Source organism: Molothrus aeneus, chromosome 4, assembly GCF_037042795.1.
Source record: "Molothrus aeneus isolate 106 chromosome 4, BPBGC_Maene_1.0, whole genome shotgun sequence".
In the NCBI taxonomy this organism is placed as follows: Eukaryota; Metazoa; Chordata; class Aves; order Passeriformes; family Icteridae; genus Molothrus; species Molothrus aeneus.
This window is the reverse complement of record NC_089649.1, coordinates 63,018,842-63,090,930: the sequence shown is the minus strand read 5'-3', so window position 1 is coordinate 63,090,930 and position 72,089 is coordinate 63,018,842. Positions and strand designations below refer to the sequence as shown.

At 38.1% G+C, this 72,089-nt stretch overlaps 2 protein-coding genes across 4 annotated transcripts; one reads left to right on the top strand and one right to left on the bottom strand.

The window, feature by feature from the left end:
• Positions 1–19,732: 19,732 nt before the first annotated feature.
• On the bottom strand, positions 19,733–37,015 carry TRMT44 (tRNA methyltransferase 44 homolog). Its single transcript, XM_066548676.1, has 11 exons — positions 36,610–37,015; positions 34,308–34,425; positions 33,224–33,443; positions 31,997–32,065; positions 29,719–29,826; positions 28,254–28,325; positions 25,465–25,571; positions 24,649–24,832; positions 23,593–23,983; positions 22,644–22,760; positions 19,733–20,190 (listed from the first exon to the last, which is right to left on the bottom strand). Exons 1-11 carry the CDS (start codon positions 37,013–37,015, stop codon positions 19,958–19,960), a joined length of 2,025 nt encoding a protein of 674 aa, XP_066404773.1. The 3' UTR covers positions 19,733–19,957.
• Positions 37,016–37,023: 8 nt separating this feature from the next.
• On the top strand, positions 37,024–68,952 carry ACOX3 (acyl-CoA oxidase 3, pristanoyl). 3 transcript variants are annotated; one of them, XM_066548673.1, is made up of 18 exons: positions 37,024–37,109; positions 39,322–39,488; positions 40,927–41,160; positions 42,152–42,223; positions 42,977–43,066; positions 43,524–43,667; positions 44,535–44,623; positions 54,266–54,362; positions 54,778–54,960; positions 56,245–56,367; positions 57,993–58,113; positions 58,573–58,692; positions 59,678–59,791; positions 61,205–61,320; positions 63,896–64,070; positions 64,554–64,621; positions 65,307–65,393; positions 68,535–68,952. In XM_066548673.1, the coding sequence occupies exons 2-18, from the start codon at positions 39,333–39,335 to the stop codon at positions 68,652–68,654; spliced, it is 2,109 nt and encodes a 702-aa protein (XP_066404770.1). In that variant the 5' UTR covers positions 37,024–37,109; positions 39,322–39,332; the 3' UTR covers positions 68,655–68,952. The 3 variants fall into 3 exon arrangements, with proteins under 3 accessions (XP_066404770.1, XP_066404771.1, XP_066404772.1); XM_066548674.1 differs by lacking the exon at positions 37,024–37,109 and adding an exon at positions 37,293–37,388; XM_066548675.1 differs by lacking the exon at positions 37,024–37,109 and having other exon boundaries at positions 39,400–39,488; positions 40,932–41,160.
• Positions 68,953–72,089: the final 3,137 nt, after the last annotated feature.

Below are 72,089 nucleotides of genomic sequence, written 5' to 3'. Positions count from 1 at the left end.
TGGGCGCTGCGATGCATACCCATCATGTGGCAATAGCCAAGTCGTGTAGAAAAACAGGTGAAAAATTAATCTCAGGAATATGGGAATACATTATCTTGAGGTCTTGGAAACCCAAGAGACATGACCTAAACTTACCTTACTTTCTTTGCCTTAGATGCAAAGGAAAATCCTTGAGCATCCATTTCACACAAGAAAAACTGGTGAAATAACATGATGCTTTTATGTTGGCCCGTTGTTGGACCACATGTAAAGGTATTTTTGAGACAGGAAAAAAAAAAACAAGTGCTATTGATCACAAGACAAAAAGAAAGGAGCACTTTACATCCAAGGACACTTGCCAGCAGTGTTACCTCAGATTAGAAAAAAAGAATATTCACATATGGGGAAAACAGGTTCACTGGGAACAAGCCAACAAAGTGAAATTAAAACAGCAAGAGTAGGAAGCTTCAACAAATCACAAAGTGAGAAAAGGCAGCACCTTCTCATCTGTGAGGCTGCCATCTGGTGAAGATTTTTATCCTATTCCTTTGCCTGTCTTTAAAGCAACAAAAGCTTTTGAGACGCTGACTGAGAAAGCAAACAGACAATAATGACTGTCCCTGCACAACACAAGCAAGGCTGGCAGGAGCACTGCCCAGGACCCTCCTTGCTGAGACAGGCTCCTGGAGGAGACAGACCAGCTTCTGGGGAAGAGAGATGTGCTGTGGGGCTGCTCTGGGTATGGGATGCTCTGGGATAGTGCAATTTGTGTTCCTGAGCAGTGCCTGGGGCACAACACAGCCTGTTTCACACATTTCTCTGCATATCACTATGAGGCACAGCAATAGTCTAGTCCTAAACCATGGTCAGAAGTTCAGCTCTTGCAAAGGGGAGGGAGCAAGGGAGAGCATGGCATATCAGGTAAGTATTAGATCCTGTCCTCTGCAGTGACAAAATGGTCCCAGCAAGCAGAAGAATGTGGGAATGAATATTAAAATATTAATCAGCAGTCAGGTCTTTTATTTTATTTTTTTTTAAGCTTTAAACATTCTTTTGTGAGATTTTTTTACAAGTAGCTCTAAAATAGAGCAAATTAAATTTAGATCTTGTGGAGGACAAAAGAACAGTAGGTGATTTCCTTTCTAATTCCACAGAGGTAAAACAATATTGAAAATTAACTGTACATTTTCAATATAAAGTAGAAAGATGCCAAGAAGAAGGACTGAAAGATTACCTGTGGACAGATGACTCAGACACCCCACTTACTGAACAAAGGAAATTTTGATTCCAGTTTCTGCTGCAGAATGAGCATACCAGGTTGGGTCACATCCATGAACCCTAAAAGTGCTCTAGACAAAAAGCCATTGTCTCCTCCAGGGGTAAATGCCTTTCCTGCAACCTTTGCAGCAGAAATCTTGGCTACCTTGAAGGCTAAGGCAATCCTTCTACTGAAACTGAATAGCACTAGCAATAAGGTACAATGTGACACATACAAACCAGCGCTGCATAGGAGAGGCTGGGTGTTAACAATTTGAAACATATCTTTACATTAAGTGCTAATTATCACCAAATATTCTTAGCATAAATATGAAAAACAGTCTGCTTATTTTTGATATTGCCGTGACCAGAACTGAAACCCAAAGTTTTCTGGTCCCAAAAAGTCACTTAAAAAGCAGGCATATCTTCTCAATCCCAGGGTAAGTAGCCTTATATTTTACTAGTGGAGACATATAAAAAGGTCTTTCCGCCCATAATGTAAACTCACCATAAACTCCATTTATTTCTTTCTTTTTAGCAAAACTGAACAATTCTAGTGTTAAAATTCATATCAGCACTAAAGTAGCACAACTTCTTTTCCTCATGTGGAAAGAAGACCTCTCTGACTTCAGTCTGGAAGAACTTCCATGTCCTCACTTGGTGAATGCCTCTTGAGCTTGTCTGGTTTACGCCAGAAAGTTGCTTCTCTTGAGAATGCTCTGCTCTGTGAAGGCTACATCTACATGTGTACCTGCTTCTCAGCTGTAAAATCTATAAAATAATGTCATGGTGTTATAACAATGTATTGTGAGGAGAATTTCTCTAGTATTTTGAATTTGGACGAGTACTGCTACAAAAACAATTAGAGAAATTTAATCATAAAATAACTGGACTTGTAAGTCTGCCATCCAGTGTTTAATATAAACTTTCTCCCTACCACTGACTTTTTCATTGTTTGGTCTATTTATTTTTTCTCTAGAGTCTGACCATATAGAATTACCTTTCTGTCTTCTGCAGGCATTCTGAATTGCTGTCATTTTCCTGTTTGACTTATTTCTCTGTCTCTTTCAAATTTCATGTTATCTACAAATATTATTAACACTGCAGATTTCCTTTTTATTTGTAAAACATGCAGGACAAAAGTACATATGCTTGCAGAACACATAAAATAATAACTTCCTGTGAAAAAAAATTATTCACAATATAACAATGACTCAAAATATATTTCTGGTACTGCAAAAGAATCCTGGTCATACATAAACTGTTGAGAGGAATGCCAGAACTGGGTAGAGTACACAGACCCATTTCTTACCTGTCAATGATTGATAATTTATCCTCAAGGATAAACCTAGTCAAGAACATCATGCTGACATCCACTGGAATTCTGGGGTTATACACTAACCATCTGTTGAAATTATTTCATTGCATAAGAATATCCAAAGCTTCTAGGGAGTAATACATTAAATTTATCAGCACAACTGTTCAAAGAATTTAAGGACGGAAGTTCTGTAAATAAGGAAAGCACATCATTTATTTAGTGAAACAAATGTCATTTGTTGAAGCTGGGTCTTCTATCAAAGCCTATGGCTCTTAGATACCAAACTAAGCACGGCAAATCTTATTTTGAAATGGACTTCAAAGGGCCTCTGTCTTGTGTCCCAAACTGGTAAGGCAGAAATAAGAGCACAAAACAAAATTAGTTTCAAATGTTTGTTTGAAACTTCTTATATGACTTCAAAATATTATTTGAATTTCTGATTAACAAAGCTTATTGTCCCTGCATGATTTGTGTTGTCATTTGAATCCAAAATGCAAGCTGGAAACATAAGGAGACAAAATAAATTTTGGCTTAAAGTAAATTAGAGACAAAGGTTATTTTGCTTCCTTTTCCACTACCTTAGTTCCACAAGTATATTGCATAGTGATGATTTTTTTTCTCCTGTTGTTAACTAGGTAAACATAATGTAGTATATGGGGTCATTTTGCAATGAAATAATGGCACAAAAATGTAAACTAGAATCTGCTCACAGAGCTGTACTGATCTTTGTTAAATTGTGGGTGAATTTGACCTTGCTAGATATTTGTGACATCCTCTCATCTCACTCTGCACAATTATCTCTGAAGCAGTTCTAGACACAATGTCATCTGATGGCAATTAAATAAGATCAAACATTCAGAAAGTAACAGTTCACATGGATACCATGATAACCCTCATAACATACTCATTGCTAGCTAATAAGCAGTGTAGAGGAAATATAACAAAATTCTGAGAAAAAAATACCTCGTTCTGACTCTGATACTGCTGCTCATGTCCTCTGCTTGATCCCCTTTCTAAGTACTGCCCTATCAATGCTTCAGGTTGAAAAAAAATATGCTCCTTTTAATTATTTCAGAGTTATTTCAATTGTGATCAAACAAGACAGAAGTGAGCTTAATTGCTTTAATACTTCAAGTTTTAGAAGATTAGCTCTGGAAGCATCTAAATGCACATCCTTTCCTGTTTTCCCCTTGTTCCCAGTGAAGAAGGAGTTATCTGCCAGCCTCACCTAGCAATAAATTAAGGTACTCCCCTACTGTCACAACAGTTCTGAAGGTTGCTTCTTCACCCCATTGTTCCAAAACAGAGTAAACAGGGGCATATGAGTGAAACAGGATATTTTAATAAATCATGAAAAGCTGTATGTATTTCTCAAGCTGAACAAGGTTGCTCTTGAGGAATTTATCATTAAAAACATCATAATTATTGGCATACAGAAGTATGCCTGCTCACTCCTGGAACATAGAGCAACACATAAAGTAAAATGTAGAGTGATGTAACATAGCACAGACTTTGATCATTCCTTCTTCTCTGCTGTGGGCTCTCTGCCTTGGGGAACCCCACTTCCTGATGCCAACATGACACCTACATACACATGTCCACATCCTGACATTCAAAGTACACAGCCTACCACCATCAGAGCTTTCCCCTTGTTCTGGTGCACACAGGTGACCTGGGTATGGTTGTTTCTCTTCCTGCTGGGAAGGAAGGAAGAAGAATCAAGAATTTTTAATCTGGCTAAAATCAAGAATTTTAGCCAGATTAATTTTCTGTTACCACAAAATGAAGCCTGTGATTTATACTCTTACCTTTCCAGATCTGGAGGAGCTCTGGGTTCATCCTCCCCACACAGGCTTCTGCCATGCTCTTCCTTTGCCTCTGGTCTTGTTTGTTTAAGGATTTCCCATTGGTGCTCCATTTTATCTTGATAAGGCTCCAAATCTCTTGGTTTAGATAATTCCTTCACCCATGTGACAGCTGCAGCTCGACTACAGCTGTCTCTGGGGACTGGGCATTCCACTCAGCTCCAGGCTGCCTCTCAGCCCCCTCTGATGATGTCTCTGCTCTGTCTCTTTCTTCTCACCCATAAGGTGTTGAATTTCCCTGCCACTATCTGATTAAAGCTTTAAGGTTCAGCTTTATTTTCTGCCAATACAAAGAATGAGCTTGCCACTCTTGCCAGATGCTCAATCTGCCCTTGAACCAAGGACACATGCTCTGAATTTCAATCGTTCACAGGTTGATCTGACTTCTAAGGAGCATGAAAATTTGGACAAAACCAATAATTATATCATCCTCCTGCCTCCTGGTTTGTCATGGTGCTTTAACTAGTGATTTGATATAAATTATATTTAATTTGCTTCATTTACATGAGACAAAGGATTTCATTGAGAGGAGGAGATGCTTTGATTAAGCTCATATTAAGCAAACACATTAACTATTAACTAATAGTACTTAATTTAATTTTTTCTTCCATTGAAAACAGTATTAAAGTAAAAAAGGTCTCATGTGACAAAAATAACTTCTCCAGATTAGCCTTTTTAAATGATAAAAATATTTTGACAATATGCTTAAAATTTTTCTTACACTTCAGTGACAGGCTACAGCTTCCTAATGAGGTAACTGCCTCTGCAGTATATTTTTAACAAATTCAGAAGGTTGCTAATTGGTGCCCATACATATAGGAAAAGCAGGTAAGACACTCAGCATGATTAGAACCATGTTAATTTAACATGGAATTTAACATGGAAAAATTCCCATTTATGTCCAATGTTGGGATATAATTACAGCCAGGGGATGATGATTTTATAGAAAGCAGATCTTATGGACCAAATCTTATTTACTTATGTGATGAGGTCAAGATTTTCTTTAAAAAAAGATATCTGTGAGGATATATTTAAACTTTTATAGGGTATTTGACTTATGCATAACCAACTGATCATCTGATCTAAAAATCAACACTATGCTTTATTAATAAAGCACATAATAAGTGAACTAAAAAGGGGCCCACGAACCCCTAGAAACAGTCATGAAAGGAAAAACACTATGGAACTCAAGTAATTTTAATGTGATCCCTCAGGGTTGGCACTGAATTTTGGAATATATAACATTTTCATAAACGATTTTGAAATAAGGCTAATGCAATCTTAGAACAATTACAGCTGACAAAAACAGGCGGGATGATAAAGAGCAAAGATGGAAGAGTTATATAGAATGATCTGAAGTAATTCAGCACATGAAACAATTAAGCCCACAAAATATTTTAATAAAATCACATTCACATTATACCCATAGAAAGAAAAGTGCAAATCATGCCTGTAGAGTGAAGGGTGTATTGTCAAAGCAGTGACTTTAAATGAATCTGGAGTTAAAATGGACAAATAAATGATAAACATAATTATCATTATTCTCAATGCTATAAAGACACAAGGAAGGTTATTATATTCCTTCATTATATGAACCTGCGAATACTTCAGAGCATTTATTGATAGCCCTGAAATGGAAATGATGCTTCCAGTTCTGGTGCCCATATTTGGAAAGTCATGGCACAAAACTGAAGATACAACCAGGAGTAAATTTAAGTCATATTGCCTACCTTTACAAGAAGAGACCTACAAGGATGCTGAGTCATTCCAGGAAAACCAGGAAGCAAGGGAATACAGGTCAAGTTGAACATATTCAAATGGGAAACTCAACTAATTTTCAACTGCAAGAGTGATGAAGCACCAAGACCTTCAAATCAAGACAGAGTACATCTTTGGAAGAAAGTCACAGACCTTTTACAGCCCTCAGTTTTATCAATTTATTGTAGCTTAATGAACAACCTGTCAAAAGTAATAGGAAACCAGCTTGAAGCTCATTGTCATCTGATGACATCTCCCGTTCAGCTAAGGGCCACAAAAAGAAAACCGTGACATTTACAAAGTTTTCAAATCTTTAAAGTAACACTTGAAATTGAAATGGATGGTTCCCTTCAGCTTAACCCATTCTTTTCCCTGCCTTGGGACACTTATTTGCAAAGAGCTTTAAGGAAAAACCACAATATAAATGACACACAGACTCTACTCTATGTATAACTAAAATAGATTAGGCCAGATTCTCTATTATCATAAATCATTGAAATCACATCTTTTAGGCTCAGTCTCACAGGAAAGGAGGAAATTCCAAAAAGCAGGGTTTTGACAGACATGATTTTCTCATAACCTAGAAGAAGAATGAACATAATTAATTGCAAGATGATTCAAAAATATTTTGTGACGCTGTTGAAATGGCTTAGAAGGCTTTTCAGGTTAGAAAGTGTGAAAGAAGCTACAAAAAAGTTTTAAAATGTGCATAGGATCTATAAATTCAACCAAAAAAATCCAACTCAGTTTACTGCTTCTCACTCCTGTAAAGCTGAGATTACATCAGAATCATCCCACATCTGATGTTTAACTTGCAACTTAAAAAATACAGAAGTAAAAATCCTCTCAGCATTCCATTTTGGTCTATTTAATTCTTACATCATTTGTTTATTCCAAGGAAGGATCTAAGGATGATCACTGTAGAGCCAATAAGGGTGAAAAACTAGTTTCTCCTTTCAGAAGATAACATTTCCTAGGAGAAATCAGCTGAAGCTTACATATCTTGTCACTGGAATGTTGCTCCAACAGCATTAAGCTGGCAATTCCAGAGAGCAACATGTAGGCTTGGGGGCAAAAGAGAACTACAAAAATTTAATCATGGTATTAAATCAGCTCCATTGAGATACTCACAAGCAGACCAGTGCACAACCTTGCTGAGAAAGCCATCCATTAAGAATGCAGGGCAGTAGTTCCAAATCTTGTTTCCCTGGCTGTCTTGTTTTCCCTGACTGAGTTTCGATAAATGACAGACAGCAGCCTCATGGTCACCACACCAGCACCCTCAGATGAGTCCTAAAAACCTTCACAGATTTCTAGAAAATCAGCTTTTCTGACCAGTCTCCCACCTCCTGGTTGCCATCTCCTTATGGCAAACTATGGCAGTACATGGGGAAGCCTGGGAGCAAGTTTGCCTGTGAATAGTGAGGAAAAAAGGTCCTGAGAATTTCAGTTTTCTCCCCACTATGTCTATCATTAGGCTCTTTCTAACCAGCACTTCCTGTTCTAAATTTCCATCAGTAGCTGGCATAATTTTTGAATCTTACAAAAGATATTTCTTATATCCTTAATGTTCCCTGCTGGTTTTAGCTGTAGCTAGGCATTGTCATTTATAATTTTGTACCTAAGTACCCAAGCAATGCTTTTGGATTCTTCTTTTGTCATTTTTCTTTATTGATGCCCATCTTTATCTGCCTAGATAAAACCTTGGAGAAACCTTTCCTCAATTCAGCCTCTAAGAGAAATTAAACACATAGCTACATAAAGAGTGTTGAAACAACAGATCATGTTCAGCAGGCAGGCATGAATACACAGACAAAAATAGAAGCTTTCCTTTGCTGTTCTCTTTTTAAATAGTCCTTTCCAGTCACCTTTCCAGGGGTTAGCTGCAGGAGCACAGAATTCAGATTAGGAAAAAGCACCATTGCCAGACTCATCCTCCATCTGACAAGGGTTAACAGGAGATCTTTCAAAAGTCAGACAAGCCCACTAAGGGCAACCACAGGAGCACATGAGCTTTGAGAAACCGGCTTCCTCCCTCCAGATATATGAAGGGTGCCTTCTTTTTTGAAGCCATAGTTTTTTGTGCTTTTTTCCTTCCTACAGTCTTTTTATTTTAATCTCCTCTGATACATCAGGAGATTTTCTCATTATCTATTACCCTTCTTTTGATCCTATTAAGCTTCTGGCAGCAGTGATATCAAGAGACAGTAAGGTTCAGAGGTTAATTGTGTCTTGTATTTAAAAATTATTTCCCTTTTCCATTTTAACTGTGTTCATTTTTAAATAATGCTAAAATAGAAAGTGAAAAAAATCTATAGCTCAGTTTAAGATAAAAATGAAATAAGAGAGAGTTAAATTATGACACTCAAATAATTCTTTCCTGTAAGCCCTGAGGGAAACTTGATGTCACTGAGAACTTAATGTAAATTGCTACTGTTAAGGTTAGATTAGAAAGAAAATTTAAAAAATAAGTAATTTAATCAGCTCCTCAGCTGGTGGGAATCAGTTCAGTTCTTTGGGAGGTTTTGAGCATGAAGTGATTTATAACCCCTGAAGATCATGCCCTTTGATCTTTAAATATCTAATAATTTTTATGAATCTCCTGCAGCCTTCTTTTTTAGATCATGATGTACAGAACCAGACCTATTTCACCTGTGGCTTCACCTCCTGGTTCCTATGCCTCATCTTCTTGTTCATAAATCCCAGAATTAGATTTATTCCTCTTTTGCAGATCCTTATTTAGTTTGTGATCTATTATAAGATCATCACCCAGTCAGTAACTCAACATGTTGTATTTTTAATGCTCCCTGCCAGCCTACAAACACACATCTACCCCCATGTATTGAGCACCTGAATTTAACTAAATTTCATCTGATTTCAAATCACTCATGCAACTAATCAAGACAATTTTGAATTGTAATTGTGTCTCTCCCTTTCATTGTTTTCCTCCAGGAACTGCCTCCTGCCAGCCAGAGACTGTATTTTTTAGCTCCAAACTTCTTCTGCATCAAAATAATTTCCTTCAAGCAATGTAACAAGTAGCACTACACTGGCATACTGCTGGCTATAGAGCCACCTTAGGACTTGTTACACCAAAGCTCAAACACAAAGATTGATTTTCCTCTTTTATAATACACATATCACTGCACTGTGTATAATAAAGCATATATATACATAATATAAGGACCATCACCTGTGTATATAAAACATAATGTTTTATTATTTAGCATGGTTGAATTGGATGATCTCAAATGTCTTTTACAATTAAATTAAAAGTTAGCCCAGCTGAAACCAGCACAGCACATTTACACAACTTTACTATTCTTCATATATTTTCCTTTCTTATTATAAATATCACACAATAAGCTGAGTTCAGAGGGACCCACAGGGACCATCACGTTTTACTCCTGGCCCTGCACAGCTCCATCCCCAAGAATCACTCCATGTGCCCAGGAGTATTCCCCAAACTCTCCTTGAACTCTGTCAGGCTCAGTGCTGTGACCACTTCTCTGGGGAGCCTGTTCCACTCCCCAGTCACCCTCTGAGCAAAAAACCTTTTCCTACCATTCTACCTGAACCCTGACTCAGCTTCAGGCCATTCCCTGGGGTCCTGTCAGTGTCACCACAGAGCAGAGATCAGTGTCTGCCCCTCCTCTTCCCCTCATGAGGAAGCTGTAACTGCACTGAGGCCTCCCCTCAGTCTCCTCTCCTCCAGGCTGACCAGATCAAGTGCCCTCAGCCACTCCTCACACAGCTTCAAGGCCCTTCACCATCTTTGTTGCCCTCCTTTGGACACTCTGTAATAGTTTAATATCTTTCTTGTATTGTGGTGCCCAAAACTGCCCCCAGGACTCAAGGTAGATACATCATGCTATGTGTCAGTTCTTGCTTATGCATAAGCCTGGGTTGATGTGAAGGATGCTTCCTTATGGAGGAGGGTTGTATTGCAGCTACACTCCTCTTCTCTGAAAGAAACAGTTTTATGCCTTCCATTTGCTTTTGACAGCTAATGAGTCAAAGGAGAATTGCTCAAAGCTGCCTGACTTATGCTAAAAAAAACGCAAAAAGAACTGAGCATACACAGATCTCATCTCTGCCTAAACACCTTCTACTTGTTCAGGGAAAATGCAGAAATGGTTGACACAGTAACAAAAGGTACAGTTTATTTTCAGTGTCAGACAGCCAACAACCAGGACTGATCTTGTGGACATATACTATGCAATGCAGGCAGCAATTATTTCTTTCAGAAGCATCCAAGGAACACAAGTGCTATCCTGCTTTTCTTCCTCTCTAAAAACCATTGTTTGTGCTCACCTACTGGGATTTATCTTACCTCCCTTTCTCTTCAACACCCACTTGCAGAAGGAAACACAACCTATAGGTTTCTCTGTGAAGAACATACAGCTGATTCACCATTTGACTCTCCACAGATGCAAACATGGCTTTCTGTAACATGTCACAGTGTTTGGCAGAAACTAGTTACTGTGCAAAGAGCAGCAAAACTTCTCCTGGCACTACAGAAGGTCTGACAATAATCCAGAGAGTAAAGTACTTCAAAGAAGCAGCTGGAACATAACCTGTTTCTTTCATCAGAAACTTCAGTGCCCCATTCATAAGAATTGACCACTGATTAAGCTTTGACAAGTCAAAGGAGAAAACACACATAAAAAGCCATTTCCCATCAGGGCACACATTTAGGAACAGTATTTGCAGCCAAAGCTGACTGCCTGTTGACAAAATTACAAAACACATCTGGATTTTCCAAAATTAAGCCCATAATCTACTAAGTACAGAGATGCAGTGCTGTGATGGATAAGTAATGGCAGCAAAGGTGTTCAAAGGAACCTCAAACTGATCAAGGCTTGGTCCTGTACCTCAAAAAAGTTAACAGAAAATAACTCACGGTCTTTGCAGGGCCTTAATAAAGGTTCCTTTTTTTGGAGGAGAAGAGAGGTGATTTTCCCTTTTTTCCTAACACCAGAATCTGGTTGTAAATAAAGGAGGCATAGGAGTGGTGGGGCTTCCTGTGCAGCTGCAGAGGTACCTCTGCTCTGTGATCAAAGTGTCCAAGTCCAGCTGTGATGCACTGGTATGGCTCCATGGACCTGCCTCCAGGTTGACAGTGCTTGATCTATCTCCAGATAGATCAGCATTGGAACTTTCTTTCATGAACATCAAGTGCCATTTATATGGCTCAGTGTGTTTATTATTATTATTAAAGTTAGAATCTCTCTACCTAAAAGTCACTCTCATTAAATTGCTGTCCAGGGAATTTCCTTCTCCATTTGCCCAGGAGAGGGGTTGCTACTGCTTGGTTGGCTGTTCTTAGAGTAGCCAACACCAACACTGCTCATTTCCTTGCACTTTCCTCATCAAACTAATACTTCTGAGTCTTTTTATGGACATTTCCAAAGCTTTAGCAGCATTGCAATAGGACACAGTATCATCAAAGAGATAAAAAACACATGGTAGTACAAACGGAAAGACCCCCCTTAATCAAAAGAATAAATATTTTCTGAGGGAAGCATCAATGTTTAAACAGGAAAAGTGCTTCAGTGACTGAGACACCACACAAATCAGCTTTGCAATCTGACACCCTGTGTCAGATGCAAATTGATGCTAAATATCTGGTGGCAAAGAGCAAGAAAGATGACAATCTCTTTATTTGGGAACTTGAGCTACAGTAATTACCTGTCTGAGACACATTTTAAAAGTTTCACTGGCTGTGTTCAGCTGGCATCTTGCTGATTGTCCTTTCTTGTTGAATGCCCACAAGGTACATTTATTATTATTATTTTTACTGAGACACTTCAAGTTGGTTATTCATTTAGTTTTATAGTATTCTTTTGACAGCACAAGGTTCAAAAACATCTTTAAAACACCTTTTGCTATCATGATGACAATTTTACCATCAAAAGCTGGCACAGCAAGGAAAGAAAAAATAAAGTTCACAAAGGCACTTAATTGCACCATAAAGCCACTTCTCCACATAAGGACCCCTATAGACACTAATTTGTACCAGTGCAAAGCATTTTGGTGATTTGTTTTGGCCACTACAGTCACAGGAATTCCAAGAAGTCTTTAAAAAGAAAGATTTTGACAGCTCTCTCTTTATCAGGAGGCACTCAGGAATTACAATCGCACCAGAAGAGGAAAGCTGGCAAAAAGCACCATCATTTCCCATCTACTGCAACACCTAGAACACCACAGGCATCTTTAAAAAGAAAGGCAATGTTTCAGAGGGAGGAAAAAAAATATGCAACATTAAATACCCACCTTCTTAATAAAAATTTGCATTTCAGCTTGCTGAAAAATGACTTGACTGGTCTCTTTCATGTGATTAGGGTAATTATCAAAATAATGCCACTTATTTGGTGGTGGTGGAGTTACTTCACTTGGTAATATACTCCAGATACTCATGTTTATTCAGAAGATCCTAGAGAGAAGTAAATTCAAATTATCTTTTAAAGAGAGAAATACAGGAATTTGAAAGAAAGATTCAGCAGCCAATTGTCTACATCATCTAAAGAAACACAGCTCAGCCATCCAGGCCAGTTTGGCAGCTGGAGAAGCGTCAGAACCCAGGACATCCCTCTGGCTGCCCTGGATGGCTCCAGCCCCTGGCCAGGGGCTCAGAGACCTTGGCACAAAGCCAAAGACACCTGTGGCTTTGATTTTAACCCATGGAGAAAATTACCAACTTTATATGAAGATTTACAAGCCCCGAAATTTTAAGTAGAATGATAATTAGTTTGTCACAAGGTGGAAAAGTAGAATTTCGGGGTTTTTAAAATGGGGGTTCAGAAGCCAAGATGGAGGGATTTGGGTGTGCCTTGTCCTTCTTCTTTCTTCTTCTTAGCCTCCATCTTCTGGGTGATGGTGGCACTTTTGGATTGGTTTAGACTAGAAGCAGACTAGTCACATAGGTGATAGGTATTGGAAAATTATTGTAAATAATGTACACGTAGTTTTTAGTATAAAAAGGTAGCACCACCCCAAGGCAGTCAGTGTGCCACGGACTGACCCGCCGGACAGACCTCAGCAGGTCAGAAAAAGAATGTTACAGACAACAGAAAATAAACAATCTTGAAAACCACAGCCGAAGAATCCTGACTCCTTCTTCGATCTCGGGGCTGGGAAAAAGAGACTCTCTAACACCTCGGGGTCATCTCGACCACAGAGACTCCGAGAGAGAAGCAGCCCCGCAGCCCCTGGACCCGGGATTGGCAGCTCCGCTTGCTCTGTCTCTGCTACCTTGTCCCTTTCCCCACCTGCTGGTCACGCTGGAAAGCAGCACAGCGCCAGCGTGCTCTGAAACAGGAAAATATCCAACTAAAGTGATCCTGTCCTCACACCCAGACACTTCCACAGACCTCTAATAAAATTGTTCTGCTATTTTTTTACTGTTAAAATTGAGATTAGAATCCCTGAGGAGACATCTGAGTAAAAAAAAAACAAAACAAAAAACACGAAAAAAGTGCAAAATTCTGTTCATTGAAGCTTTCCAGAGAAGAGAAGACTCCTTTCACTTGGAAGCATTCCCCATCTGCTTCGACTCCAGATACAAGAAGGAATATGGCTGCTGGGCTAAACTCTGTAATTATATTCACAGCACTGTCAGATCACAGCTAACAGGTGATGTGTTCACTATGGGATTTAAAGTCGCTGAAATAATCTGCCAAAACAAACATTAAATAAAAAGAAAAGAAAACAAAAAAGCCAAACAAAAAAACGAACAAAAACCCAAAAAACACACCTAAAATTACTATGTCTATACTGTTCCACAGCAAAACAGAGATAAGGATAACAATGACTGTACCAGATGGATTTTCTCACAATGCACCAAAGGCCAGCGAAGATACACCATGCTGGTGGAAAGTAAAAGCATTGCTCCTAGGAAGGCTACACAGTCAAAGGAAAAAAAACCCATGATGTACAGAAGACAGACATCTTGAAAAATCTCTGCTCTCTCAATATTTTGTGCCTGAGAAAAGGGCAAGCAATTTTCCCTTCTTCTCCCAGCTTCATTTTATTTCCACTGGATTAAAAACTTCTAACGTGAAACAAAAAAGCAAAGCAAAGCAAAAAGGCTCTAATTTCACAAGAGTTGTATCTCTGTGTACACCCCACTCATAATATAAATTAACAGCGAGGGCACTTCCCTTTTCACTTATTCAAGGCAGGCTTTCCAGGAGGACTCTTTGGATTTTGGTGCAGTGTCTGGCCAGCTGTCAGACAAGGAGCCTGACTGGCAGCCTGAAGGAGGGTGTTTGCACAGTGTGACAGGTGCATCCAGCTTCAGCAGCCAAGTGCTGCTCCCTGGGCATCCCCCCACACCTGAGCAAGGCTGGCTGCACAGCTCTGAGCCAAGCACAGGAGGGCTCACAGAGAAATTAATGCAGGTGGATCCACTGATCTCTGAACAAAAATTTGCTATGATGCCCCTGCCACAGAGGCAACCAGAGCTACACTCACCTATTTAGAGCTGCCAAAACCTGTTAAGTTAAAATTGCAGAGGGAAGAGAGGAGCTGTGCTGCAATTGCTAAGCAGTTTTCATCTAGTAGTATTGTAAAAGCACCCAGTTAGAACTGGCCTAGAGCAGCGTTTCTGGGATGGTAAATGAGCACTAACACACAGGCTCAGGCTGGAACAGTGTTCACTGAAACCTGTGCCAGCACACAGAGCCCACCAGGAAAGCACTGCCATGGGAGCACAGAGCTGCTGCACCAGCCTTCCTCCCACAAGAGAAATGTGCCAATGCCTCAGAGAAATCTGTAAGATGCTACTCACAGTTCCAGCACAACACAGCAGCAGAAAATCTTGATTGTGGAAACTATTCCTTGTGCTAATATGTCAGCATTACATTCTGTGTGAATTCCCAATTAACCACAATTTCTGTATGAAAATACACTTTCAGTGATATAAACAGAAGTAATGAGCAATAACAAAACAAAATAATATTGTCTGACATCAGTTGATGCCAAATGTTTAGACATTTTAGTGGATACCTGCCTCATTATTTGTTATAGCTGTGACTTGCTAGGATTGTTACAGATTTTATATTTCATCTCTGTTGATTCTCAAATATCTACCATTACTATGTCCTAAGCAAGGCTATTGGTTGCTCACTCTTGCCTATTTTATAAAAATGAAGCAAGATTCCAGGTCATAAAAATATGGTAAGATCTCCAAAGATAAAGAGTTAAGGGAGATGTATCTTACCAGGCTTGAGCTGAGCGTGTGCAAACCTCATGAAGTTCAACAACTACAGTCTATTCAAACTAGCATTTAAAACTTAAAATCTGAACAAAAAAGCCCCAAAACCCATAAGAAGCAGCCTAATTTTATTACAAAGCAGAGGTAGAAACCTGTATTTACTGTCAGCAAGCTGTAAGACTTCCTCTAGAAATTGCTCTAAATCTGGGCTAATAATTGAAGTACTGACAGTAATATTGTAAACAGACAACCCAAATAATACACACAGAGAAAATTTTCTGGTTTGAGGTGTATTAAAAAATCAGCTGTTCTGAGGCTATACATATATATCCCATAAATAACAATATAGTCTTGGAATTTGCTGTCAGTTTAGGGATGAGCAAATAAATACAATCCTTTACTGATGTTTAAGGGCAAAGGCAAACACACATTTCTTTGTTATTGAATTTAGAATATTTCTTCAGCCTTAATGAAACCGTAGCTTATCTACAGATGGAAAGACAAAATCTCTAAATCCCAGAATTCTTGATTGCAATCTGACATCTATCTTCTCTTTATACTCTCACTCACATGAGATATCTACACAGCAAGTATTTAGCCTCTATTAAATAGGCTTCAAATAAAGCTGAATTAACTAATGGATAGTGATGGTAAAAAAACTAAAGAGTATAATGACAGCATCACATGAACAATTGAAACTTTATGCTTGAAGTCCTTGTGGAGCAAGAGTTTTTTATAGAGTTCAGCTGATTCTTACTCCACATAGTATTTCATCCATTGCCAAAGCTGGATTAATGGCATTTTAAGGATGTGGATTAGACAGGAAGCAACAAGATAGAGAATTTACATAAAACAGAGCCACTTTTTGCTTTCAGCATTTACTTTCACATACAAATGTGGAATTATATAAGGTTGGCATTTGGACGCAAAAACATTCTCTTCCCATTTCTGCAAACAACAGGGAAGTTTCTGTAATTCCAGGAGATTTGCTGGCTGGCTCTCCACTGCAGGGATGCCACACATGGAGGGGAACAGCCCTCACACATCTGTGACAGAGCTGAATGCTGGTGAGTTCAGAAACAAAGCCTATACAGAGGAGGCAGTGTGCAACAGCAGCTATTTTAGTTATCATGGCATTGCACAAATAAAAAAAAGTAGTTTTAAAACTAATCACTAGTCTTATCATGCATATATTTGAGACTTCAATTAGTCAAGCACATATTTCATTCTCCTTTTAGTGTAAAGAAGGAAAAAAACCCTCAAAACCAACCTTTTTTTCCAGCTTCTTAACCCTCACTTCCTCCAAACCTACCTAAAAGGCCCCACATGCAAGCTCAGGAAATCTCCCTTTTCAAGTAAACACATCCTATCCCAAGGTGCATCATCAGGGTAGACACCTATGACTGGAAAATAATTCAATGTCTGTTTTTCCTTTTTGCACCACTTGGAAACAATCTCTACCTGGAAACAGCATAAACTTATTTTACAGGGGCCTCCTCCTCAACAAACACACCAGTATGTTTACCACAATAAATAAGCATCTTATTTATTGTGGTAAACAATAAATAAGAGATTCTTCTTATTTTGCACATAGCCAAAAAAAGCTAACTCAGGTAGGTAACCTCATCCTTTGATTACGCTCAAGTTCACACAATTTCCTCTCTTTTCTCAGCTCTTTCCCTCTCAATAGGCAAAAACCTTTTCTGATTCTTACAACAGTAACTACTCTATCAGCTGTGTTCCCTTTCTGTGCTGCCCTGTTTCATGGCAGTTGCAGTTTCCTTGAGTTATTCTGTTCTTCCCCTTAGTCCAATAACCTTCACTGAACAGCATTCAATGTGCCCCTTCAGGTAATTCACCTCAGGGTACTTCTTTTTTTCTGAAATGCACAAATTCTGTACTGTCTGTAACACAGCACTGATAAGAGCTGAACTGAGGATGTGATACCCAACACAACACTGCAAACCAGAGCTATGGGAAAGGCTCAGAGCCCACCACAGCTCCTGGCAGTGGTAGGACAGGTACATGTAGTATTTAGCATATTGGATAATGTGGCACATGATCCATGAGCAAGATGCTGCTGCAATTATCAGGGTCATTGTGATCTAGCAAGTGCTGCTTCTTTCAAGATCAGAAGAAAAATGCAAAGGAAAAATGGAGAATATGCAACACTTCTGTCAATTTTTTGGTCCTATCCTGCCAATAGATTTGGAGCCTGCTTCATCTTCATGCCATGGAGTGCACCTTGCTGCTTGAAGTTAGGGTGCATGGAACTGTTTTGAAAAGTGTTTATGGTGTAATTTTTCATTTTTCCTCTGCTTTGTATTCAATCATTTCCTTTCTTTCTTGTCCAGATTCCCTGAGCTCTTACTGAGTCCTCGCATGGCTTATTCACTCTTACCCCTAGATCTCACCTGCACTCACTTTCTGTGTCATTGCACCCACCTCCACATTTCTTCTTTAGCAACTTTCTTCTGTAATCTTCATCTTGCCTTTCTTCAGTAGGTTTTTGCAATCAAAGTCTTGTCTCAGTAGATCAGAAATGAGTTTCCACACTATCAATGTACCAACTGGGCCAGAACACAAGTCCTTGTCACAACTTGTACAGCACATATTGAACTTTACAAGTACTTAACAGGTATGAGCTATGACACCAGTTCAATGACTGCCACTGAGTAGTAATTAGGTTCACTGGTAAGTTGATAGAATCATAGAATTGGGAAAGATCTCTAAGGTCATTGACTCCAACCATTTACCCAGCACTGCCAGTTCACCACCCTGTCCCAAAATGCCACACCTACGTGTCTTTTAAACACCTCCAGGTGTGGTAGAGTGATTCCACCCTTTCCCTGGGCAGCCTGTTGCAATGCTTGATAAGTCCTTTGGTTTTTCCTAATACCCTTACCCTGGTGCAAATTGAAGTAATTTTCTTTCAAGCCGTCACTTGTTACTTGGGAGTATGATCCCTACCTGGCTACAACCTCCTTTCAGGCTGTAGAGACTAATAAGAGTCCTCTGAGCTTCTTTTTCACCAGGCTAACAAGCCTCAGTTTCTGAGTTGCTCCTCACAGGACATATTCTCTACAGCCTTCATCAGCTTCAGTATTCTTCTTAGGATGTGCATTTGAAAGTTAAACCTATTAAAGAACATATTCTACCAAAGGGGCTAAAAGTTGCTCAAGGTGCTAAACATTCCTTTGTTATCTGATACACAGAAATCTCATCATCCTAATATTATTAAACAGATTTTCTACTTTTACTCCTTACTTTGACAATAAGAAAAGGCCAGGTTGGATGAGGCTTTGAGGAATTAGATCTAGTGAAAGATGTCCCTGCCCATGGCAGGGGAGTTGGAACTAGATGATCTTTAAGGTTGCTTCCAACACAACTCCTATGAATCTATGACAGTGTGGCCTAAAAACCCTTAAAAACCTACACCTACATCTGAAGGCTTCCCCAGTAATTTCCCAGAAAATTCTTCTTGCAAACCAATTACTTTGAATCAAAATAAAATGCAAGGAAAGGACTATGAAGGGTATTCTATATTATTACTGCATAGTAACTTGGAAAGGAAGCTATCAAGCCATGAAAGAGTGAAATCTCTCTCATTTCTGATGCCAAGACTCCCAAGAGCCACTATGAGTTATAAGAAACCATAAATCCTCCTGTTGAGGAACACATTCAGTGCAGGTAGCAAGGTGAGCAGCTGCAGTGTGAACTGCAGATTGAGCTCTGAGTGGTGGAAGCCCCAGGCAAGAGGCTGAGAAATGCCACCCTTCACACAGGAAAGGGCCTGGGGACCTGTGGCAGCACTGGACACTCAGAGATGAGGCAGGAGCCGAGGATACCCAGACTTTGTGTGCTGGGCCTGTGAGGGTATAAAAACCCAGGAGTTCCTTTGTACAAGGTCCCTCATCAGAGGCAGCAGCTTGAGCTGCTATTTTGTTGTTGCACCAAGTTTAAATTATTTTAAGGACTGAGACCTGTGCTATGGGAATCCTGGGGCCAGGGAGTAAAAGAACCTTGTCTGACTGTGTGAGTGTGGGGGGGTGTAGGGAGACAAGCAGGGCAACCCTGGGCTCACTGGAGCTGCCTGCTGTGAAGGGGCTTCAGTCCCAGCTCAGGTGCTGCAGGTGTGGCTGCCAGAGTGGCACCTGGATGGCTGGACAGAGAAGTTTCCCTAAGACACTTGGAAACTGTGGAACAAAACAGGCTAATTTTCAGGGCTTGAAAAAGCTGCATCATGTACTTTTGATCTGATTAAGGATCATGAGGAGTTTCCCAGGAAATTAAGTTTTTAAACTTTTCTACTTATACAAAAGCATGCTAGACAAGCTGTGACAAATCCAAAAATATAAATGTACTTTACTATGCCTATTACCTGTTAATAAAAAAATAAAGAATTAGAAATACAGGAGAACTTGTAAACCAACTGCAAAATAAGATGCACAGAAATGAGGAAAATCCCCCCATACTGTACAGATGTTCACACACTAGGCAGTCCCAAAGTCAATCATAGATTCTCTTAGGTACATAAATCTAAACACAAGTTGCAACATTTCATTATTGTATATGTTTTTTCTTCTTAATCATCTGAGACTGCCTTAGCTCCTCAGTCCCATGGGCATATGGGCAAGCTTCAGAAGGTAAAGAACAACCATCAGGATGATGAATGAAAAACCAACAGAGGCGTGTTTTAAATGCTTCAGCTGAAAGGCGCCGTTTCACTTCAGGTTTAGTTTTACTTGGTGGTTTCTCTTTTCTCCAGTCACGAATATGAACTCTCCCATTTAGAACTAAGATTTAAAAACAAACAAAAATGTAGCTGTTAATAAGAGATCCATGACAATTATACTGGAAAAAATTGTAGTGACATTCTGTGAATGAAAAACATTCTACAAATGGATCACTCAGGCAAAACCATCTGAGCCATTTGTACAGAAACAGACAGAAGTACACAACAAACCACTACAAAGATAATGCAGACACAGTAAAAAGAAGACTTGATTAATTTCCCTGAGAGATGTTTCACTGCCATGCTGAATAGTTTGAGGCACCTTTGCATCATCTTTGTAGACATTTGTTAGTTCATTTTAAATATAGCAGTTGGGATCATTGAGACTAAAATCATCTGAACTTAGATTGCAAGTTCTAACAAAAGAAGTTTCAACTTCAAGAACTGTAATTCTTCCCATGTTTTTAACTTTATGATTCCACATCTAAAATGTGATTACCAGCAAGTGTCTTCTGCTACTTTCACAGTTCACTGACCCAAAAACACACAGCACCAAGGAGATGACAAGTCTAATCCTTCATGAGAACCAACACTGAATTATCATTGGTTAATAAGGATTCAGCACTTTGGGCTTTTCAAATTAGTTTGCTGTGTTAGGGCCATAAACTGCACATGTACACACTTGTGAATCTCTGTCAACTCCTTAAATGAGTAAACAGATAAAAGGAAATTAGCCAGAGAGGAAGAAAAAAAACCAAACAGATGATAAACAACAGTGAAAATGAAGAGGGAAGAATCTGCCACTTTTAAGTTGCCATGCTCTACTTTCATATTCTGCTTCAATCACACCTTCTGTCTCAGACACTCGTAGCTTGGGATAGTTAACTAATTCCATTCTGCATTCTGATCATTGCTATTCAAAAAGTAACAAGTCCAGTGAAAGCTGAATATCACACAGTCTGCCCTGGATGAATTAATGTCTCCAGGTTTCCTTGTGATACACAGACAGATCTGAACTCATAGTAAGCCAATCAAGAAGCAATTCCAGCTGAGCTTTAAAATCCTTCACAAAAGAGGAAGAAAAATTAACAGGTATTTATTATCAAACATAATTTTTCCCTAGAAAATCAGTCTTGTATTGGACAAGATACGTGATCTAAAGAAACTGCCACCGATCAATTATTCTAAGACCCAGTTTCTGTTTGGTGTGTGTGTACATCCATCCATTTCCATGTTGTAAAATAAAAAAAAAAATCAGTAAAAATGACAAAAGAGCTGTAGCTACGTTCTTCTCTGTCCTCCTGGGCAGGAGCAATGTCCTTGGAGACCACCAGAAGTTTCTTGTTATGGTGACACGCTACTAAGGGAGGAATCAAGTGGTCTCTCCCCAGGCCCTGTGACATAAATTACTGAGATGGTCTGACTTAATCCCAGTCTTTTCTTCATAGGTAATGTGCACACAGCCTCCAAGCCAATTTAAAATGCTCATTCCATTTACAATATAACATATTGCAAAACCTATTTCAGCTATTCCTAATGATAGGAAACCAAATTCAGACATACAAACAACTCCACATGACCAACTCTTTTTAATGGATGGTAATTCAGGAGGATTCTATCAGCCAAGTGTACACAAATATTTAGTGGATGCTAAACTTGCTTAAGTTGACCACTGGCAACAAACAGGTTGCATACTCAGGATTACTTTCCATGGATTAATTCATCAGTATTTTACAGCAGACATAGACATAACAGATTTTGAAATTTGAAGCAGCTTTAATACTGATAAAACCTTGAACATCTCGTATTACTGCAAAGCTACATTTTAGTTTTGCAAAACTTCACACTCACAAAAAAGCCCCAAAGCACAAATTACACAAAGCACGCTGTCACCACACATTACAACAGGGGAAAAAAAAACAAACCCAAAAAACTGCTATCAACAAACCCAGCCAGCCACAGAGACTTGCTACTGAGTTCTTTCTGCCATGCTACCACAAGCTACACAAACACAAGCTTTATAAACACATCAAGCCTCATAATTATAGGTTCTTAAGGAGACTAATTTTGTTTCATGTCAGCATTTACACTTTGGGCATGCATTTACATTTCATGTCAGCATTTACACATTTCATGTCAGCATTTAGCCCCAGCTAAATACTTTAGTAATATTGCTCTGTATTTCACAGCCTCAAAACCATCAGTATTTCATAGGAAGAAACAAGAATAAAAAGTCAAAGAATAGCATCAAATCAGCCACCTAAACTAAAGGCTTGTCTTTTCAGATACAGTCAGTGCAGAACATTTTGCTGATAGATGCCTTACCAATCTCAATTCATAAGAGCTTTACTAACAATATCTTGGAGCAATGGGCACATAAAGAATATTCAGTTTTCTACAAAGATACAAAAAATAGTTAAAAAACCACCAGAGTAATTTTTCAGTTAAGTTTAACTGCATATAGAGGAGATAAATAATTAAGGAGAAAAAAAAAACAACTCAAAACTCCTTTACCTTCAAATACTTGATGATTGTTCTTGAGTAGTGTCTGCAGGCCTCCATATTCACTTTTCAGCTTTTTTAAAATCTCTTTATCCAAGTGTTCTGCCACTTCTCTCAAGGAAAGGCTTTCTGCAATAAAAAAATGGTAGAATGATTAAAAACTTTCCTCTATAAAACCTTAATACAATTCAACTTCTATTCAAGGTAATGACTGTGAGCAGAATGTCAGAATTATCTACCAGGACTGCAGCAACTTTTTTCCCAATATGATGTATGGTATATATTTTATATGTATATTGTCTGTAAAACAGCAGCTTTCATTTTGCAGGACTCAGGTCAGAATTTCTACAGTAAGACACCTTTTATTTGCTCTGCTTTTTTTACAGTAGCATGTAACCCTCAGTGCAATAAGCACTGTTCATAAGCATGTAGTTAGAAGACTCAGTCAGTAAAATATGACTTATTACAGTGAGTAAATTATAAAAAGAAATGGAAGAAATTGGAAAGATGGTAGTAGTGATAACTGACTGCTTATACAATTAACAGCAGCTTAACATTCTTTTTGTTCCTAAAACTAAACTAAAAAATCCTAATCATGTTGTAACCTAATGGCACTTCAAAGGACTTCTTACAAATTCCTACAAAAGTATAGCTAATTATTATGCTAATATTCTAAACCATAATGTTCTCCACTAATAGGGTAGAGTTGTGGGTTTAGTTTGGTTTGGTTTAATAAAAATCGATTCTATAATAGTGTTTAAGTGTAAACGAGGAAAAAAACTCACACCAATTTCAAAATATTCTTCTACATGCAATAAAACATAGTGGGAAAAAAAAAGCACCTTTGATTGCTACTGTATTGTTCCCAGTGTTTCCTAAAAATCTATTCACAAACTTGTAAATTTGCTGGAAAAGACATGTTCTGCCAGCTAAAGATAGTGTAAAGGAAAGATAACCTCACCTCCTTGATTCCAGGTATTCATATTTCCACCCTGTTTATCAGAACATGATTTCTGGGGGGCTGCATTTAACAGCAGGTTTGCCACATTGAGAACCACTTCATCTACAAAGTCCCGAGGGAGGGAAGCACAATTTCTGACTTGTTCTACTTTTTCTCTGGGTCGAAATCCAGGCATCCAAATTGTACCAGCTGTTTCAGTCTCATCTTCAGGAGGCTCTGAGCCTGCTTCTTTGCACAGACCACCACAGTGATGCTCATGGTTAAATCCAACCCTTCTGTCACACGTGGCCCCAGCACAGGTCCGACGACTGTTAATAAACTGTGTTATCTGTTCATCAATCAGAGCATGTTCTACAGCTGGATAGGTCCTGCTTTTCCCAACAAAACTGACCTATTTTGGCAGAAACAAGTAAATCACTATCAGAGTCCTGTATTTACACCCAGCCCCACAAACTCCACATGTTTATGCAGGGTACTCTCACTACCTACAATAAAATCCAATATCAACTCAATGCTCAGTAACACCTGAGGGGTTTTTAATTCCAGTCTTTGAATATTGGTGCCCCAGAAGAAATCCAGTAAACAAATCATAATCCATCATGCTATAAAATCACACAGCAAAAAATATTGTTCCTAACCCTCAGATTATTTAAAGCTGGACACCTCTTCCTACTCTGAAAAGACTTCACTTTGAATTTCACTGGACAAGAAAAACAACAAAATTAAGTACAAAGTAAGACAGGCAACTAGAAAAATTAAGGTAGAAAAAAAGGTTTTTTAAGTTTTTCATCATATAGAGTGACATAAGAGAAAATCATGAAACATTTCATTTTTTCCTGTTTTTTTTTTTGGGGGGGGACTGTACCTATAACATTAAGAGAATAATTCCCAAGAAAACAATGAGTATTTTTAATCTCTTTTTAGAGCATACTGTATCAAGTAATGAAGCTGACTATAATCTTATCTTACAAAAATAACAATGAACAAACATCCGTACGCTTCAAACAGAGCAGATTAAAAAAAACAAGACAAAAGCTCTACAGAGGCCAAAATTACCCTTTTTGTTGATGGAATTCTAAGGCAATCTTCTTCCACATGAAAGCCACATACAAATCCCACTTGGGCAACAAAATCTAGATATTCTCTGTACTGAGTTTTCTTGCTTTGTCTTCGGCTGTATTTTCCATGGAAATCAAAGAAGCAGCATGGCAGCACAAAGTAACAACATGAATAGGAAGACCTACAAGAAGGATAACAAACTGCTGAACAGTAAGTTATTTCAGAAAACATAAACATTTAACAAACAACCTATCAGATAAAAGCAACAATGGAAATTTTATTAAGCTACAGAGCTTCATGCAATAATATTTGTAACTTCCTCTTTCAATCAAACGATTAATTTAGTCAAAATTACCATTTCCAAAGTATTTGATGCAGCAACCTACTTTGCCAACTTAGTTTGCAGAAGTAAAACTAAATTACTTTTGCTGGTGGTAAAGAGCACAACAGCACAAGGGAAGGCAGAACCATAAGCTTGTATTTACAAGAAAAAAAAAACACAACAAAAAGCCACTCAATAGCTTCACACATAAGGAATAAAAAACAGTTTTGGTTTTTGAATGTCAAAAGCAAAATACTGCACTGCATTCTATGAGAAAGTAAATACTGCATCTGCACTTCTCTACAAAAACACTTTGTAAAAATAATCAACTTGCATCAAAAGCAGCCAGTCTTAAAAGAACAACTGGTGTGGAAACAAAGCTGACAGTTTTTATCAAGCCTACATAGGTAATTGGGGGGGCTGTTTGTTTTCTTCTGTCTGTTTGTTTTTTTAATTCCTTCCATCCCACTCCCCTCCCTCTGCAAAAATACCTAGCTGCAATTACAGGTATCCATGGTGTTAATTCATCTGAATGGTTTCCTATGAGCCAGTCAGTGTCTGGAAAGAGATGACTGTCACCTGGAATGATTGTAGCTTCCTACAAAACAGAACAACACAGCAAGTGAATGCTATAGCATGTTTCTTTAAAGCATTTTATTTAATATCAAGTAATACCGGCTCACAAATACAAGGTGAGTGAGCAGCACAGACATCAACAATGTTCTCCTCAGCAATTTTTTATAGCTACAGAGAAGTAATTAAACAAAAAACACCCACAAAACATGGGTCAGCAAAACAGTAGAATAGCAACTAGATTAAGATATCTGGCATTTAAATATATTAGATATATAAACAAATATATATATATATATATATATATTTATATATATAAATAAATATCATACACTAAATTATGATTTCTTGCCAATCTCCTTCTGTCACTTGTATGCCTGAACTTGGTTTTTCAGAAAAGCACTTAATTTGCCATCTTGCAGTCTGTAGGACTCACACAGCAATTAATCAGAACACACCTTCATTGTTATTTTCTCCTCCTTGACAGCTGCTGCCCAAATCAAATCCTAGTATACAGAACACCACTCTCTTCACATGATATCATTCATGTATAATAAAACAGTATCAAACAAAAGAAACCTCAAATAAAACTAAGAGGATGAATTCCTCATACAGGCTAAATTCAAATGTTCTGCAGTGGCTATTATGTTTGTGCATCACAAGTACATTTTCTCACTTTGAACTAAGTTCAGCAGAGAAAGTACTGAAAGATGCTGACACCATGCAAGTAGACACTCTTCCCTGAACATCGCTATGAACATTAAAAGAATTATTGGGCAAATTTGAAAAAAGTTTTAGATTTGAATTTCCACAGTCTTTTAGGAAAAGTTTTGGAAATTACACCCATAATCTCTTTTTATATAGAAAAGATATGTTTTAAGAACTTAAAATTCACATGTACATGCATCACATGTATCTGTATAGGAATTAAATAATAAAATAAAACAAAACCACTAATGAGGGAATTTCAGACTATCTTGGTTACTTTCCAAATCCCTCTTAAGGATTAACACGGTGATTGTTCACTTAAAATTGTTCCCTTTAATACTACAGCTCATTTTTAGATATGCATAAACATTTCTAGATAATGAATGTAACAAGTTTTTTTGGCAGATTACTGGATGTTAAATTACCAAGGCTTTGGTAAGTGTTTTCTTAAGGTTGATTAAACACATTGCTCATACTTTACATTTCAGTTTTGATCATTCAATTTAGGCATAGCATGAATTATCAGTGCCCCACTGCCCATTCTGACAGTCACCCCAATCAAATTTGTATTTACTGTGTCTGAGAGCAGTTTGGAAGCACAGAGTGCCACCTGTTACATCCATTTAGGTTAGAACTGTACTGAACCCCACAGGTGGCAACACCTACCCTGCAACTCGTGCTGGAAGTAAAGATCAAAACAAAATTAGCTACAGGGGTAACAAAGTGTGAGCAGGTTCTTCTTCCTTCTGTGGCTCCTGTGGCTACATGAGCCTTGCAAAATCATTTCACCCTTCCTGTTCCTGGTCTAATTCCTTCCGGCATCAATCATTACTTTCTTCAGCATATATTTTATTGTTTCTAATCTTTCTAGGCAGAAATAGGAACATGTAATACAAAGACAGAGAGACAATGCTGTTCATCATGATCAGATGTGACTTAATACAGTACAAGAAGAATGATGGAGCACCACAGCTTGATGGTTTGGGTTGTTTGTTGAAGCTTTTCGGTAAGATTTGCTTGCAGACTGCAGTAAAGGAATATGGCAGTTTTGGCAACTTGTACCCAAAATAGCAGGGTGGCAAAGAGAAGGCTACACAACACTGAAATCTGTGATGTCCCATCTGTGAAAATTGATTTTCTTTCCTAATTTAATGAGTTAGCACCCTCATTGTTGAATGAACAATTCATAATATGTTGAATGAACTTTAAAACAGCACTAGAGAACAACCACAGGTGGAAAATTATTTTACTATATTAGGAGCTGAAAATTTTGACAGAACAGAGTAAGAAATTCTAGACCTGAAGAACAAAAAACCAGGAACACCTCACCTCCCAAGGACAACTGCTCATTGGCACCATGCTTTAATGATTATCAGATTATTAGATTTAATCAGTATCAGAATCAAAGTGAATGCTCCTGTGCTCAAATTGTTCATGAAAATGATAACATGAAACTTGAAATATAATCCCTTTTGCAGACTCATTTTCCTGTTCATTTTTGAAGGCTTCTATTGCTATTATTTATGTTGGCTCCTTTGAGGTTCAACAACAACTTTGCCCCCCAAAAGAGAACATAGCACTAGAAGGTCAGAATCATTTTCATGTAATTATCACAAATTATGAGTGCCTTCATTATCTTGTATGAACTAGTGGTGCAAATAAAGCTGCTTAATACTGATCATCTGGTAAAAAGAAAGCTTGTTTCATGGTGTGCATGTCTGTACATGCAGTAAGAAATCATGCCAGTGGTTTTTGGCTGAGAAACAAACAAGTTGCAAATATGCAAGGGTACAATACAATATTTTTCTCATATTTTTCTCCCTTTACAACTTACTACACCACCAAGGGATATGGGTAGCAGCATAACAAACCCATGGGTCCCTTTAGACAACTGTGTGTAACCAGTGTGCTTCCTTACACTTGCATCAATACATCCTGAAACAGTGAACAAATAAATAAATGTACAGATCAGTAAGACTGACATACATTTGCATAATACCTCTAACTGTGTCTCTGGTCCATACATGTCCCATATTTTTCTTCTCCTCACATCAATTCCTCTTCCTGGATGCTGAAATATTTGAACAAAAATATTCAATTTAAGTACTACTTTTTTCAGAAATTTCAAGTAAGTTCAGTAAATGTACACACTAACTTCAATTATTTCATTCCTGTTAAGATTTAGACACAGAACAAAAACCAGCTTTGCCATTTCAGCTGAATACTTTTACTCCCTTTCTTCCCTTTGAAATATGAAGGGAATAATTAGGAAACCTTAAGAATATATCTGGTTCAAAATTTTACCTGGGCACACCTACTGAGACTGCTCTTGAAAATCTGTATCTCTAGAAATGTAAAAACAGAGGTGTTGATTTTTGGTTTGTTTGTTTTTAAAATATCAAGGCCTTTCACAAGTTGAGTACTACTGCAGCACCCACAGGGCTCAAAGAAAAATACTACTCTAAGCAGGCCTTAGTGGAGAACCACCTATCAGCTACTGATACCCAAACACTTTTTTCCCATATCTGAATTAAAGGGAAGAGGAAATAGACTGGAAACTAAAGCAAGAAATGAAGAATGTGTAGTATTTGAAATCCAAGAACCTTGTGCAGAACTAAGAAAAATCAATTACTAAAAAAAGTCTCATAAAACTCTCATACATGATTTTCTTGACAGTCAATGCTTGTCAGCACTGAATGAATGACTGATTGAAAAATCCACACAGAAAACAGCAGCTTATGGTACACAAAAGTTTTCTGGCCACACAAGAATAGAAATCTTGTGCTAGGAGAACTTGGAACATTTCCCTACTCCCCCAGTGACATCTCTTTATCTAATAAGAGACATTCATTTCCTCTAAAAATTTCCCCATGTTCTCCCAAAAGTGGAAAATGCAATTTTCTGAATCAGACAGACCCAACTTCAATGGGTTTTGTTTAGTCTCACTGTTCTTTCATTGCTATTTCAGCAACTATGCCTCAACAAACTGAATTATGCTGCTGCTACATTTTTACTCCAAAAAGTACAGTATGCTGTTAGGCATTTTTAATTAAGAAATCTCAGGACTGCTTTCAAAGATATAGAAAAACATTTTATGACATCACAAGTAGAATTCATTTTGGATAAAAATAAGTTCATGAACACATCTTGTGAGAGGTAGAACCTATGTCGAAATTTCACATTCCTTTTTGCATAACTGAAGTAATCCATTACCTTCTTTAGTTTTCTTTTCTTTTTCTGAGAAAAAAATAGCCCTGAATTTAAATTAAATACACTAATTAAGATAAATAAATGAATGTTCTAATCCTCTGGTAGGATTTTCTGTTAGTAACTAGAGGGACAAAATCCTGTTTTAGCAACATGAATTAGTTTATTTTGGCTATTTGCATGCCAGATAAAAGGAAAGCATAACAAGAATATTGACACTAGTTTTTAATAATTATTTTAAAAATCATTCTATTTACCCCTTCATTGTTTAGAATATGAACCAGCAAACCATTTCCACATCCAAGATCTACAAATGACTGTTTCTTGGTCAATCCTTTTTCTTTTCTCTCTTCTTCCCAAAGAATCTAAGAAAAGAAAACAAAACATATTAGGCTTCTGCTCTCACATTTCCCTGTAAGAAACCATCAAATGTTATTGGAGATGACAGAGGAAAGCTGGAAATGCAGACGTGACAGAAAACATTCACTGCACTCACAGGTAAAATAAATTTAGAGAAAAAAAGAGAAAATCTGAAAAAAAAAAGAAAAAAACCAAAACAAAACAGAAAAACACTGTTTATGGAGTGAAACAAGAATTATTTTGCAAAATATCAATAGTTTTCTAAGTGCTAAGCACATCCTCCACTCCATTTTGAGTCATTGGGAGTTGAAATTAGTCAGGACTTTACAGCTCTGGGCTAGAATGAACATAAATGTAAAATAAGTTGCTAAAACAATGGATACAAGAGAAGAACAGTGGAAAGCAAGGGAAGTATCAAGTAATCTTCATCAGTGTCTCTGCAAGTAACACCACAGATGCATTTCTATCCACTGCATTAAAGAAAGCATTGCTGGCAGAGCTGAAAATAAACCCCAAAATATTCTTTGTGATCACTTGATGATACACTGGTACTTGCAACGTCCCTTTTACTGAACAAAGCAACAGTGTTACCTAGCAAGGTAACTGCCCCAAATTCTACACCAGCTAAGGGACCCCAAGGCTTTCAGCCAAATTCTTGTCCCTGATCTGTACATAAGTAGGTACTTTTACCCAGATATATAATCTATAATTAATAAGTGGCTGTTTCTCTGCAGAGTATGGATTAACCTTCACCATTTTCCAACTCTTTTTCCTTCAATGAGAAGTTAGAGATGACACATTTGTAACTCTGCACTCTGATTTTTCACTAGGACTACCAAAAATCTTGAAGAGTACTTAACTATGAAAATAAGTATTTGTAACATGGTGCATTTTGCTAGAAGGAAAAAAGCTGAAGATAAACACAGTCTGCTAATCTCATGGATTATGGTTTTAGATTTACCAATCATTGCACTTTGGCACTCCAGGCAGTATCCCAGAAATCCCTAATTACATCCTTCACAGATCCTATCCCCCAATTCCTGCAGGGTTTTTCACAACACAACAGCCATGCCCTTGGCCATGCCCCTGGATAGTGAGTGATGTCAACATGATTGGAAAATAAAATGGTCACATGCAGATGCCATAAATCCATAAAACTTAACACTGGACCTACTTTTTCTTAATCACCTGTATAATGTACTTCTAAACAATGAGTTTCATACACCATCAAATAGATACCTGAACATTTTGCAGCAGGTTAGGTTATTAATACCATACTTTTTCATTTACATAAACTGCATATTGAATGACTTTAATGACTTTCTGATAACTACTGCTATATTAGTCAAAATAAAATCACTGTAAACCAACAATCACATGTATAAACATGCTATCACTCCAGAATTTTCTTGTGGCTACAACTAAATTCCTAATTTTCAACACTGAATATTAAGATAGTAGTAAAAATGGTAGATGAGTCTATTACATAGCTATTTCCACAAGCCAGTATCTAAGGTTCCAAGGGGTTAAACACTTAACTAACAAAATTAGTCCTCAATGAGTATTGGAAATGAGCTAACTTACTCAGAAAAACTGATTTAGGTAAGATGCTACAAGAATAGTTCAACGTAGACATGCTCTTACCACACCCTGGATGGAAAACAAAAATATCTATGTGCCTGCCTTTTAAAAACCTGAAGTTTCTAAGAACTGCAGGTGGCAGAATTTTCATAGAATCTTAAGTAGATAGATGCTTGAGAAAATTGCACCAAGCATTTATCTGCACTTCTAGCATCTGCAGTTGACCTTATTACAGTTGAAGATGGGATTTGAGCTGAAATTTTATCAAGAAAAGGCATAGCAGTGAAAAACCTTAAGTTTTTATTTGTTCATCATATAAAATGAACAAGTAATAGAAAAATTTATAAAAAATCAATGCTAATCTCTTATTGATCCATCTTATAACTTCTACATCAGTGCTTTTGGCTTTTTCACTTAGAAATAAATAAATCTTGTGTATGTAGATGACAAATTTCCTGTGAGAGAAGACTACAAATTTTCATCATATCTTCAAGAAGAAGTTTTTGTTTACCTCTAAAATTATCTTCTCTAGAGAGGTTCTCTTATCAGGAAATATAACCTTACAGCATATTATTAGGTAAAGCAGTTCCCTACCAGCAAGTAAGTGGCAATGGCAACATCTTCATAAACAAATTTCTCAGGATCTGTCACTTCAGGCCACACCTTCAGGAAAAAAAAAAACAGAATGAAAAATAGATAAATATTTATTTTTGGCATCATCTGAAACAACCTCAAAAATGTTCAGACACAGTAACTTGGATATTTATTCACTTCAGTAAGTTTCTGGACTTCACAGAGTTTGGACTTTAACCTCATTAAAATATACCCAGAGAATATAAAGACTGTTTGATTCAACCAAACAATAAAGTTTCTAAGAACATTTTGGCTCCACATGTGCAGGTCACAAGTAAACAGCTGCACCTATTCTGTAACAGACCATGTATCTTTTGCTTAACTTTCTCATGAGAAAAAAATCTGATCTATACCTCTGCAACACTGAGGACATGAACATTTGTAAATTTCTTTTTACAAGGAACAGACCTGGAATTATCCTGGCACAACAGAACACAAAGAATCAAAATATGAAGTAGGAAGACAGAAAGTTGAAATATTATTCCTAAGTGTTACTTTGTAAATGAAGAATTGAAACAAAGACTAAAATGTGTAACAGCAGCAATTCCACTGCAGAACTAAAGACTGAATTGTTGCCTTACCCAAAACTCTAATTCTCCTCTGCTTTGTTTCTTCCTGTTAGTACAGAAACATTATCAGTAAAACATTTCAGCATTTTCACTGTATGTTTTACAAAAGCATTGATCAATTTTTTTGTTTGCAGCTAGAGCCAAGTTTGCAAGAATAGAGACATTACTTCATACAGCACTCTGCTGCTCTTCAGGATCTCCAAGATAAGAAAACAAGTTACAGCACTGCTCCTCTAATTCAAACACATATTAAGATAGTATCCAAAGGTTTTGGAGAAGGAGGTGTTTTATTTATGCCTTCTAAAATGTGGATAACTATTATTCCACTGACTTACTTCTTCCTTTTTATCATAAGTGATACATCCAAATATCCAAATATTTATTGTGAATTTGGCTCTAAATCCTGCTTTTCCAATTAAGTTTGTCCAAATACTGAACTGTTGTATTCTCTATATAATTATCAAAAAAGCCCCCCAAAACACGAAACCAAAAAACATACAATTGCTTCTTTAATTAAAAAAAATAATTTATTGAAAGAAGCAGCTTCATTACACTGTAATGAAGTTAAAAAAAAAAAAGAAGGAAGGGTAATATCACTGCATTTACTGTTTAAGCTTACCTTTACCATCTCTTTGTACTTTTCTTTGAGGTCCTGATAAACCTTGCTGTATTTTGCTACTGAAATGAGTGAGAGTGTACTTTTAAACTCACTGGGCTTTTGCTCCACAGACCATTTAGCCAGTTTGGACAAAAGTTCATTTCCAAGCCATGCTAGTTTGGGGTACACAATTCCATCTGAAAACCAATCTTCTGCAAACGGAGCTACAACAGACACAGACCTTAAAAACAAACAAACAAACAAACAAACAAATAACTTAGTATAAATACAACATTTCACTATTTCAGCTATCTCAAGGACAGAGAAAACAAGGATAAAATGGAGAAAACCAGCAGATCAGAGATATAAAACCAGACTGGAGAATAAGTAAATATGTAGAGAAACAATGGGAAAATAAACCAGTGAAATTACTTAATAATGGAACAGTTTCCTCTGAATTTTGTTAGCTCATTATCTCTCAATTCAAACACAGTACATAAGAGTCCATGATGCATTTAACACAATAAATGAGGACTCACAGATGATGAGCAACCTGACCTCACAAGATAGCCAAACACTAAACAGTGAAAGTCAACTTTTCAAATTCCTGAAAAATAACAAGCAAAATTAAGAGAAAAATATATCCATTGTCACAACTCATTAGTTCATCATCTCTAACTTTATTCAGATTTTATTAGAGCATCCCCATATGCTCAGGACCAAACTGAATGGTCCATATTTCAATGACTAAAGCTCAGTCATTTACAGCAACTCTGGTTTGACCCTCACCCTTAGTAACACCCACAAACCCTTTCTCACAGGCACTGCTACATCCTCATGATCAGAAGAGGCACATTTTTTCTAGACCACGCAAAGGTATAGTCAATCTTTACATTCAAAGGTGAAACAAGTTTGTTTTACATTATTCTGGGTATTGTAGATGTTTCTTTTTAGAGAACACTGTGCACTCCTATCACACCACTACTGTAATTTATTAATCAAGCAGAAAATTCTAAAATCTAAAATGCCTGCATACCAATATTAAACCATTGTGTGACTCTTGCAATAACTTACTGTTTGCTTCCTCTCCTCACTCCACACTTACCATTCCTCATCTTTTATATGTTTAAGTTGAATTTGATAAATATTGCACTTTTTAACCAGGTATTTTCCTTCACTGTTTTCCTCCAAAGGCAGAAAGGTCACAGTTCCATTGTACACATCTGAAAAGATATGCAAATAAGGGTTTACTATTCCATGGTGCAACCCACCCTGGTTAGCACCAAAATGAACTTCTGCCTGCAAACCAGTGAGGTAAGATCTAAGACAATAGAGAAAGGAGCACAATGCCAGGAAGAGATCTGCTTCTTGGTGTTCCTGACATCTGAAGCTACTGGATGATTTGAATTCTCCAAATTTAGCATTCTATGGCATGATGCTTCCAAAATATCTAGGGCTGACCAGAAGTACTCATTTTCATCACACCTAACTATTTTAATAAAGTAAAAACTAAACAATAAGATTTTTCTAGTATACAAATATCCCACAGCAAATCCAGAGTCCTGGGAAGCAGGTGTATATGCAGTTTTACTTCCTCCAAAAATGAAAAAAAATCCTTTTAGCTATTGTTTACCCAGGGTGACTTCTGCAGAATAACTTCTTAGAGTTCTCCATTTTGAAAATGTTTTTTTAATTACCATCAAAACCAATGTTCTTGCAAATAAAAAAGGCTACACTGGCTTTTTTTAATCAACTTCCAATGGACTCCAAAGTTTTCTGAGTTAGACAAGAAAGAATGAATTAGCAATAGAGTAAATGTTAAGTCTTGCTATCTCATCCCATCCTTAGCAATTCCACTTCCAATATTTTTAATTGTAAAAAATCTCCTAGGCTTTTTCTTAGAGATACACTTTATAGATGCAGCTCAGGAGCATCTTCTCTTAGCATCAATAGAAAAAATAAACCAAACTGCAACATATAATATTTTTTTTAAAGGCACCGATTTTTTGAAGGCATCAGGTAAGAATCAAAGGCCTCAAGAACATCCCAAGTGTGGCCCATAAATGACTATCAATCTTTCTGAATTGAAAGTCAAGCTGTTTCTGGAATTCTAATTCTTTCCAAAACACTACTACTAGAATTTAATCCATATCAACATTTTTCCAAACTTTATCTTAAAAGCAGTGTCAAGTTCTACCTCAAGTAAGTTTCTTTATATTAGCAGGATTTATTGGAGCATATTACCATCATACAATGTAAAAAAACACCACAAAGCAAAACAAAAACAAAACAAAACAAAAAACCTCACACACACAAAAACAACAATTAAAAAAACCCCAAAAAACCCAAAAAAGCAACAAGTTGAGATTTTTTCTTAATGTGAAAAATGCTAATCACTTGTTTTTAAAATTTTAAAAGTAATAAAATGGCTATAAAAATAGCAATATAATTAGAGTAATAATAATTTGGATAATTTGGATTAGGACAATATGAGACAACAGAAACAAAGAGTTACAGATGTCTGGGTACCTTTTTCGGGGCAGCATAAGCCCGAAAAAGGACACCCGTTAACAGAGGATTAACCCTTAAAAACAATAATTTGTTGCATATTAATACACATCATACATGATGCATAAATTCTATTCAAACAAAGGATTCTGTCTGGCCAGCATCAACTTTTTCCTCTTAATCTTAACGGTGTCTCACAGCTGAGCGAGGCAGGAAGAAGTTAGTTTCTTCTGATAATGGAGCAATAAATCCTTGTTCTCTGAAAGATTTAGGTGTTTTGTGGCTGCTATTTTGCTGTGAGTCCTTTCTTTAAAAAAAGGATTTAAAGTAGTCTCTATTTTAACATTATGTTATAACTTAAAACTATACTTAACACACTACTAAAAAAGTAATACAGCATAACTTTCTAACATAACACATATATCATTCATTTTAATATTTGCAAAAAGCCAATCATAAAATACACATTTTTCACATTAAGCAATACTAAACATGAAGCAAGTCGAAACAGACACTGCTGCTTGGCCAGGCAGGTGCCACAGCTGCCTGCTCTGTTCAGTAATTGCGCATTTCCCAACACTCCAGTCACTCCTGGTAAGCTGTCATTAGGTCTGCACTACGAGCGTGGGCAGCAGCTCCTGAGTGTCACAGCTCCCTGGTCTCTGTAATCTGTCTTTCAATGCTAAAACTTCAATGCTTACTGGCACAACAACGAAAGGTAAAAATAAACCCTAAGCACACGATAGGGACAAAAGTCCATCTTCCTTCCCACAAACGGGAGAAAACAAGGGCATTTCTCTCATGTGCGAGACAATTTCGAGGGGACGGGTCTGCGACAGCCCCAGCCCCTCACAGCCGCGCTCCGGCCTCCCGCCACCCCCGGCCCTGCTCCTGCTCACCTTGCACCGCCAGCTCCCGGGCCGGGGGCGCGGCGGGGCGGCCCCGGGGCAGCAGCGTCCTCAGCACGGCGCGGAGCTCGCCAGACCCGCCCCAGGCCGTGAGGGGCGGGGGCGGCAGAGCCAGCTGGGCCCGCACCTCCCTCCAAAGCCGGCGCAGCTCCGCGGCCCCCGCCGCTCGCCCCTCCTGCCCGCCATCGCCCCCGCCTGCCCCCGCGGTGACCATGGACGGCGATATCTCCCCGCCCTCGCCGAGCGGCACCTTCCCCTCCGCCTGGACAGCGGCGCCGCTCAGTCTCCTGTTGGCCACCTGCGGCTTCTCCAGCCACACGCGCACGGCCGCCCAGAAGCCGCGGGGCAGCGCGGCGCCGCCGGGGTCCCGCAAGGCCGCCGTCCCCACCGGCCCCATCCGCCGCCCGCTGCCGCCGCCGCCGCGCCAGGAGGCGGAGCGCGTCGCAGGCTGCTCCCGTCAGTTCCCGAGGCGGAGACGGCGCCGGCCGCAGGTACGTACCGGGTCCCCTGGCCCCCGCCTGCGGCTCTGAGGTTCCAAGTGCCGCAAGAGACCGCTGCCGTGCCGTCCTGCGGCTGAAAACGCGGGGAGCCGCCAGCAGGCCGGAGGCTGGAGGGTCCTCACGGCATGTGCTGCTCTTTTGGGGAGGGTCTGTGCCGCTGTGACAGCGGGCGCGGAACAGCTGCGTGAAAACGCTCCGGAGAGCAAGCTCCAGACCGGGACGGCTGACTGACACCGGACAGTCAGCCCGGCCCATCAGGGAAACATCTCGGTACACCTTTTTTTAGCAAATAACAGCACATCGTGTAGTCTGGTTTTGCCCTGTCTGAGCAGAAGCCGTGCCCCGCCGTGAATTCGGGCCGCTCGAGCAGCGGCCCTGAGGCGATCCCGCACAAAGCGGTTCGTGCCCTGCCCGGGGCGTCCTGCTCTGGGCCCCTGCCAGCAGCAGATTGCTCGGAAATGCAGAGCCGCTAGAAAAGGAAATAAAGTAAAACACCGGTTGTATCATCTCTTGGCCATGAGGGTACAGTATCATTATTCTTGACAGCTACCAAGTGTCTGAGCTGTGTCATTATTATGTGAGATAGTTGAGGGTCATACCCTGCAAACTGTCCTTTGCCCTCGTGATTTGTGACCCGTTTTTGGTGCCCGGGTATGAAATTGAATTGCTAACAGGAGGACTTTCCACGGAAAAAGGTTTGCAACTCAACATTTCACAGAGAAACTGCAGCAGTTCTTTGCAAAATGAAAACATTGTGGTTTTTACTTCCACCTTCACACACGTTTCAAAATTTCAGAGCAAGGCTGAAATTAACACTGAAGTTATTCTTTAGGACAGTCTGTTGTTACTTTCCTATTGCAACCACCTTTTTGATTTCTCAATTAGTTTTGAAAGTGTTGACTTGGAGCCAAATTATATTAAAACATTGCGTGAAGTCAGAAAATTTATAATATATTTTAAGCACAGAATGCTTTTTTAAATGATCTCTTAGGTTTTCTCATTTGGATAATATCACGGATTTGCAATGTAAATAAAGTTAGATGCAATAGCTGCAATATTACAGTGTAATTTTTTTCTCTTTTATGATGAAAAGCTGTTTGGTTGACCTATCCAACTGCTGCCTGATTTAGCTATTTTCCAAATACAAGCGTAGTATCTGTTTATTTGGCTGGAGGTTGAAACACTTACTCAATGTCCTTTTTTTATTTTTTTATTTTTTTTCTTTCCAAACCTGTTGCGCAGTACTGGAGCTGCATCTTCCTACAACTGATTTGGAAGTCACATGCAGAAATACTGTCCTGCTGTTCCCTTCTACTGTGTTTGTACTGTTCAGAACTAGAGCATGACCTCCATAAAAGAATAAGGTTGAAAGAAAAGAGAGGTATCAAGGAGATATATCAAGAAGATGGAGTGAGGAAAGGGGTTGAAAAAGCAGACTGCTGAAGTAGTTTCTGTACTTCATAATGTTTAAAGTCTCTAGTGAGCCCTTGGCCAGCCCTGGGCCAGGATGTCCTGCCTATACCTTTGAGTTGCTTCTTTCAGCCAGTCCTTCTGCTGCCCTGTCCGATGGTTTCTGCTCCCTCCAGGCGCAGCAGAGATCTCTGCCTCTGTGAGGTGCCAGGGATCGCTGGGAGTGCCGTGAGCAGCAGAGGGCTCTCCAGCACCAGCTTCTGGAAGCTGCAGAGGATCAGCCTCTATTTCTTTGGTCCATGAAAGTCACGATTCTTCTCTCTCTCCCGAACCGGTGCAGTTGTACCTCCTGACAGGGAAATCCTGCAGGTTCTGTGCAGTTTTGTAGTGCTCTTGCCTGACCCATAGAGGCACACAAAGTTGCCAGCAGACTTCATGGGGCCTTACTCCATTTGTGGTTTAAGACATGGTATTTTCTCACCTTTTATCACCCCCTTTCTTAATACACAATATGGTGATAACCAGTGGTGTCCCTGTTTCATATTTAGCTCATATTTTAATAACAGATATGATTTAATTCGTTTACATTGGGTAAAAGGCATTTTTTCTTTGTATCAAGCCAGTTGAATTAGAAAAAGGGAAGGGCAAGATTTTAGTTGCCTCTGCAGTGCTATACTCATGCATTTGAACAAGTCTATGGATTCAATTAACACCTCTTTTAATTTCTTTTTATAGCTAACAATCCGATATCTGTGGTGCTTCAGTTTGTGTTTTATCTTTTCTTTTGCTGCAGTTTAGCTAACAATGAATCAGAAAGAAATGACTGGCAACCAAAACTCATGGGATAATTTGCTGGCAGATTTCCCTCAAGGCCCCCTTTCCAGATATCGTAAGAAAGCTTCCTTCAACTGGAAGGAGATGGCACTTTTCATAGATGGTGAAGATATCATCCAGCTGAAGGTAAACTTGGCAAGAATTGTAGGCATGTTTTAATTGTGCAGGTACCAGTAGAACTAAGTATGTTTTTTTTTAAAGGGAGTATAGTTAATAATGCTCTGTAAATATGGAGCATGAAGGAATTTGATTTGCACAGCTAATTTTCAAAACAGAGCAGAATTTTTAAGCAATCTATTCTGCTGTGTCATAACACTCCTTTAATTACTGAACATCAGTACAGGGAGATCAGCAGGTGCAACATTCCAGAACTTGAGTGTTCATTTCAAACTGAGAAATAACTATATTCTACCATATTTCTTTACTGTTTGCTTTAAATCATAGATCACATGATTTTGTAAGGCACTTATGCAGAGCTAAGTTCAAGCCACCATCAAACAGTATTTCTGTCTTACTTTGACCTAATTTCCAATGTTATGTGCTTGCATTAATGTTTATGTGGCATTGCAATTGGAGATTAGCATGTGAACCTTGCTGAAAGCTAATCCTACCAAGAAAAGAGATTACCTGCAGCACCAGAGATGGTGTGGAAATGCATGACTTGGAGATACAGAAAGAGAAAGAGCTAGCTTTCTGAAGGTGGTGTAGTTTTACATAGATTTAAGTAATCTTGAATCTTCACCATAATTATAAAAATCCTAGCAGGTAGATCAGAGAAATCCAAAAGGCCTGGTTTTGCATCTGGCTGGTGTGTGTTACAGCAGAGATAAAACCTCAAGTGTTCTGTGTCTGGAGTTTCAAAGCTGTGTGGGCATGTGGAGATGCTTACACAGAGAAAGGGAATGACTGCCTTTCAAAGGAAAGCACAGGACGTCTGAACTTCTTCCTTCTTATGTGAAAGACAATTAAGAAGGTGTGGATATCTTGAAGACACAGGTCTGGGATAAAAAAAGTGCCATAATATATTACCTAATACAAAAAGGATCCAAATTACAACATTAAAAGATGCACAACCCCACATTGGAGGGCTGCATATGATGGTTCCATTAAATGGAGCCTTTTTTTACTTTCATCTGGGAACAGAGCAGTTGTGGTAGCCTAATGGTTTTACCATCATGGCTTATTTCTAACTGAATGTAAGCCCTGGAGTTTTACCTTTATCCTCAGACTGAAGGACTTTTGCCCCTTAGATTCTGCCAGCAGCTACATGTATTGAGATAGTGAAGCTGCTACACAAAGCAAGTAAGTTTTACCATACTGTTCTTGTAGGTTCAGAGTGAATCACTTCATTGTGAAGGAGATGTCATAAAATTTAGCTGCATGAGCTGTATATATGACATATAATTTAAATATATTTCCTAATTCTCTGGAATTTTTGCTTTTTAAGTTTGTACCTTCCAGCAAGCAATTGTAGTTTGAGACCCAGTGCTACTTTGAAGGACGTTAACAGGTTTTGGTAATGATTTTAGGTCAGTATTCTCATGTCAGTTTTTTCCTCTCCAAGAACAGAATCTTCTCTGCTCTGGAAAATGATCCTCTCTTTGCACATCATCCTGGAGAAGATTTGTGCCGTGAGAAGTACCAGGAGCTGACCTTCCTGCGCTGCAAAAGGCTCTTTGAGTACGAGTTCCTCACTCAGCAAGAGATGATGGAGGACCCATTAAGGCTCTTTCATATGGTGATCTTTATAGGAATGTATGATTGGTCTCTGTGTCTCAAGTTTTTCTTACATTCTGGTGTAAGTACAGTTCAATGGCTATAGTAGTGTATGTTTGAATTTAAGTAACTTCTAATATCATAATTCTGTTGCTTTATGCCTATCTTATTAAAACTTGATCTTTTCCTCATCCTTTCTTTTCAAGAATGGATTAAGTTTTAGCTGGTTAGAGCAGTCAGAGAGCTGTGGGTAATCTTTGTTGTTAAACCCCTGTCTCCACTAGAATCCCACCTGGAAAGTAAAGGTGAAACAGTATAGACAGATACAGAAAAAAATTTTTGATGCCTTCTTTTGTTTACTGCTCTGCTTCCTCTCTAGGGTAGCCCAAGAACTTGGTTGTTGGTGGCTGTGTGTTTGCTAAAGATTTGCATGTATCAGAAACTTACCTGCTTGAGCTCCAGTGTCTTAATGAAGGGCAGAATCCAGAAGGAATGAAAAGCAGTTTAAAATTTCTCACTGGCTGAATTCTGTTAATCAGTTGTTTCCCAGATTGGTCTCTCATAAAGAATGCTCAACATAGCTGGTCAAATGTTATCAGTTTAATAAATTAATTAATTATTACTATTCGCACAGCTGGAGACCATCTAGGAATTAGAGTTTTGTTATGTGAATATCCACATGGGAAAACTGAAGGCAGCTTTCAAATCAGCATTCTTGTTTGATCCTGAAGCAGCTACTTTTCAGTTCCCAATCTGTTTGCAGTAAAATGAACTAAAATAGTCTTTAAGTTTTCCTTTGCTCAAGGGAATATCACTAAGGACAAGTGGAAAATATTTCTAAGCAATTGCTATGAAGGCTTGAACAAGTTAGAGCTGGGAAAAGTTCAGTCATCTGTAAAGGGGCCTTGACAAGATCAAATCCTGACTTACCTCCCCCAGCTATAATCTAATTATAGTTTACTGTGCAGCTCACTTTCCCTGGTCTCTTTACTGGACATCACTATTAAAAGTCATGTGCAACTTGTGCTTTTCATCACAGGGCACTGATTTAATCCATTATTCTGTTTTTACAGTCATTTGCAGGTTCAATTATGAGTGCTTCTAAGAGACTTGCGTATGTTTTGAAACAAGCTTATACTATGGAGGTAATTTTTTTCTAATAATTTGTGAGAAATGGACACTATTAGAACTGTGTTTGCACTATTTGCAGTTTTAGTGTTATTTCTGATCTCTTTGGGTACCTAGGTACCTCTAAATAGCAAAAGAAAAGGCCATGGAGCAGATTCAAGCATTGAGCTCTGACTGTCCTCACTACTAGCTCATAAACCACTTCCTGGATATGTTTTGGACTATCCAAGTTAACATGCAGACAAAATTTGGGAACTTTTCCCTAAAGGCAGTATAGATGACATTACACCAATTCAGGCTCTGTCCAGAGTCATTTAAAACTCCTGCTAGGATACTCTTAACCTTGACATGTTGCCATGAAAATTCCATTCTAATATTATAAAATGGAAAATAATAATGTCTTAATGCCAAAGAAACACCACATGGAGTTCAGTGGGAACTTGGGACCAAGCACTCTGCAGAATAAATGCAGCCTGTCTGATACAGAAGGTGCCAATCCTAAACATTTTCTCCAGTCCAGGCCATGTGGGCAGCATTCACTGTCTGGCCAGACCCTCTGATTTTGCAAGATCAGTATTTTGATTGCACTTTAACTGAGCCTTGTGCTTCTTTTGTTGCTCATTATCACTTCCTTCTTTGTTTTGTTTTTTTTTTTTTTTTTTTTGCCAAGTTACTCTCCAATAGCTGAATTTGAAATCATTTGAAAGTCTTGCTGTTTCAATTAATGTAATAAAGTGGTCTTGAACTGTGCCCTCTGTCTCCTAATTCAGATTTTTGGATGTTTTGCTCTGACTGAACTCAGCCACGGATCTAACACCAAAGGCTTACGGACTACAGCCACATTTGATCCCAGCACTCAGGTTAGTCCTTGATGCACACTGTCAGCCAGGCTTCCTTTCCATACTAAACTGTGTGAGAAGGAGTTGGTCCCTGCACAGGCTTCAGCTCTCACAGCTGAAACAACTCTCTCAGTTCTTTACTTGAACTCACAGCTCAGTTTAACCTAAAATCTAGGAAATGCTTCCCAGTCCATTAACCTGCATTTCTTTTTTTTTAACTGCTTAAATGAGCAATTAAAAAAGCTGAGTTTCAGTCTTTACAATGAGATAATGAGCTTTTTGAACTCTAATTTTTTTTCCTTGCTACATATGTTCTCTCTAAAGTTGAACACGATAAGAGAGATTTCAGGTGCTGGAGTGCAGTATAGAATAAATCCTGGCAGTTAATGAATGTTTTCAGAACATTGCCAGGGTGGTGAAAAAAAACCCACCTGATTTTAATTATTTAAATAATTTTCTTTTTATTTCCTGGTTACAGGAATTTGTCATCAATACACCTGACTTTGAAGCTGCAAAGTTCTGGGTTGGTAATTTGGGGAAACATGCCACTCATGCACTTTTGTACGCCCAGCTCTATATGCCTGATGGACAGTGCCAAGGATTACATCCCTTTATTGTACAGGTAGGGTAGAAATATTGTTAATAATTTTATTCTTTTGGGGAAGAGTGGGTTCAAATTCAAGACTTTTTTATGATGTTATTTATACCTGACCAGCAGATTCTTTATTTAATACCTTTACATTTTATTGGAATTGTAACCAGGATACTTTTTTTTAAATGTTCACTGATTTTATGAAGGTTGTAGAGCTGGTTTTATACTCTCAGTTTTCTGCAAAACTCAGAAAATATAGAAGAGCTGAAAAGTCTCCAGATGATATTGGTACTTGCATAGATAGAACTCATCTGTGTCATATGAAGTCCTGAAAGTCTTGCACAGAACTTAAGATGATTTATGTCTGCCAGTGCTTCATGCTGATCTGCATGAAATCTGCAAACTTCTACCACAGAAATAATTTTATAAAATTAAAGGCATCAGAAAATACGTAGAAAATATGTTGGTGTAGTACAAAACTTGTACATAGTAAAATGTACTAGGCTAGCTGCAGACTAAACAAAGATTATTACAGAATTGTAATATTTCAAAGCTGATTGTTACATAAAAATTCCAATGGTTTCTGCTTTGTCTGTGTACACCTGAAGGAGGTTTCAGTGCTAGTCTGATGAGAGCAGTCATCATTGTCAAGTGATATTTAAAACAGTGATGTAATTAATGTCATATTCCAAATTAATTTTCATTAAAGTATCTGTGTCCTGAATGAGAGGATGCCTAAGTCAAGTTATATGCAGGATTATGTGCTTGAAAGAAACAGAGAGGTCTCTTTATCATTAATATCAAGGTACAAGTTGGGAATATTTTCAACCTTGGAAAAATTCAGTCAATAGCTTTCATTGCTCTGTTACTGAAATGTTTTGTTTCACTTCTGTACAGATTCGAGACACAAAAACTCTCCTACCAATGCCAGGTGTGATGGTAGGAGATGTAGGAAAGAAAATTGGGTTGAATGGGTTGGATAATGGGTAAGTCAATACATCTGAAAGAGAAAACATTCTAGGTTATGTCATACTGCAGTGGTGCAAAGATCCCCTGTATCTGTTCTGTCCTTACTCCTGAAATGTTCACTAGTGGTTTAAAATTGTTGATATTTCTAAAAAAAAAATCCAGATTGAAAGATCTTGATTTTCAGTATTTTCTATCTGAATATTAACAGCCTTTCAGCCTTTCTCACTCTTTAAAATGTGAAGTGCTCCTGGTATTCTGTGAATATCCCCAGGTAGTCTTGCAGTTACAGACTCTTCAACAATAATAATGGAAAAAAATCTAGTAAGTTCTGAGTAAAGAGCTTTATCAGCTTCTGCACACATCTGGATGTAAGACTTTAATTATTTTTTCTGTTGATTTCCAGCCCACAGGAAGGCTAATGGTGATCCCCAGACAAGGTTTATTTTCAGTAAAGATTAAGATAAATGAGACCAAAGAGAGAAACTATGTCTCTTGTTTAAACCATGGGATTTCTAGACTGCAGCCAACAAAGTGAATGCTAGTTATTTTCTTCTGTATTGTGTGTGTACAGTTGAAATAAAAACATACCTGGCTCCATTTCTTAGTCATGGACTCCAAGGGCCTTTCTGTGTCTACTTTAATAACACCCAAAAGGTGTTTGATGGGGAGGAGATACAGTGAGAAAACAAAGGTGTATTTCTGCATTAAAACAGTCATTATGTAAAAGTTATTTAAACTGTTAGATTAGTTACATAGCTTTGTATAAAGACATAAACTTTAAATGGTAAAGAAAGGTTTCACTTCCTTATGCCTCAAATTTATTTCTTTCTGTTGATTCAGTTTGTTACAGATTTATGTATTGTCCTTCAAAACAGATCATTGCAGTAAACACAGTATAGACATCTGAAAGTATCCTGGTTTCAAATATTATGGCAGTGACTGTCTTTCCAGAATGTTGTAGGAATTTTATGGTTACTTGGCTCATTATCATTGATTCTCTGTTTCCTGAAGACACGGAAGAAATAAATTTTAAAAACCTGAAACAACCCAAAATTAATTTGTAGAGGAAAACTGTAAGAAAGACTTGGAAAAGAGGGCTGTTTAAGGTGTGGTGGGTGTTTTTTTTCTGCTTCTGCATTACAGACTAGTAGCCACCAGATGGCACAGCAGCATGGGCCTGAGTAATCTAAATGTTATTCAACCTCATATTTCTACAGAAGTATTTAAATTCTGCTGTTCATTCTTATATTGCAATATGGATTTATGTGCAACACGGGAATGAAGAGTATGCTTGTTATGTGACTTTAAATGTACATAATTTTAAATCCTTTTCTCCATTATCTATCAGAATAAAATAGAGTATTTATTCAAATACAGGTAATAACTGAATAATTTGAAATTATAATCCATAAAATACTCCTTAAGTGAGATAACAGTGACTTCCTATTTTAATGTCAGATGAAGCCCCTTATCTTAGTTGACATCATATGTCATTTAAAGCAGTCATAGGGCATTCCTGTTTACTTGTATATGTTGTTTTAAGAAAATTATTAGTTCAAACAGTAGTGCCCAAAGAACCCCAATCATGGATATAGATCTCTTAAATATGCATTAAGATAGTCCCTGCATTAGAAACCTTAAGACAGCACTTGTAGATTAAAAAAGAAGTATGAGGGAGCCCAAGCTTACCCATAGATACCCCTCATTTAGCTAAAAACTCCAGGGCCCTGTGTTCCTAAACTACTTTAGCTGCTTTGTTTTTTGGAGAGGTCTAAGACTGCAGGCAGGCCAACATTGTTGTCAAGAACCAGGGAACCAAGTTTTGTTCTGCAACTTTCCTGTTCACACTGAGATGTCAGAAGTGTCAGGGCTTGGAGATGTCAGCTCTCAGAGGTACCTGAAGGTCTGGATGGGGACTGGAGAGGAAGTTCTGCATTTGTGTGCAGAGACAACAAGCCATGCCATCCTAGAAAATGGACTCTTGGTTGCATGATCTGCAAAATGCCAGGATCCACAGGGAGATAATTCACCACATACACCTTGTCAAGGTGTTCTCCTGGGCTGTTTAGCAATCTTACATCCTCATTTGTCTCAGAGAAAGCCTGGGCTTATGTTAGTCTCCACTACATGCACTGCCTGGTTATTTTGAATGTGTCTGTGAAGTCTGGTTCAGCTACCATGAGCACTTAGTAAATCAGGTCTATTTCCATGTAGTTACACTCAGGATATGTGGTCACAGTGGGGATCAGAGTCTGACATCTCTGACAGATGTTTGCTTTTGTTCCTGTGCTTCAAGAAATTTACTCCAATAATTTTCAATATGGATACAGAGAGTTAAGTTCCTGAACACTAATGAAGGTCATGGGGAAGAAATTCCAGAGCCTCCTTAGAAAATGCAATTGATTTATGCTATGTAAGAAAACAGAGTAGTTGATTGTAGTTGTCCATTCTGGCTTTGAAAAACAATTATTCTCTTGGGTTGTTTGGCTGAAAGCTGGTTTCCTGCTGATGCAGAGTATAATTTTTTTTAGTAAGAGAAAGAATGTCAGAAATAATGTGGGAATTTTTGCAGTGTGAATCCATTTCTAAAATTATCTTTCCAAGTAATTCTCATAGTTTCATAATGTGAATGTCCAAAAATCACATGGTGTTTGCAGGTCTTTGTAACTTTAGCTGCCCTGACAACAAAAAAAAGACAAAATCACTGTAAAAAATTTTAAAATATTTTTCTTTCTCTAGGAAATTTACAATAATTTGTGTAATCAATACATAAAGGGGTAAAAATAGAACTCTATTTTTTCTTATGGAGAGTTTAAACTGGGTTTGTGTTTTGTTACCAAAGTTAAATCAGACTGCCACCAGGGGATGCAAATGCTTCAGTCTTTGTTTTATAATATTAAAATGTCCACCTGTTGCTAGTGCTCTGGCAGTCTTTGAAATATGCTGCTCACTGAGGACCCAAAATGGTAGTCACTGAGGGGAAAAAAAACTACTGAAAAGATCCCTGAGTATTTGGGATTTCAGGGGCTTTTCAGTAAAGTGCGTGGCAGGTATAAGGAGTGGAGGGATGGCACACACATAAAACAAGAGCTGGGCTATGTGTTGATGTGCATTTCTGTTTCCTTCCTTTGGTGTGGGGTTTTTTTTGTTGGTGGGGGTTTTTTTTGGGGGGCAGGGTGGGGGAGGATGTACCTTAGCTACTGAAACATTGCCCAGATTGCCCATTACCGCAGTGCACATCAGTAAATGATTGACACTGAATTGGTGGTGAACCATTTTCATGTCCAGTTGTTAGAAGCAGCAAATTTCTGCTTTCATCTCTCCAGAGATGGAAATGATGCCCAGCTGTATCTGGATGGGGAAGAGTGAAAATCAGCTATAATTGTATTTCTGAAGGAGTGCTTACCATCTCTTTGTAAAGTGCTTACCTCTCTTTGTAAAACATGTTCTGAGCTCCATTCAGCTGTGTCCACTGATAACATGTAGCAGTTTGTTAAGCAGATAAAACCCTTTGTAAGGGAAGAACTAGAGAAACGAAATTGTCATTTTACCTTAAGCCTTTGTAGGGGAGGAAAGGATCTTTCTAGAGGAAGAATTGTTAGCTGGATCTGATGATAATTGTGGGCTTGGGAAAACTGGTGTGGTTTATTAGCTGTTTAACAGCCTTTCATGTACAATTAAAATGTAGCCAATCTTTGCACACATACAACACACTAAGATGTTCAGCATGTTCTCTAGCAATCAATGAGGCCAGATTCAGTGTTCTGGATACTGAATACAAAACAATGCCCAAGAAGAAATGAGTAAAGGGGATTTATTTGATAGAAAAGCAATGAATTATGTAAAAGGATCCTTCTAGAAAGAGATGGCTCAGAAAGCCCTCACTATAATTCCTTATATATTGACAAGTTGGGAAATATTCACATGACTTCCAAACCTTTACAAATTGCATTTAAATGGTTAATTCATACTTTGTTTCTTCATTAGTACTTCAGCATCACTGCCAATAATACATTATGATGCTGCTATTGCTAGTTTAAGGACAGAACAACCAGTCCTTTTTGTCTTCTACTATTTATCCTCTTAATGCCCATTTATATTTTGCAACTGTTGCAGTTATTTCACCAGGAAGATAGGAGCTATAATACATGATTGAAGCCTAAATAGTCTTTGGAACTTCATCTTTCAATCTGAAACAGTAGTTCAGTGGAGATAATATCCATAATCAGCTTCTTTGGTTATTTGCTTCTTTTTCCACACTGCCTTTTTCTTTCTGCTGTGATGAACATTTATGTAGCTGTAGGGGAACTGGAACTGCATGAAAGCTCATGGAAAAAAACCCTACCAATTTTTGTAGTCTTCAGTCAGATAATTTGCCAGGTCTGGTTCACTGCAAGGCCTTAGGAGTGGCTGTTTCAGTACAGGAAAAAGAACAGAGGTATAAGAAATTAAGTCTAAAAATGAGTCCTTCTTCCCAAATAAACAAGCTTGAGCTTGTTTAATATTTTTTATTGACTTACAGCCCCGGACCTAAGTATCAAACAGTTGTGATAGCGATAGCAATGAAGTGGCTAGAGATGAAAAAAGAATGTTAAAATGCTTGTGCCTGTATTTACATTATCTGAATACACCATGAACACTTTAGTTCTTGTGAAAAGTGCCACTTACCTAGTTAAAACTAGGTATTTTGCAAACATGTCTTGCATGTTTACAGTTTAAGTTAAAGCTGTGCTTTTTGCAGCAGAATCATTGACATTTCCCTGCTTTGCCCCCCTCATGTAGTTTCTGCAGTCAGGGTTGGACACTATGTGGGTACATACAGTGTTACTAGGCTGTGGTCACATTGCTGCAGAGTGCTGCCTTATTCCCTCATTTTTGTCATGTTCATGTGCCTCAAGATTCTACAGCAATAGCTACTTCACACTGAAAGGCACTTGATGTGGGTGAAAATGGGGAAAGGTAGACTTAAATCTGGTCACACATTTGTTCTTTGATGCACAGAAATACAGCCTCACATCTGCAGTGAACTTCAACCGGCCATTTTTGTTCCTTAGCAGGGCTCTCTCAGCTCTTGACAGCTGCAGGAGTCTGCTCATCATTGCTCCTCACAACATGAGCACTTGGACTGTAAGAACTTTAGTGTGAGTGAGTCTTTGTGTGCCTGTGATGTCCATTAGGTTAGGATTAGGAGGGCTATAAACTATGTTGTTTTATCATTGTTATTGAGCATTACTGTACAGGGCTGCATTCTTACATTACAGCCTTGATTGTAGAAAATAAAACTAAAATACTGCCACACAATTTCACTGTAAGAGTAACTCTTCTCAGCTCTAACCTTTCTGTGAGCATCAGTCTAGAATATGTGGCAGTTTTCTTTCCTTCTGCAAGTTTTTCATCAAACCTCTGAAATGTTATTCTTCCCAAGGTTTAATGTATCCCATAAACAGCCCTGATATTAATTGACTCACAGCCTTCCAATACAATTCACCTGGTTTCTGTTTCTGGCTGGAAGTCTGGCATTAGAGATGATTGCACCATCTCTAAGGTAGTCAGTAACAAAAGCTGGCAGAAAAGGATTTTAGTGAGTCTGAAGTTCACCAAAGCGTGTTTGAGCTATTTGTACTATAGGTAACAGTTTATTACTTTAGTACTGGCAAAAGGAGCTTGTAGCTTTTCCAGCTGCTCCTCTTTTATCAGCATTGCTGCACACCAGATGAATTACTATTGCGTGATTTAAAGTCAGTGAGATTAACTTAGTTTGAAATGTTCCCTAAACTACTGGCCAAGGAACCCAAACAAGAATGCTGCTATTGGAATGGCACTTTCCTCTGCTCAGCTGCTCTTGGTAGAAATCTATGTGACACAGGTTTTTTTTATCTGTGGTAAAAAATGTGTCTACAGGATGCAAAATTGCACATTGCTGTAGAGGCCTGTGATATCTATTGAAAGTGACAGCTGTCTGTCTGTCTTGCTGAGAGGCCCTAATCTCAGTCACGCTATCTGCTGTGCTGAAGAGGCCCAAAGTAGGGCAGCTCTTAAACCTCTGGTCTTGTCATCACTGTGTGAAATTTAGACATTTTCCAAGCTTGCTGGTATATGATATCCCCATGACTGTGTATACAGTTCCATTATTGTAAGATATTTCTTCAATTCTTTAAGGAGATTTTTCCCCTAAATGCGTTGACAGATGTGGGCCAAGTCCATGCTTTCTAGGCTAATAACCATTAAAAATGTGATCATTGACTTCATTAAATCTCACTATTTATTTTTAATATGTTCCAATATCAAGTTCCAATTGGCCAGTATGTCTAACAATTCCCAATAGCAAAGTTCTTGGGGAAGGAGCATAACAGCAGTTGGCAGCAATCTCACAAGGTCACTTAACCCACCAGTCCTGTGAGGTTCTGCCTTTATTTTCAACACTTGTATTTATAGGCAAAATGTCTTATTCCTTTACACATGGAAATTTTCTGTTGAATTTTTAATTGTTAGTTCTGCTCCTCTGCTTTGCTTCTTAAAGTCTTTGCCATCTGATATGCATGTCCACATATCTTTATATAATATTTCTGTAATGGAGAATATCAAGGGAAAAAATCTAAACTTTAAAAACCCATTACTTGAATTCATTTTGATTTTAAGAAAATAGGCTACCATATAATGAGAGGAAATTCAATATTCTGGTTCACTAGCTGTGAGTGAAGTTATTAAAGAAGGGTGTGCTTGTACTTTTCAATCATAATAATTTTAGGTCATCTTTTATGTGGTACAGAATTAGCTTCCTTATATGTGTGTCAGACAGATTATAATAAAACTTTCTTGAAGGTTTTTCACTCTTTCCAACAGAAGACTTCCCTTAGATTTAACTGTTTGGGATTGTATTACAGCAAGTGAAAGTGGATAAAATTGTTTAGGTCATTTTGGGAGCTGTTTTGTTTAGCACACATCTATCACATGTTTGTTATGAGTAGGCTTGGAATTCCTGAAAGTAGGCAATTGGTATATAGGTTTATAAAGTAGTAGTATATAAAAAGCTTTCAATTTGCTTTTTATGAACACTTGAGTCTCAAGCACAGGTCAATAGAAAAAATTTCTACAACTGCACAACTTAGCTCAGTGAGTTGAACTAATCACTACAGTGTAAAACACAACACATAACAGAGGATAATTTGCCATTTTGTTAATTGTCATTGTCTCCCAGGTAACAAATGACAGAACCAAAGGAAGTGTCCTCAAGTGGTACCAGGAGAGGTTTAGGTTAGATACTGGGCAAAATTTCTTCACTGAATTAGTGTTAAGACATTGAGACAGGCTGCCCTGGGAAAAGGGGTGGAATCATCATCCCTGGAAGTGTTCAGAAGATGTGTGGATGTCACACTTGGGGATGTGGTTTAGTGGTGAGCATGGTGCTGCTGGGGTAATGGTTGGACTCTGATGTTGGAGGTGTTTTCCAGCCTAATGATTCTGTGAATGCTGCCATGAAATCTTAACCATTCATCACATAGGAGGCTAAGCATGTTCCAGATAGGTATTTGCAGAGAGAAAGCCTAAGAACTGAAGCCCTTTAAAATATGGTCTAATATGTGCCCCAAAAATTGTACCATCTCTTAGAGTTAGGTCAACTCTTCCTTTAGTGTGGCTTATAATTGCCGTTTTTATCACCCATTCAATAGCTTTTTAAAATAATGTTTCATTGCTTCCTTCCATGCATCCCTTCCTTCTTGGGAGGGATCCTTATAAACATCCATGGAGCTGTCTTACTTTCATCACTCTGATTTTTAAAATTCTCATTTGACTTAATGGCTTGTAAAAAATGATGAGCTGCTGGTGTGCTGTGACTGGCAGGCATCCTGTCAGGAAAATATTCTTCAGTAATTAGTGTCTGCTTCACTGTTTGAACATAGTTGTAGCTTCCTACCTTATGCTTGCATTTTAAGATCCTAGGAGGAAGCACCTTCTTGGAATTCTGTGGGTGGACAGCAACTGTGAAAAATGAGTATAAACTAGAAACCTAAACCTTGCCACATACACACTTCTGTAATTAAGGTAATGAGTAATAATAATTTAAAAGCTCAAGTTCTTTCTAAGGTGCATGCTATTGCTTAAAAATATTGGTTGTTATACAATTTTAGTTGTGATTTTTTTTGGGATATAGGGAGCAGAGAATGTGAATTTAGCCAAAAGATCTTTCTAGAAAGATATTTTGTAGTTTCAGTGATATGAAAAAAATATTAACGTAGATGGAAATCACATTTTTGGAAAATCTGAATTTGCTTCTATTACTAAGTAGTGTAGTCTCACTGAAATTGGCATTTAACAAAGCACTTATTGGAGTTGTTGAGGCAGCTGGTTCTTGGTTAGGATAGCACGCCTTTCTCCGTGTCTAAGTCTGAAAATTCTGTGTATCTCTAAGGCTGAATAAATTCAGTATTCAGATATGTTTCCTTGGAAACAACTCATAATTTAAAAGCACATGCAGCAATGCAGCCCTTATGTAATTTATTAATGTGAAAGACCTAGCTCTCGTGAGCCATATTAAATAGATCAGCCTTTATTGGCAGGAAAAAGGAATTTTCTTTGATTACAAATACAGCTTTTCAAGTGCTATTAGATAGTGAGATATTCATGAGTGGGGTTGATACTGCTGCTGTTGTGCCAAATTGTGTTGCCCATTTGGGTGAAACAATTAAATCACTTTCTTCCTGAACTGTATGAATACTCAGGACAGTCTATTTACCTTAAGAACTTCCATCTTTATTGCTGCTAGAGTGCTGCAATTTAGAAGGGGTTATGCTGCTCTTCCTTTTCTAAGAATCCACATTTCAGGGAATAGAATTCCTAATTTGAGTTTAAACAAAGGAAAAATTTCCTTTCAGTTCCTTCTCAGGGCACTATTTCAGCTATGTCCTTATTTCTATTGCAGTACAATGAGTGATCCTCACAGGTCTATATTTTAGACTCATAAAAATATATAGTGTCTCTATTCCAAAGCAGTCTCCAGACTGGAATAAACAACACCTCAGTTAAGAATACAGTTCTGCAGAGTTGTTTGAGGCAGGGAATTATTTGGAATGAGAATAGCCCAGTCCTGTTCTAGGTGGCAGAAGGAAGTTGTTCATCTTCCCAAGCCTTTTAACTGCTGAGGTTCCAACCTAGCCAACCTAAGTCATGCAGCCTGAGAATGCAGTTCAGCTTTCTGAGGTGTCAGTGAAAGTACCTGTCAAACTGCCTGTGTACAAGGTCTCTATTAAGTAAATTCACTTGTCTCTTCCCTCAACCAGAATACATTACTTTTCCTTCCATTCTTTTTTACTTCTTTCCTTACAAAGCTGCTAAAATGGTCTCCTAGAGTCAATGAAGTAGTTCTTTTGGCTTTGTAAACATCATCTTTTTGAAACAAAAAACCAAAAATCAGAAGAGTTATAACAAATAATTTCTCTTCTTGAATTTATTGTACTGCTCTGAGTCTGAAAGTCTTTGTTGTCCCAGGCATACTTCCCTAAAATTGCCTACTTGGCCTGATGGGCTCTGTTTTCAGTTCACTGACATGCCTGAGATAATTCTGCAATCCCTTCTTTCTTGTGACCTTTTTTTTCTGTAATATGAACACCTCAGACTATGAAGACATAGATTTTATACTGCTTGTGTATTTTTTTAAACAGATTTGCCATGTTCCATAATGTCAGGATACCAAAAGAAAACATACTGAATGTAGCTGGAGATGTCACAGCAGAGGGGAAGTACTCAAGTTCTATCAAGGTATGAAACAAGATCTTGTTTCATTAAATATACAAAGGTATAAGTAGGTTGAGAGACAGAGCAACGGGCCTCTTATGTCAGGAAGTACTGGATACCTGAACTTAAGAAGGCTGTTGGCAATTTCACATGAGGTATGAATGTTGGTTTTTTAATTGCCTTCCAGAGATGTCTCAACTCACCTTGCTGACTCTACTGAACTTTGTATTTTTTGCATGACCCCACTTGTCCCAAAGAGTTTAGAGTTTGACTGTGTTCAGGCAATACTATTCTGAGTCTCACCTGAACGCCTCATCTGAATGAGTCAAGAGACAAAATTGACAAAGTTGCTTCTTCTCATGCTACCAAGTTGCATCTTTGTGGGGGGTAAAATGAAATGTTAGCCTCAGCATTCATTCTGTGCTTTCTATTCATTCAGGAGGTTAAAGAACGTTTCAGTGCAGCTCTGGGATCCTTGTCCAGTGGCAGAATTATGATCACAGGACTTTCCACAACCAACTTAAAGCTTGCCTTGGCAATAGCCATTCGCTTCTCAGCAGCTCGCTGTCAGTTTGGACCCACTGAGGATGAAGAAATACCTGTCCTTGAGTACCAAACACAGGTAAATACTTTGGAATTCAATCTACAGATTTCTATATAGTGAAACTCACATTCAGAGCTACTGTAGGTCACAGTGAAATTAAAGTTGTCTATGTCACCTGAAGTATCATTCTAGTACAGCTGTGGGGGTTCATTCCAACTCAAAACATTCTCCTGGCATGACCAGGCTTTTAGAAAGAGTTCTGGAAGAGCAAAACAAAAAAAAATTCATGTTTCTCTGAAGTAGCTGGAAGCATTTGTCTTTTAAAATAGTAACCTTGTAAGAGAAAGGCTGTCTTACATACACATGCAAAAGCACTGCAGATGTAGAAAGTAGTGTTTGTTTCAAAATATCAGTGCTTCTTTTGTTGCTATGCTGTTTCTCATTTGTAGCCTGTATGCTTTAAAAGTACAGAACTCAATGACATTCATTGTGGAAAATTCTCAAGCTAATAGTGATTTAAGAGGATTTATAACCAAGGTTTACCTGCAGTTGATGCTGATGAGAAACACTTTTTGCTCTGAAAAAAATAAAAAAACTGTATGTAGAATAACTGGGAAAAGGGGAAAACTCAGATCTGCTGAATGACAGAGGTTATTATATAATAAGTGCTGAAAACAAACCTGCCCAGTTGGTCCTTGCAGTGTGGGTGCCTTTTTCCAAGTTGACACTTACCTTGCAATGCTGAAAGATTTGAAAGATTTCTTGAGTTTCTGCAAACTGCTGGAAGGTGCCTTCCTTCCACCATTTCTGAACAAGCCAGGGTGTGCTTTCCACTATTCTTAGAGTCTCTCAGTTTTTCCCAGTTTTGGCTTGTTCTGTGGGTTCTCCTTGCTGAAACTCTCATTCCCTTCTTCCTTTACCACAAAGACTTTCAAGCACTTTTTCTTTTCCTTTGTGAGCCCCATGAAATGGTTACAACCTCTGTATGTTTGTACTGAGGAAACTTATGAATCGTGACTGACCCTGGCATGCCAGACATTTTATAAACACATGGCAAAAATATGTCTTTGGTCCCCAAAGCTTCAGTGAACTTTTTCCCAGATTTAAAAGAATGCTTATCACAAATTCATGAAATGTGAGAACTAAAACAATATAACCATAACTTGTATAAAGAGAACAATAACCACCTATGACATAATTAAATGTAATTAAATTATATTATAGGTGGTTATTGTTCTCTTCTCCATTAAGCAGATTTCCATTTAGAACACAGTAAACATTAACGAGTTGGTTCAATATAATAACTATTAAAAACATATATCAATTTGTAATCAAATCAATTTAATTCTTTTTTTTTTCCAGCAATGGCGTCTTTTACCTTATCTGGCTGCTGCATATGCCTTAGATTATTTCTCAAAGTCCCTGTTTGGGAACTTTGTAGAGTTTTTTGCAGGTGTTTTGACAAAGGACAGGAGTCAGAGACAGGTGAGATGTTTACATATTTCCTCTTCACTGAGTTCTTACTATAATAATCTGGGAACTGTTAAATGGAAGACCAATTTAGAAGTCTTATGCTTTCTTATGTCAGGAATGATAGAGCAACGTGTCAGAAATATGGGGCATTCAAAGTACTGATTGAAGTTGCATTATGAATATATAACTAATCTGAATTCAGATTAGTTTTGATGGAGTGATTAACATTTTATTGATTTCTGTGGGATTGAAGGTTGTGTTCTCTTGCAGAACTTTTTATCATAAATATATTATGATGTTGTAAATTCAGCTTATGACTGTTGTAAATGATTATACGGGGAGCATATATCAAAGATTTTCTGAAAATATCTTAATTCCTGCACAGACTCTCTGAGTCTGACTTGAGTTTGAAATTCAAATTCATGCATTAAAATAAATATTTTTAATGAAAAAAGTTGACTTCTGAGCCTTAGTACTGAATTTTTCATCCACAGTCAGCCCACTGGAAGTCATCCCTTTACAGAGGAAAGTGTTTAATCTATGAGTCTCTGTGCAAGGATTGATTCTTATCAAATTAACTGCAGTATTGTGTTTTTACAGCATATAAATTTTATATATTTTTATAATTTTTGGCAATAAAACATTTTAAGGCCTACGTACTGCTGTGTATTGCTCAGGTCTTTCTTAAGTCCTCAAGCTTTTTTTGGCTAAAGCTCACTAAATAATTTTTACTAATGGTAGAGTATTTTAATTTCTCCTCTTTGCACAAAACACAGAAGAATCTATTTGATTCAGGTTTGATATCAGGTTTTTACCTGATACTTAATCTCTGGATGTCTGCAGTGCAGTCACTAATCTTAGGGGAAACAATGGCTATGAGGAAAAGTCATGATAGGAAAGAATCTTGCTTTTAAAATTTTTAAGAATGTAATTCTTATGAATTCCTTTTGTTCTACAGGAGATCTTAAAACAAACAACATCAATCAGGGAGATGCTCTTAAATAAGCTTTGGTTGCATCAAGCCCACATCTCCAAAAACCAGAATTCCAAATGCATTTTCAGAAGAAGGTCAATAGAGTTAGTGTTAATTCAGGCCACTATGATTCTCTGGAATCTCTGAGGGTGTACATAAAAATTTTCCTCCTCTTTGCAAAACTGATGATTAAAAGATCCGTGAGAACTGTGTAAGGCAATAAGCTTTAAAACTATCCTATTGCTGGCTAGGGAGAGATACTGCTTATGTCACAGAGGGAATAGAAGCTTTTTCTGGGCAGGCCACCCTCAACCACCTGCTTCTCCATTTTTGGGAGGGAAAGCTTGGCAGGTGGTGAATTAACTCACTCAATGCTGTGCCTGCTGGTACAGCTGAGCTAAGATGCACCCATGTGCCCATTACCTGACACAAATTATTGCTGTCTCATATAGGAAAGTTGGTGCTGAAGGTTCCTCAGTTGTGGCAGGGTTTTTCTGTGGCACCAAAGTGTACACTTTGCACTTACATAGATCTCAGAGACTTTTATGTCTGTATTGCCAGTTATTGTTCATTATAAAGCAGCACGTGTATCTATGGCTTTAGCTGGTCACCAGCTTAATTTCTATGAAAGTTAGTCCTCATTTATAATTTGTTTTTCACAAAGGCTGATTTGGGACGTGAGATTCATGCTTTGTCTGCTGCCAGCAAATCACTGGCATCTTGGACTGCTCAGCAGGCAGCCCAGGAGTGCCGAGAAGCTTGTGGAGGGCATGGTTACCTTGCCAGTAAGTTACAGACACTGCATGCACTGATCAGAAAGAGAATGGTTATTTTGATGTGTTCTTTGTGTTCTGTTGTGCTATGATTTCTAAATTTTAGTAATGTATTTAGAAAGTATTTTATCCTCATATCCATATTTTTAAATCTTATTTCATACCCGAAGTCTTAAAAAAACCCATACAGGATATGCACCAGTGTTTGGACAGACTGTACAAGTAATTCAGTCTCAGTTTCAAATATAAAGATGCAGATTTTATAGATGAAAATTTCTCTTGCAAGTTTAATGCCACATTTTTGTAAAATCTTTACTGTACAAGGTAATCAGTGAATTTTCAAGTTCATCTGTTTGTAGCAGTAGTTTTAGGTACAGGAATAGACAGCATTTTGTCACAGAATAATTATTTAATCTCTCTTAGCTTCTACTAGTATGTTGCAATACATTAAACTGTGCACTTGTTCTTAAGTGAATCGTCTGGGTGAAATCCGAAATGACAACGATCCAAACTGCACATATGAGGGAGATAACAACGTCCTGCTCCAGCAAACCAGCAACTACTTAATGAGCTGGATGAACTGCATAAGAGGTATGTATTCATTGTGGAACCTTGCTGCACCTAACAGTATGTAGCTAATGGAATCAGGAGGTAATTTCATACTGAAAGCAATTGACAGTCATTTAATAATTTTGCGGAACATAAATAATGTGCTTCAGACTCCATCATATGGTGCATTCCCAGTACAGAAATATTTGCTGCAAGAAATATTCTTTCTTCTGTCTTGCAGCAGCTAGCTAGATGTTTTGCCATCCCTAATCAGGTTAAGCCATATCTTACTCCCTGAGAAGTGCAGTTTAGTTCAATTGAATTGCCTCAGCATTGCATCCAGGTCTGAAGAGCTATCTATCTACATGGGCAGATAGTCATGGCCTTTGGTTTTAAACTAGACGATGAGAGATTTAGATTAGATGTTAGGAGGAAATTCTTCTCTGCAAGGGCAATGAGACACTGGCACAGGTTGGCCAGAGAAGTTGTGGATGCCCCATCCCTGGAACTGTTCAAGGCCAGGCTGGATAAGGGTTTGGAGCAATCTGGTCTAGGGTCCTTGTCCAGGATGGGAGTGTTAGAACAAGATGACATTGAAGGTCCCTTCCAGCCCAAACCATTCTATGATTCTGTGACTCTGTATTGGTAAAGTCATCATAAGTCTGTTTATTGTACTTGGAACAGTTCATATCACCTGACTTGGTAGCAATATCCATCACCACATCTTGTAGTTCTCTAGATTTTGTTTCAGTTTTCCAGGAAAGAGTTTCACTAGCATCTTACAGAGCTGGAAAACTCAGCAGTTGGAGTTGAATCTTATGGGGAAGAATTACAGGCAGTGATGTCAGGTTTTTCCACACTTGTCTACCAGTCCTCTTTTGGCTGGACTAGGCCATAATAAAATAAGTATTATGGTCTAATTGCATCTGGCCTGTCAAGTGTATGCATGGCTTTGTAATAGGCTTTTAGTTCCAAAAAGTCTGATTTCTTTTCTCATAAATCATTTTTATTTTCTCTGGTATTTCAGATAAAGCTCCTTTTGAATCCCCTTTGGGAACAATAAACTTTTTGCAAGACTACCATCATATTCTTGGCTGGAAATTCACAGCCATTAGTGTTGAAGATTGCATGGACTCCTCAGGTAGGCTTCTGCTGTTATTAGACTGATTCTAGAGCTTTAAATTCCTTTCCAATGGAAAGGATCCAGAGATTTGAGATTCAACCTGTGCTGCTTATTAGATATTTGTCATGTTTGCTGACATTTCTTGTATTACATGCATTTTTATTTACTAAGAACATAGTTTGCATTTCAAAACACATTCAAAATATGCATTTTTGCATTTTTCATATGCAAAAATGAATTTCCCCAAAATTAATTTCTGGAATGGAAGATAGCATCAGGTATTACTTTTTCTCTATTCTTCTCTTAAAATAGCATCTCTGAGTTAGGGTTTTTCACCACTGTATTGCTGTTTTCCAGTTCTAAGGGGATTAATTGCCACTACCTTCTATCACTAAAATAGCTTCTTTTAGAAAACCATACAAGGGATTTACAAGCGTGTTGAAAAGGCATGAATTTCATCTGCTTTTGACTGATGCTTTTTGTTGTATAGAGAAAAATTAGTAATGGTGGAAAAAGAGTTCCCTGTAGTTTTCCTGCTTTACTCTGCTATAATCAAATCAAGTATGACATTAGATGCTGTTCCCATTTGTGTATCACTGAGCCCAGATTGGCCCTTGGACACAAAAGTTAAAAAGAATACCAACATAATGAGAGAGCAACAGCACATGTTCTCTCCTCTCATGCAATACCTACTGAACCAGACCATAGTTTAAAAAATGTCTGAATCTGCTTCTTGATCCATTCTGTTAGAAACTGGACTGTTAATCTAAATGCCTTAATTTAGGCAGCATGTGAACGCTCCCTATACCGTAAGGTATCCTCTACATTAAATCTTCAGCTGAGAAACAAGCTTCCTGGATTCATGCAAGGTCTTCATGCTGAATAACTTAATAATAACTTTTGAATAACTTTTTACCTTTATAGTCCTAGGCTGCTCTTAGAAATATGACACAATTATGTGCAAAGCTAGTAATTTAAATGTGATTACATTCAGCCACCAGTGAAAACAATGGTGCAAGTCACATGCTTCCTGTAACTGTGGACTGTCTTCTGTTCTTGTACTCTCAGAAGAGACTTTGTACCTTGCAGGTCTAAGCCTTCATCTGAAAAAAAAAACCAACAAAATTTATTCAAGTAAGAAGTCTAAACTGAGCTGTGGATACACCTTGTCTTCCAGTTTGGGATCAGTTTGAAGAGGTGTTTGGCCAGACATGATTATGTCTTCAACTGTACCCTCACAATCTGACTGTTATCCCCAGATATTTATTGTATCTACATTAATGGAAAAAGTGACATGTCAATGGATTGATTAATTGATGGTTTCACTTTTCATCTCAAGTAACAAAATCTGGGGCTGGCAATAGAATTTTCATGTGACTTTTTGCATCATAACTGTGAATGTTAAAAATTTTGCTTTTTTCTTTTTCATAGTTCCTTTAGCAGCTTATAAATGGTTGGTTTGCTATCTGCTCCGAGAAAGTGACCTAAAAATGAATAAGGAGAAGCAGGCTGGACAAAGTGATTTTGAGGCAAAAAACAACTGTCAGGTAATACTTAATAATCTTTCTTATTTTATATATTTCTTTTCATCCAAGTCTTTCAATTTCTGTTAGTTTTATCTTCTTTTGTCATAAAGTACAATTTCCTGAACCATAAAGCAGCAAGTCAAATAACTAATAAAACTTAATACCTGACTGTGTGCATTGCATAGAACATGTTAGCATGATGACAGTTACCATCAGTAGAAATCTTCCAGGATATATTCAGGATATATTTCCCTTCAGAAAAGTTGCAGGCATGTGCTGTGTGATGTCTGCAATTTTTGATAGCACAACTTCTGAAGACTAAATCTGTTAGAATTAAATACACTGCAGCATCTTATTATTACTTCTCCATCTTCACTTGTGGCCAAATACATAGTGTAGGAAAGAATCTTGCTCTGGCAGGTAGGTAAACTAGATGACCTAATAGGTCTTTTTCATCTCTAATTCCTATAGTGCAAAGTACTCATGAAAGATACCAGACTGACAGCATTGGAACCTGAAAAGGAAACATTGACAGTTTACATATAGCAGATCCACTCTCTCACCAGATAGTTTTAACAGCTAGGAATGGCTTAACTCCAAATTTCAGTATTTATCCCCAAGCTCATCAGATTCCTCTACTACCTCCATGAGAAAAATTGGCTCACATCCAAAGAATGAGCACTTGTCATTTGTCATTGGTCAGTTCCCTGAAGATGGCTGGTGTCATTTACTTTATCTGCAAAGCTAAAAAACAGCAAGAAGGAATAGTCAACATTCAACTCTGCACCTAGAAAGTCCCAGCCTGTCTTCAACAGGGGATGATCTGTGTGAAACCACTAACAGGGGGAGAAAATCTTTCCTGCTTTTACCCTAGAAGCAGCTTATAGAGAAATTCTTCAGGGTCAAATCCAGACTGGGAATTGCCAGAAACTCCAGGCTGATTGCCTGTCAGTAAGCCAGGTTTTGATGAAGCTGGTGTTTGGGCCAGTGCATTAGAATGGTGAGCTCAGAAGTATGAAGATTTCCTTATCTATTATATTTAAAATTCAAAGAGGTTTGGGCACACAACTGCTTTTGAGATAGGTGTAGATATACTTTAGGTCATTAGTTTTTCTTTTCTCTCTACAATTCATCCTCAGGACAGCAGGACTTTTTATTTTAAATGTCATGCCTCAAAAACATTTGAAAATGATTTACAAGCTATGCTTTGAAGACATGTACATATTTGATTTAAAACTTTCTGGGCATGAAGAAACACTTTTCTATCAGCCCAGTGGTTGACTAATACAAAATATTTGTTCGTGCTATGGGGGATCTGGAAGAGATTCCTAGTCTATCCCTAGGTTATTTTGGTTTGGGCACAGCTTGATAGAAACAGTACAGAAGTGCAAGCAATGTGAAAGAGGAAAATAGAATTATAGAGGAGAACAACAGGAAAATAATTCTTAATGTTTCATTTGGGATGTTAAGATGCATTTCATTCTGACTGGGGAATTAGCATATCTCAAAAAAAATCTAGTAATGGGGCAGTCCTTCTTAATGCTGCAGGGAATAAAGGATGTGTATTTTGCTGTTTATAAATGTATCTGAGCTTGGACATAAGTGTGCCACTGGGCAGCTGCTGTTGAGAGAGACAGTGATCTTTGGAATGTGACTTCTGTATATGCTGCCATGGATCTAAATGCAAGGATATTGCAATTATTTAAAAGAAAAGAATTAAAATAATCAACTAATTCTACAGGGAAAAAATCAAACACCCAAACCTTAACAAAATCAACTTAAAACAAACATGAATTACATCATTGCAGCAAGTCAGCCAGGACAGCAATGGCATCATATTCCCCTGCTGTTCATCAGCTAGAGTGTTGTCAGTCAGCCATCCATTCCATGGCAGCACAAATAACAAAGCTGAAGTATATAAATGTAGACAAGTGTTCCTATGTTAGTACATACAATCACTAAGGTTATATACTTTGCATTAACAGTAACTGGTGACTTGTCTTTCTCATCAGATAGCTGGGAAGGACTAGATGAATAGTTCCTCCAAACCATAGTGCAATCTATTACAATCCATCAACAGAATCCACTCATGCTAACATGATCAGATTTTTTTTTATTATTTGAAGGGACTGTAATAATTTTTCAATAGGAAGATTTGTATCCTCTTTATAAAACTCTGGATCATATTAAACAAATATAAGCCTACCTTTTTCATCTTAGATTCACGTAGGTTTCTTAACAATCCTAAAATCAGCAGCCCTGATTTTACATTGTCTTCTCTCTGATGTAGCTTCTTGATGCCATAAAGCCTGGCTGAAACTGCCAAATTACACTGGTAATAGGCATTCCATCTTACTTCTAATAGGCATTTCATGAGACATTCCATAACTAACCTTTGCACAGACATTGTGGGAAGTGTTTTCTCCTACTGTAAGAATTTTTCAAACTAGATCATCACACATGAATCAGCAGAACTCCACTAACTTCACCAATGCCATTCTGCACAGGCTGAGGACTGGTTCTCTGTGTTTTGCTGTATTTTTTTCCTCAGTGTTTGTGTTTTGTTCCTCAGTGTTTTTCTCCCCTGTCTCCTCAGGTGTACTACTGTCGGTCTCTGGCTCTGGCTTTCATTGAGCAGACAGCCTTACAGCGCTTCCACGACTACAGCCATGATCCCAGTGTCCCAGCAACTCTGCAGCCAGTGCTGAGGCATCTCAGTGCTCTCTATGGGCTCTGGTCCTTGAGTAAACACCTGGCTGTGCTCTACCAAGGTGAGGTCAGCTCCCTGAATGTGCTGTGCATGTCACTTTTATAAAAAGTACAAAAAGTACTCCCTGGCCAGGGCAGGGAATCCTAGTGATGATTTATGTTACAGCATTTTCTTACTGCTTATTTAATACGAAATAATCATTCTCGACCAAATATTCAGGAGCAGGAATCTGCAGTGAAAAATTAACCCAAAAATCTCTGTCTTACCTCAGAGATGATGGAGAGAGAAGAGGTTTTGCTGTGATCCAGTGCTTGTGTGAGAGGATGAGGGATAGGCAGCAAGATGCTGTAGTGCAGCTCATTACTGCAAAAGGCTCTGCATAGCTTAGATTAAGAGTTTTGCAGTCAGCTCATTAATGAAATACTGTCAGTTCGATTACACAGGTGCAGTTACTTACTCTTGACTACTGAACTCATGAACTTGACAAAAAGTTTTTATCAATGTAATCTTAACTGGTATAAGCTTCTCTGTGAATATTTTTTAGGTGGCTATGCTTCAGGGGAACAACCTGGGAAATTTATTCAGGATGCTATTCTGAAGCTCTGTTACAGGGTAAGCCTGTTTATTGTAATTAAATATATAGTATATAAACACTAAAAATGAGATACATAGCTTACAGTCATCAGATTATTCTGACTTCATGGGGTAAGTTAGCAGGATATTACAGTAATGGTTTCTGAATAATTTTCTGTGAAGTTTAGCAACTCACTGACCCTGAATCTAGTCTTAATTTATTTCAATAAATGGAAAACAATATGTCCTACCAAACAACACCATAGCATTTTTGGCCTTGCAATCTTTATTAGAAAGCCAGTGAAATATTTTAACACAGTTCTTTTTATTTAATTTCTAAGTGATTTTGTGGGGTTTTTTTCTTAACACTAAAGCTTTCCAAACTGCAACATATTCTTTGCAGGTCAGCAGCACTTCAAAGAAGAATCTGGTCATTATATTTTTAAAGTCCAAAATGATTCATGTTTATATGTGTAAACAGCACCAAATTGGTTAAAATGTGTTTAAAACCCCCTAGGTAAAGGAAGAAAACATTTGAAATACAGTCTTTTTTGGCAGTTACCCTGGGAGTGAAAGAAATTGAAATAAAAGTAGGCTACTAATTGTGGATTTCTCTTAAATTACCAAAGCTGGTACTTTATGAAAGTAATTTTTATGCTGCTCTGTAGTTCAGCCATAGACAACTGCAGAAGTTGTCAAATGTGTCTCTTTTGGTTTTAAACAGTTGAAAGATGATGCAGTTGCCCTGGTTGATGCCTTTGCTCCTTCTGACTTCATTCTCAATTCTGCCATTGGTAAAGCAAGTGGAGAGGTAAGAAAACCCATTGTAAAATTTGTAACTTTAATCATGAAGAAGATTATTGCCTGTAATTAGCCTTAACATATTCAAGACATTTCACAAGTACAAAAGAAAAGAAAGACAATTTTTCAGTGGAAAATACTGCCAGAGTTAAATTGATGTCAGCAGAAAATGAACTTTTTCATTTACTGCTTCAATGGGAGACTTGTATTGCTGTAGTTTGCTGTTGTGGGCATCTGTGCACTGAACTGAAAAAGGGCTGAGAGAAATTTTTGGTGTAGTTACACAAAGCTAGAGTTAAGAGCATAAGAAGGGCCATACTGGATTCACTTCACAGAATTCTCTGTGGCTGACAGGGATGGATGTTCAAAGAGAACACTGGGAAACAGATGAAAAAGTGAGGTGTTCTTTTCCTGATGTCTCAGCTGTTGGCAGTTTAAGAGATGTCTCATGCCATAGGTTCTGTTTGTATCATTCTCTTTAGTAGCCACAGATGTAGCTATTCTCCATTTTTTCCCATCCATTTTCAAATTCAGCTGTCATTTGGCTTTTATCACACCATCATTTCTACAATTTAACTATGAGTACTTTTAGAAAATACTTCCTAGTCCCAGTCCATCTCTATTTACCACCTATGGGAGCCTTTTCATTCCTCTGACAGACCTTGTTTTCCTTCTCTGTGTATTTTCTGCTTCTGCCATATCATTTCTGAAGTGACTTAACCAGACCTACAAGCAGGACAGGACTCGGGGTGTAGGTGCACCATGGAGTTGGCTACAACAGCTCCTGGTCTCTCCCTTCCTTTTTCTTTTTACATATTTCAAGATCTGTCTTTTTTCCAAAATCTCAGCAACCCAAAATTCTTGCTTACTGATCCAAACCTACTCATCAGGGCTGAGCTGTGGGATAACTATTCTGCAGAGACCAGTGTCACAGCACAGTAGTTTGGGTTGGTGTGGATGGATGCTGCAGACAATCCCTGGAGCCTGGGGAGCCTGCCAGGATGTTTGACAGGAATGCTGCATCAGACTCCGTGGTTTTCAGTATTTCATGTGAATTCTTGTCTGAAGTTGCCCCTTGTTCCCATGGTGATCCAGAAATACAGAGGGCAGAACAGATGTTTCTAAGCTGACCTAACACAATGATTACTTTGTTAGCAGTCTTTACAAATGAGGCAGGAAAGGCTGGCTGTACCTATCCAGCCATCTCCTAGAGGGTTGTAATCATCACTGGAAACTTTGTTTCCATTTCTATAAGTTTTTTGAGGATTAAATTGATGCAAGAGGTCATGGGAGGGGAGCTCTGAAGGTAACTCTTCAGAGAAAGAACATAGTTTGTTAGAATGTTAAAAGTATCTCTATTGGCCAAAAGCCCATTTTAACACATTTCTCTGGCTCTAGCAGAAGCTGTGAGCAGATGCTTTAGGCAGAAATGTAAAATATGGTACAAGTACACAGTGATCCATTCCTAGAATAGTATCCCCTCTCTAGCAGTCACCTGGAGATTTCTTATCAGTAGCTGATAAAGTTGTCAGGATGGATTTGGCTGGCTCTTCATTGGGTACCTCTTAGCTCTTGCAAATGCAGAAGCCATAGAGACTTATTAATATTAGATATTATTAGGAGTATAATATATGAGAAATGCATGTAGGAATCTAAACACTTCCTCATGTACTTACTTTTTTATAAATTCATTGAATCATTGAGAAAATAATTTTAATCAGTGCTATTCAACCCATGTTCTATAAAATTCAGGAAGGTTTTCTGAATTGCCTGTAAGTCTGTGGTTTTCAACTTGTGTAAATATTTACACAACTGAAATTCAAAAAAGGCTGCCAATCCCTCACTCAAAATGCTTATTAAAGATCATTGTCTCCTGGCTGTCTAAGTTTAATCCTCTATTCATTGATAGCTTTGCACCTTCTAAGAACCAATGCAAACATTTTAGTAAAAATTACAGTATTTTAAAGAATAGATTATCCGAGTACAACAAAAATGTGAATTTAATACAGGATAAATTGTGTTGTGCTGCAGTGGAGTGCCTTGCACTGTAAGCCACAGATCATAATTAGAGCTGAAGAAAGATTTCAAATTTTTTTATAGGCAGCTTTAAGCCCTAAAGAAGAATTCAGATTCTCTTTAAAAGGAACTTTTGATGGTGTGGATAATTTCTCCATAAAAGTGAATCTTTATTTCTCCATAAAAGTGAATCTTAATCTCAGCCTAAGTCTGTGAAGGTATTGCCACATTTATTTCAGGATTAATTAAAACTTGTTAGACAATATTTAATCAGAATTAGAATGGAATAAGTAGTTGACATTAGGCCATGTAATCAAGGTAAAATATATTTAATATTAAATGTATTATATTTCAGTATTTATTTATGTTATCACAGATATTTAGGACCACAGCATCTTTTGATGAAGAAAAAAGGCATTTCACTTTACCTCACTGACTGCTTTTATACTACATTATTATTTTGTTACACTGTGCTCTCTTACTGCTGAAAATATGTTCTTTCTTTTCTGATTTTTCTATAAAGTTGTTTAAAGTTTTCAGCTTCTGTAAATTATGAATTAACAAATATTGTTAAAATTCTACTTTTGCAAAGTTTGTTTCTTTTTAACTCTTCCACAAAAAAATTGCAAATTAGTAAAACGACAAATAAGCAATCTGCTCTCGAGAGAAGAATTTCTTATGCTCAAATCAAACAGTTCACACTGGGAAAGAAGTTCTGTTCCTTTCCAGAAGTGTGTTCAAACAAAGATAACAGCAGCTGTCCATGAGTGCTTTCAGACACAGCCCTCAGGTTTGGACAGAACAAAGATTGGCTTAATCTAATCTTGTTTCCAAATTTCTACCTTTGATAGTACAACTCCTGTCAAGTTGAAAACCAGAGATAATAAAGGTTTCTGGTTTCCTGTTCTTATCCAAGGATGGTCTAAATGATTTATACAGAAATCTGATGTTTACAGTACTTTGAAATTTTGTGCTTATTGTTCTGTTTGTTCTTGCCTGTACATAATTATTCACATTTGTTATCTAGAAATTCAATCAAAATCTCATTTCAGCCAATAAGTTAACTTAATAATTTGTCTTGTGGAAGTTTTGTTTCCTCTCTGTGCATTAATCCTTTTTAATTATTATTTTGCAGTTATACAAAAATATGTGGGGAGAGATCCTTCAAGGCAACAAAGCTCTGAGCAGACCTTCATGGTGGGCAGAATTTTGCATGAATAAACCTGTTATAGGCAGGCTGAGGTCAAGATTGTAAACCAAACAGCTTTTAAGAGTCTGGATAGGCCTGAGATGGATACCTTGTGACAAACATCAGGAGGAAATGAGGCCATATGAACGCTGAAAATGGAACGGATTTTCACTGAGAGGTGCCAGGTTTTAAAATAACTTTGAAATCAAGTCCAACTTGATCTGAGGGACTGTTAACTTAATAATGACAAGATCAAGAGCAACACATCTGCACACTATACATATTTACTCAATTAAATTTAAAAAATGAAGATTTATTTTAATCATTGCTTTGCAAAGTTTATATTAAAAAGATTTTCCAATCACTCTCTTGTTGTTATTTTCATATTCCAGAAGGTAAATAATTTAAAAAAAACATTTTCCACCAGGGATTATGAATAAGCTGATAAAGGCAAAAAAAAATTAGGACAGGCTGGACAAAACCTGTACTAACTATGATTATAGTGAGAGAACATTGGGAGAGCATCTTTCCCTCTGCTCCCCTGTCCTCAGATTGCAGAGAACCAACCTGTATTGCCTTTCAGAAGACCAGAAAGGAAGAGGTCAGCACAAGCAATGGTTTCAGTGTCAGCAGAGGCAGCTGTCTGTCCTTGGGGGCACAGGATGTCTCTGGGAGCTTGCTGGCTGCCCCAGGTCTGAGGAAACAAACAGAAACGTGGCAGTGTGGAATGATGGCTCTGATTAGTGGCACACCCTGTGTTGTCTTAGCTCAGAAGTGGGAAATTGGAAACAATCACACTGTTAGCTTTTAGCTGAAAGGAATGTTCTTTCAGTAAAGATAGCTTCTTAGCCAGACTAAGAGTAGTCTTTAAATGTTAATAATTTTACCACGTCAACTTCAAGGTCAATTAAAAATTATCACACTCCAGTTTAAAAACAAAAAAGCCAAAGAAAAATCTGAACTCCAAAGGCTGTTGTTTATAGTCCCATTGGAAAAATAGATAAAAGTTACCCTGTTAAACTGTATTTTTTTTCCTTAATTTCTTTTTCTTCACCAGAGATAGTCAGTGTTGCCTGTGGTTTTTCTGCCTCTATTCTTTCTTCTTTTCTAATGAGGTACCTTAACTCAGGATGTCCTGATAGAAGCTCTTTTCTTGCAGTTGAACTGTAGGAAAGTTTAACCTTCTTTGCTAAAAAAAACCAACCTAGTATAAAGTGTTTCTTTTCTTTGAACTTTTTTGCCTCTTTTAATAAAGTCCAATAGGTGGCATCATCCTATGGAAGAAAAAATAGATCAGTTAAACAGCTAAACATCTATCATTAGATGTTATGGGGTCATGGGGTATCCTGATTATCTTTAGGAATTTTCCATATCAATGGAGCATCCAACAAGTGTCTCTGAAGGAAAGAGGCAGAGCTTGTAATGGCCAGTATCCAATGTGAACACCAGGAACTCTGGCAGTGAAAAAGGCACATGGAGAAGAGATGCCATGCTGCATAAAATGTAGTAGCATTGATCTGCCAGTCCTCATTCTGCACTATCAATGCTGATCAGCAGCATTACTCTGCTGTCATACATGTGTGTGATTTCACCATTACCTCTGAGCTCTCCATAAGTGACTCAGTCTTTTCTTGCCTCCTTCCCACAGCTGGGAAACAGCTGTGTGTAAATCTTGTGTATAAACTGTAAGTCTGTTTAAGAGGCCTTGGTAGCCCAGAAAAAAATCACAAAGGTGTTTGGCATATAACCTAAGCCAGCTTCATCCCAATAAAAAAAACACAGCAAAAGTGTGTCACAGTAGCAGAGACCTGGAGACCTGGTGAACCACAAGGATACTCACCAAACACAAGACAAGATAAACAGACACCCTGTAAAAATATATCCCTAAGCCCTTCCTGCTAATCTTCTTTATTATGACTATTCTGGCAACAGCCAAACTCCCTGATACAAGCTGTGCCTCTCTCTGATGATAAGGGCTGTCAAACTGGCAGGAAAAAGTGCTGTTTGTTCTGAAAAGCTTCTAACTTCAACTAGAGCCAGCACAGCAGAGGCTGCACCAGCAAGGACATGATTATGGGCAGGCAAAGTGGGGTGCTCAGTAAAATAGCTCAGTTATGGACCCAAAATATGAAATGTCACAGCCTGCAGTAGGCTTGGACCTTCATGGGACCCTTGGACACCAGGTTGATGGCAGGAGTTACAGACCTGAGCACCAAAGCTGTAATTAGTAGAAGCACTGTGAGGCCTTGGGCATTTACTCTTTAAAAACTCCTGCATCCCCAGGCACTGGGTGCTGGTGGCTGCTCCCCAGGGCTGCTTGCAAGCTCAGTGCCAGTGTTCAGCAGCTGTCAGGCTTTCCATGCTGCAGCCAAGGCTGTCACTGACGCCCAGTACAAAGCCATGGTGCAGCAAAGGCAGACTCATTCCATGGGCCAGAGCCACTCTGCACTCAACATTATCAAAAGTAGTATTTCCTGTATGAATACCTGGATAACTGTGGATCAAGTTCTTTAATCAGGTATGACTATGAATTTCTGATCTGTATTTTTAGCCAGATCTGTGTAATCAAATGAGAAGAATTTCCTCTGAAGTCAACAGCCAAAGGTTCCAGAGATCTTCTATGTCCAGCTTCTCAGAGCAGGAGAATTTGTAGCTTTGAACTTGCAGAGCTGCAGCATGGAAAGAGAGAGATGTCATGAAATTTGGCATCCAATTATCTCCTAAATCTTAGGGCAATAATTCAACAACTACCACAAGATGTCATTATTATATGCAGTTTCTTCCTCTTTGTAGAACATTAAATAAAAGAGGCCTCTGGCAGAACAGAGAAGTCATTTCCCTCCCATTTCAAATGCCAAATAAAGTTGGATGTGTCATTTTATCTTGGTTGGGGAGCTGGGTCAAATTCAGTCAAATAGCTTCAGTCCAAAATTATTTGGCCTCAGGGATCCATCCTTTTAGGCTGCCACGTGAAGGCACCAGAAAGCTGAATCCAAACAGGCCTGAAAGAGCCTTAAAACTGCTTCCCCAGGGCCCTGTGCCCCTCTCCTCTCCTGGAGAGTGGCAGTTTTCTGCTTTGTGACTGTCAAACCACCTGCCTGCCCATGGTATTTCAAACCAGGTATGTCTTCTGTGTGCTGATGTGACTCAAAGCAAAAAGGTTTTAACAGAAAGACTGAAATTGTTTATGTGTGCTAGAACACTGAGTGCACCTCCCTTGCTGATGTGGCAAGATAAATACACGAATATTTCACATCACCTTTTTAGGAGTGCCTTGTGGGTCAGGTGGAAACCCGGCCATGCTTTATATCTGCAATTCCGTGGATGTGGATTTAGAAGTGCTTGTTTTCTGCAGGAATCAGTAGACTCATATGCTGCTCTTTCTGTCTGAAAGCCTCCTTCCCACTGCAATTAATGATTTATCCCACATTCTGCAGGGATGCAAGTTCCTCTTCTGTTTGCCTTTGTTCATATATTTTCTTTACTGACTTAATGTGTTTT

What these genes read in the sequence shown, in the direction of transcription:
- ACOX3 (XM_066548673.1), top strand. Translation starts at nt 39,333, where the DNA reads ATGAATCAGAAAGAAATGACTGGCAACCAAAACTCATGGGATAATTTG. An exon ending in TACATCCCTTTATTGTACAG is followed by an intron (nt 43,668 to 44,534) that starts GTAGGGTAGAAA and finishes ACTTCTGTACAG; the next exon opens with ATTCGAGACACAAAAACTCT. An exon ending in AGGACAGGAGTCAGAGACAG is followed by an intron (nt 56,368 to 57,992) that starts GTGAGATGTTTA and finishes TTTTTCACAAAG; the next exon opens with GCTGATTTGGGACGTGAGAT.
- TRMT44 (XM_066548676.1), bottom strand. Translation starts at nt 37,015, where the DNA reads ATGGGGCCGGTGGGGACGGCGGCCTTGCGGGACCCCGGCGGCGCCGCG. An exon ending in CCGGGAGCTGGCGGTGCAAG is followed by an intron (nt 34,426 to 36,609) that starts GTGAGCAGGAGC and finishes ATATCTTTTCAG; the next exon opens with ATGTGTACAATGGAACTGTG. An exon ending in GACCAGAGACACAGTTAGAG is followed by an intron (nt 25,572 to 28,253) that starts GTATTATGCAAA and finishes TCTGTTTTGTAG; the next exon opens with GAAGCTACAATCATTCCAGG.